The following is a 72,089-nucleotide window of genomic DNA, read 5'->3' on the forward strand; positions in this document are numbered from 1 at the left end:
TCGAGCATACATGCGACCTAACACCCAAAAAATGAACCCATGTCCTGATTGGAATCCCCAAACTGATTCCCTAAAGCTTGCTAGCAACATTCCGAGAACGCGATCTCCTCATTGGCAATTTTTTCTAAACTTCCATCTCACACTATCCTCAAATCATACATTTGCTTGGGCTTTCTTCCTTCCTGAAAAGGATGCGAAACTTATCCCATCTTCATAAATGCTCATGCTTCAGAATCTTTGGGTGATTCTCCCCCACTTTGATTCAACTAATGCCCTACAGCACCCAAAACTAGAAAAATTCTCAATTCTTCCTACCCTCCCATGACCAATATGCTAGAACTCATGCTTATCCTTGCTAGGATTTCAACACCAGCTAATCCAAAAGATCACACAACTTCTACAAAGCCGAATAAATCTCCGGTAATAACCCGCTAAACCCAAAAAGCTATGAATCTCAATTGGAGACCTCATAATCTCCCACTGCATCACGGCCTCTATCTTGGCCGGATCGACTATAATATCCTTCTGATTGACAAGGTTCCCAAGAAATTGCACCCCGTGCAACCAGAACTCATAATTGAAGAACCTTGCGGAAATTCTCTCCCTCCTCAAAGTCTTTAGCACCTCCCTCAAGTGCTTCTCGTGTTGCTCCTTAGTCTTGGAATAAACCAAGATGACGTTGTACTTTCCTAATCCCATAATTTGGGGAATTGCTCTATCACTATTCACTAATGCTTCTCGGCATGCAATTGACATATGACATCTCTGATGGGTTTTGAGCATCCCAACAATTCCTAAGTGTACATGCAACCCTAATAAACATTGGATCTATGTTTGTCTAAGATTCATGCAAAATTGATTACCAAGGTTTATGATCCTATCTAGCATACATGGGGAACATTTTAACTTAAATGATAGATAGAATAACATACCTTGTTGTTGATTTTGATTCCTTGAAACCTTGTGAGCCTAGCACCCCAAGTTTGATGCCTCAAATGCTTCATACAACACCAAATGCTATGGAGTAAACTTGGAGAGAAAGTATAACACTCAAAAATCTGCTCTAGCCCTCAAGTATGCATATGTAGCCTATTTTGGGAGATGTCACATAGTTTATATAGCGTGTTGCATTAGGTAAACCCTAATGTAACATGACTCTTCATTTTCATGATCCATGGATTAACTCCATGGAGTATCCATGGAGCATCCTATGGGTAGAATCCAACTTGATAATCCATGAAGCCTCTTAGCCCACTATATAAGTTGTGGATCATGTACATAATCAAACCATATATTTAATTAGTTATCTTTTGATCACTTAATTAATTCTAAATTAATTCTTGATCAAATTAATTAAATAATATTATTAATATATTAGAACTTATAATATATTAATAAACCATAAGTGTTATTTCTCTAATTTAGTTTATCCAATGCATTGTGCCATGCAACCCAAATGGACCATGCCGGGTCGGATCAAGTACAAACCAGAAATACTTATGGACTTAGACACCTTATCCAACAGTCTCCCACTTGGATAAGTCTAATAACTATATCTTCAAGTATGACTTCAGGAACCGATCGGCAGTCGTAGCTCATTCAAGGTCTCTAGGAACTGAGAAGATGATGATATGCCATTTAAGATAAGTGATCATATAATCCTCTATTCTAGATATCAGCCGGACAAATACATGGAACAATGTCTTTCTTATTGTCCAGCAGTTTGTTTCTCGATTTCCAATTTTTTTGACAAAGAACTTAATGGAGCACATCAACTTAGTTCTGACCAGGCCCAATACATTGGTCAAAACAAAATCATCGAGGAGCCCAGATATCAGCTTCTAATCTAAGAACGAACAGATAAACTTCGACTCATATGTTTACTCTACTACTTATTGAATTACACATAAAAGCACGTTTTATAACATCGAGTTACTAATGCGTTTTCGTACAATCAATGCATAATCAACTCATAGGCAACAAATCATATATCTAGGTTTGAAGACTTATATGATGTTACCGTGTCACACCCCGACCATCGGCGGAAACACCGGGCGGTGTAATGTCATTTCTCGTATCATAGTTATCAACTTCCTGAAAACACATGAATTTTAAAATACGTCAACATAAATTTGGTGAGTCCATAGGTTTTGACTCCATATAAAAATAATACATTTTCCAAGTTCAAAAGTATAGTTTTGAAAGTATCATTTTGACTTTCCAATGTTTAGCATATATATATCCTAGGTATAAAAGTTTATTTACCAAATAAGTAGTTTACTTATAAGTCTCATATACTATGAATATAAGTGTTTGTAATTCCATACAAATGAAAGTTGCTACACATAAATCTTATTTCAATTCTGTATAAGTAAAACCACTACGTATAAATCTATTTTAATTCTATACAAGTATGTGTGTTAGGTATAATTATCTACTTAATATACAAGTAGTCTACCTACTGGTTTCTTGTACCTAGAGTATAAGTGTTTGGGAAACTTATACTTAACATTAATACTTGTATAACGACAAAGTATAATGCTGCTAACAATTTGCTACCATGAGTCCGTAACCGCGGCTATATGACTAGTTTCAAACCTCTGCTTGATGCTACAAGTTTTGCATCTTAAGATAAGTTCCACACGCTTCATCAACGTCAGAACAATAAACACACAAAAGGACTGTTCATCACTCACACATGGTTTTATTGTAGCTAGCAACCACGAGTCGGGTTGTCAACCCGTAACTTATTCATACACGACTTCCTCGCTCAAATGGGATTAACGGTTACAGGTCAGAGGATTTTCCCTAAGATTTCCAATCTTAGTTGATGAATGCAATAACTCATGTAGACTTGTCGAGTTCCATTAGTTCTAGTAGTAAAATCATATTCGTGTCTAAAACCCTAAGTTATTAGACTATGCTTTTGACATTACTCCTAGTATTTATAATACTTGGGTAGTACAACAGTTATAATTAGAATTAAAACCAGTTTTTATCTTGACCTAAGACCAATAATAGCAACATATAACGTTCCTAGTTTTATCTTGACATAAAACTATCAATAACAATATATAACATACTAAGTTTTATCTTGACATAAAACTAACAATAACAACATATAACATACCAAGTTTTATCTTGACATAAAACCAATAATAGCAACATACTTTATAACTTAACATATAGAACTTCCGAATATAACTTCGGAACTATATCGCACACAATATATATATATATATATATATATATATATATATATATATAGAATCATAAGTATAACTCAAGATCTACCTTACTATACTACTATGACAATAACATGCTAACAACTTTACGATAGTTGTATACTTTCAGATATGAAATAACTATATCTCGGTTATTATACTACTATGACAATAACATGCTAACAACTTTACAATAGTTGTATACTTTCAGATACGAAATAACTATATCCCGGTTATTATAACTATCTACATTGATACTGATATATACTATCATATAGGCAGACTGGGGGCAATCCAATCGGGAGATTGTGGGCCAGGGCAATCCAACCGGGAGGTTGTGGGCCAAGGTAATCCAACTAGGAGGTTGTGGAACCAATGTTGTGGCAATCAAACTCAGAGGTTATGGGCCCAACATGCATTGTATATGTCTATTTATCTATTATGTATGGTAATTTAGGGAATCTCACTTAGCGTTGGGCTTACAGTTTTAGTTTGTGTTTCAGGTACTCTAGATGATCCGTACACTATGAGGGCGTGATTGGGCACATCTTCCTTGATTTGATTTGATATGGTATTATGGGATACTTTGATTTATGATTTTTTACTTTTGAAACAATGTATTCTAAATAATGATTTTTTAGGCTGTATTTTTAAATGATTTTTTTACTGTGATTTTGAGATGTTAGAAGTTGGTATTAGAGTGATGGTTTGAGTGAATTGGAAAAACATTTGTGTGAGGTATGCACGATCAATTGGAGCAAGAAGTGTACCCAAGTTACCCACACTATTGTATGATTATGTTATTGTGTTAGAATTGCATGCTAGATTAGGCTAAGGATCTTGCCTGATATTGATGCCTGGTAGCCTAGGGATCCTTCTTGTTTGCGTTATGAAATTGAAATCATTGTTGTATTTGTTTACTGTATGCATCATAATGGTACATAACTAAGATCATATATATACTAAGAATGTTTGATTTAGCCTTATTTCCTATTCTTTTTTTGGTTGCGAGCTTAGGGTATAATCAAGTATTCGACTGTCTATGGGGTCCAAAGTTATGTATGATTAGCATGCATGAGCGGCTGCAGGGTTGGTGGAAGTTTCATGAGTGTGTGATTGGGTGGGTCAAATGAGGATTGGTAGCCACTCTTATGCGAGTGAGTATAGGGTCTATGCGTATGCGGGTTTGGGTCTATTTTGGGTTGTTTGTGATGATTCTTGAGACAAATACGGTATGTGTAGAAAGTAGTATTGGGCCCGTACTATTGTAGGCACAAGACCCATACACATAGTAAGAAAGTCACAAGCCCACGGGTTTAGCCTTTCGTAATGCGTTGAGAGGATTTGAATTGTGGGATTCTGATATATTTTGGTTTATTTTCAGTATGGTTCTTACAAGAGGATTTGGATCGGGTTGAACGGACGATCAGTTTTGGAAGCTGATTACTGCTGAGGTGGAAGTGTTGTCTTGGGTGCCACCCTAGAGTTGTTTGGGTCTATTAAGACCGCCTTGATCGAGTTTTTTTGAAGAGCGGTACACCACGGTGTTTGAGTTTTCTGCTGCAACCACGAAGGATTTGGCTACTACTGGTGCTCGGGTGAGGGGCTCATTTCAGTATTGTGACTTAATTAACATGAAGCCCCCAAAGTATGATGGGGTTAAGGACCTAATTGTAGCCATGAGGTGGATTTCTTATGTGATGGATGTTTCTTCACCTGCTCGTGCCCGGAGGACGGTAAGGTCAAGTGTGCCTTGGACCTTCTCTGCCTTGGCGCAGAAGATTGGTTGAAGTTGGTGACATGCTCCTTCACTCTAGAGCAGAGGACAACAACGGCTTGGGAGTGGTTTTCTGAGATTTTTTGGTTTATGTATGTTCCTTTGGTTGAGAGATAGAGAGAGAGAGAGAGAGAGAGAGAGAGGTAGGTTAGCTCAGGAATACTTCGCCCTAAAGTAGACAACTGAGACGGTGACTAAGATCACCAAGATGTTTACAGGGAGAGCATTGTTCTGTCCTAAGTATGCAGCCACAGAGCAGGCTTAGATGACCCGGTACTTTAGCATGCTCAAGACAGATATTCGCCAGTTGGTGTCCAATAAGCATTATGGTACTCTTCTGGATCTTCAGGAGGCTGCATGGCGATGATAGATACAAATTAAGACTCAGATTTAGGAGCAGCGACCGACACATGTTTAGTCATAGCTTTCAACTAAGCTTTTTAAACCCATTGATTCAAGATCAGGAGGGAAAAGAGGCCGCACTTATGGTAAGTGTGGGAGATTTCATGAGGGGATGTGTCGCTCGTCGTCAGCTTTCCGCAATAACGGCAAGGATGGCCATTACGCGAAGGATTGTCGCTAGCAGGCTTCATAGCAAATTACCGGAATTTATTTCCATTGTGATCAGGTGGGTCATGTAAAGGCTCAATGCCCACAGCTCGTAGCTAAACTGGTCAAGAAACCTATCCATGCTACTTTAAGGCTCACTGATGGATGCTAGGGCAAGGCGGAGCCCCTGAGGGCTTGGGCTCGTGTGTTTCAGCTAACAGCAGAGGAGGCCAGGGTGGTGCTAAACATCGTTACTGGTATGTTTCCATTTATTATTCTGTCACTTTATGCTATTTATGCTTATGATTATGATTCTGATAGGTACATTCTTAGTGGGTTCTATGCCTGCTCTTATGCTTTTAGACTCAGGTACAAGTCGGTCCTTTATTTGTCAATCCTTTAGTAGGAGCTTTGATAGAATTCTTGGGAAGTTATATTGTTCGTTGCGAGTTTCTATCGCCAATGAACACATGATTTCTGCGAGTAACAACTTAAGGGATTGCACCTTGGAGATTTTCGGGGTGTCATACCCGATCTACTTGATCCCTATCCCTATGAGAGATGTTTGTGTGATTTTTGGTATGGATTGGTTGAATAGGTTTGGAGTTGTCATTGATTGTGAGGGTCAGAGGGTGATAGTTCGAACCCCGAGTGGGGGAGAACTGGTTATTTATGGAGACAGTACCAAAGTAGGGTTGGCTTTCTATTCTATGGTGAGGGCTCGTCAGTATTTGCATCATGGTTGTTTAAGTTATCTTGCACATGTGGTTGACATGAGGCATGAGAGTAGGGTTATTGTTTCAGATGTGCCTATAGTCAGCGAGTTTCCCGACGTGTTTCCGGAGGATCTACCCGGAGTACCTCCTGTGAGGCAGGTTGAGTTTAGGATTGATCTGTTTCCTGGTGCTACCCCGATCGCTAAGGTGCTGTATCACCTAGAAGCACTTGATATGTAGGAGTTGTCCTATCAGCTCCAGGAACTATTGGGTAAACAATTTATCAGGTAGAGCAGTTCGCCTTGGGGCACATCGTTTTTATTCGTGAAGAATAAGGATGGTTCCCATCACATGTGCATTGATTACCTGGAGCTAAACAAGTTAACAGTGAATAACTGTTACCCACTCTCATAGATTGACGATCTATTTGATCAGTTACAAGGTGCATCTTGGTTCTCCAAGATCGATTTCTGGTCTGAGTATCATCAGATGAGGGTTAGAGAGGAGGATATGGAGAATACAACATTTGAAACTCGTTATGCTTATAACGAGTTCATGGGGATGCTGTTTGGGCCCCCAAGATACAAGCAACATTTTTGGATTTGATGAATTAGGTATGCAGGCTGATGCTCGATCGATCGGTTATTGTATTCATCAATGACATCCTGATCTACTCCAAGACAAGGGAGCAACATGAGGAGCACCTTCAAGAGCTTATTGGTGTATTGAGGAGGTAGAGATTGTACGCCAAGTTTTCAATGTGTAAGTTTTGGAGTAGATAAGGATGCCATTTTTGGAGTAGATCAGGATGGCCAAAAAGGGAAAATATACTCTAAAATCCATGCATGGCATCCATGCTTGACCAAAAGCTAGATCTAGCCCACCATGGGACCATTTTTCCCTGGAGATTCATAAAGTTGCAAACTTTATGAACCCTATCCATGCAATCAACAACAATGATGGGAAATGAGGAGTAAACTCAAGATCTAGTCATCTTCTAAGATAAAAATCGAATCTTGAATGCTTACAATGGTCCACAAGATTGTCAAGCTCAAGAGTGAGGGCTTTGTTTGTTGGATCTCCTCCTTCTTCTCACTATCTTTTTCTTCTTAAGCTCTAAAAGTCACTCTAACTCACAATATGAGAGGAAATGGGGATTAGGGTTTAGCACTAACGTTCTTAGGGGTTGGAAACTGATGGAAGGTCAGACTCAAGGTTGTAAGGAGATTATATAGGGTGCATACCCAAAAATTTATGGTTTTTCGTTACAACGCCTATTCGTCGAGTTGGGCCTTCAAACTCGTCGAGTAGGTCCTAAATCCCACAACCCACAATGATCTATATTCAACGAGTTAGAGCTCCCTAACTCGTCGAGTTCCAGTCTAAAATCCTAAATTTCTAAAAAGAAATAGATACCTGAAATGAGTGTTACAAATGCTCCAGCCGCATTCATGGACCCCATGAGTCGCATATGTAGACCCATGTTGAATCGGTATGTGATTGTGTTTATTGATTATATATTGGTCTATTATAAGACCCAAAAGTTGTATGAGGAGCATCTGAGGGAGGTATTCAAGACCTTGAGGAAGGAGTGACTGTTTGCAAAGTTCTCTAAGTGCAAGTTCTAGTTATGTAGGTGCAGTTTCTGGGGCACCTTGTCAACTAGAACGATATTCAAGTCGATCTGGCCAAGGTTGAGGTAGTGATGGGATGCGAGATTCCGAAGTCTCCATCTGAGATTCGGAGTTTCCTTGGTATGGCGGGTTACTATTAGATATTCATTCATGATTTGCCCACGATATCGATACCTTTGACTCGGTTAACGAAGAAGACCATCGCGTTTTGTTGGGGGCCTGAGCAGCAGCAGCTTTTGAGATCTTGAGGCAGAAAGTATGTGATGCATCGATTATGACACTACCTGAGGGTGTTGAGGATTTTGTATTTATTATGATGCATCGATCACAGGTCTGGGTGTAGTTCTGATGCAGAGGGGTCGCGTTATTGCTTAAGCTACGAGGCAGTTGAGGCCTCGTGAAGCGAACTACCCTACGTGTGATTTGGAGCTGGAGGTTGTGGTGTTTGCCCTCAAGATTTTACAACATTGCCTATATGGGGTCCGTTATACTATTTGACATGGATCACAAGAGCCTGAGGTACTTGATGGATCACCTGAATATGAACATGAGGTAGCGTAGGTGGTTGGATGTGGTGAACAATTATGATTGTGAGATCCTTTATCACCTAGTGAAGGCCAATATGGTAGCCAATTCTCTCAACCACAAGGCAGTCGGGGCTCCGATCAGGGATATATGCTTGAGGATGATAGTGATTACTCCTCTCTTGGAGCAGATCATATAGGGTCGGATTAACGATCTGAAGGAAGTGCACCGAACGAGTGAGCACATTGTAGGTCAGGTGGCTTCCTTTGTTTATGATATTCGGGGGTTATTGTCCCTTCATTGGAGGGTGTAGGCTCCGTACTGGGGTGCTGCATGACAGGTTTTTATGGAGGAGGCGCACAAGTCGAGGTTCTCTATTCACCCCAGAAGGACAAACATGTATAGAGATATTTGTCCTCATTATTGATGTCCATGTATGAAACGGGATGTAGCTTGATATATGGGGAGGTGCTTGACTTGTAGCAAAGTCAAGGATGAACATCAGCAACCTCATGGCAGGATTCAGCCGTTAGACATTCCCGTTTGGAAATAGGAAAAGATTACCATGGATTTCATCACGAAGATGCCTCAAACAACGTGTTGAGTGGATTCGATTTGGGTCGTCATGGACCGATTGACCACGAGCGCACTATAACATATGGTTTTGAAGTACTTCCATTGTTGATCCTTAAAATTGATATGTATTGCATTTTGGTCCCTAAGTTCAAGAAAGTGTGCAAAGGAGCCCTAATGGCATTTTTGTAATTTTGACCTTGGAGTACGCTAACCATACTAGGGCGCGCCCTAGTACGCTAGCCGTACATCACTGTACGTTAGGCGTACCTCCTAGATAAGGAAACCTAAATTTTTAGGGTGTGACTCGTACTTAAGCACCCTTATGGCCTCATTTCATCCACCTTATCTGTCTACATCCCTCTCATACATTTGTGCAACCCTTGTTTCACCTTGAGGAGCCTTTTCAAGCTTGGAAATGTGTTTTTTGTGCCTTGGAAGAAGAAAGAAAGAAGCCAAGCTCATCTTGAAGGAGTGGAACACTTGGATCTGGGATCTCTACATCATTTGCAACCATTCTAAGGTAAAAAGCTTACAACTTTATTCCTCTAGCATATAGATCTAGTTTTGGATGCCTTTATGGAGATTTTTGGTCCCTAAATGCTAGATCTTGAATATGGAATGTTCTTGACCTTTGTGTTGTCCATTCAAACTGTAGGAAGGGTCTTAAGTCATAAAAATGGGTTCCAAATGCTTAGGTTTGCTTCATACATCGTTTAGAAGGTCTTACAGAATAAGACCTTGTGTTAAGCACTTATTGGGTATGCTAGGTCATAAAGTTTGAGACTTTAATGACACCTACGAATATTGTAGCCTTGGATTTGAAGTTTGGACGAAGAGCTTAAGCCATTAAGCTCTTAGTGGAATTTATGGACTTGCGAGGGTATGCCATGTATACTCAGAGTACACCCTACGTAAGAGGTCAACCACCTCGATGGTGGTCACTTGTGAGGCTGCGTGTACGCCCAGCGTACCTTCGGAGTACGCCCCACGTACACACCTTAGGTTGACTTGGTCGAGTTGACTCGGTTGGGTTGACTCAATTGACTTATGGACTTATAAATATAAATGTTAGCCCACTTTTGACTCGGCTGGATTGGTTCAACATGACCCTCGAAAAGGCCCTAGACGTACCAAATCAGATTGACAATAGAGGGGATTGTGAGATGTTTTTGTGTTGGTTCCTAGAGATGTTGATCACTGAGAAATCGTATTTTATACAACATAAAAGCAATCGATGGGCTATGTCATGTCGTAAATGATTGACAATTTTATTTGGGTACAAGGACAAATGTCATTTGAACATTGTTATATTACTTAAAACAAATCCTTTAAGTTTAAGTGTTTATTAGTTTTTAGTTGATTTTAAGATTGCAGTTAAATTTTAGAATTTATAAAAAAAAACTTATACAAAAAAGAAAAACAAATAAGACAAACGCACGTTTTACAAGTAAAAAAACTATTCCGGAACAAGTGTTTGGAATCCTACTCCAATGTTCCGAAGAACTCTTCAGAATGATCCATTCTAGTCAAAGTGTTTATTTTACAAACAAACAAAAAAAAAGTGTTTTTTTTCAAAAAATTCATTTATATGGTTTTGAGCGACTAATTTTTTTTTCAAAAAATTGGGTCATCCCTTTAAAAAAAAGTTCCAACTTCACAAACTAGAGGTTTTGAGCGACTTTAATTCGTGTTTTTTTTTTTTTTTTTTGCCTTTGTAGCTTAGTTTATTGTAAAAGAACTTACAAAAGCGTACGCAATTTGGTGTGAATTTATTCCATTAACTTTTTTAATTTATTTTGCTAGAACTGCGAACTTGGAGTGCTTTTTTTGACCTTTTGATCTTGTTGTGCTAGAACTGCGAACTTGATGTTGTTGTGCATCACGTTATTTAAAAACTGTATAAGTTAGTACTATACATTTGCACATGCATTACAAAATTTATAAATGATATTCTAGTACTGATTAATACTGATTCGTTATTTAACATCATTTTCATACACAAGGGAAAATTTTTATTAAGAGTTAGACAGCTAGTTCAGTCCCAAAAAGAAATAGTCTCAATGTGTATATCACTTTATTCGCTAAGATATCATTACTTATGGTGTTGTGTAGTGGAACTATGATGCAACGAAATAGAACTTGAATCGTTGACTCTTTACGCCTATGGTCTGTGTTTTAAATCTATAATTCAGTTAACTTAATGTTCTATTGCAGTAGGACTCACAGAATAAAAAATAGCGGTTGAAATAGTTGCCAAAAACAGACTTTCCAAGGTTTTGAATTTTGTAACAATGAATCGTATCTGATATAACTTTCCGTCAATTCCAGATCATTCTATAGTTTGTATGTCATCAGCCGGTGTAGACGCAATAAAGAACACGGCAGGAATCTTAAAAAGTGCGATGGCAGTAGGATCCACAGACATAAATCTATATGATCGTAGCATGCACTTGATAAGGCTCCTTGATTGTGCCTATCAAGTTCCTGATCGTATACTTAAACATGTTAATTAAATATTTTGAACAGAATCTGATGCTCCACTCATTTTTTTAAAGAAAAATAAGAGTGAAATATGTTGCGTATCAGGTTCCCTTTCTAGGCTGCTAACTTTTTTTACTTTAGGGGTTATATAAGTACATCTGTTTCACAATCTTCAAAGCATTCATTACATCGAGTCGCACCATTAAGCCTTTAGATTACAGATTAGTTTTCTTTAGTGCATTTAACCTACCCTGTCATTTGTGCAAGTGAATGTCATCTTCAGCAGTGACTCAGGGTATCTGCTGCCCTGAATGTCAAGAATTGATTGTTGCAGTCCATGGAGACATACAGACACAATTAAGTCGCGAAAGTGGTAAGTTTGTCAGCGATAAGAAGGGACTCCATGTTTACCTTAGAAAGATGTTGCACAGACGAAGAAGCACCATTCCTAATTCTCTGAGTAGCCATGAGAAGTCAACTCTTGACACAATAAGAAACTGGGAAACAATAAAAGGGAAGCGTGCACTTCTTTGTGGCGTAACTTACGATAAGCAGAAATATAAACTCAAAGGAACTAACTATGATGTCATCAAAATGCGGGAATTACTAATGTTACGATTTAAGTTTCCAAGTGCCTCTATCCACATTCTTGCAGGTATTCATATCCTTTGACTATAATTAGTATATATAAATTCTCGTACATTTTCCCTCTTTCCTCTGGGGATTTTGTGACATATACCTTTTAGTCACTCATATTTGCCCTATCCATAAGTGAGGTCTTAGGTTCAAACATGAGCATCACTTCCTTTCTTAATTTGGGGACAATGTGGATTATTTTCTCCAATATTAGTTGTGGGACCGGTTGCTGGGGTGCCCAAGGTTGGCATATACCAATTTTACCCCTTTTAAACCACAAATTTCATGAAAAGGGCTTGTTTTAAAACATTTCTTTGGGTAGTTCTATACCGTTTTCATTGGAACATTACAACTGACATAGTAAATGAACTTGCAGAAATGGAGTCACACCCTCATCCAACAAAAAGAAATATCCAAGAAGCTTTGAGGTGGCTCGTGAAGGACAACCAGCATGGTGATTCATTGGTGTTCTATTTTTCGGGTCATGGATTAAGGCAGCCTGATTTTTTTGATGATGAGCTTGATGGGTTTGATGAAATGATATGTCCTCTAGATTTTAAAACTGAAGGAATGATCATTGACAATGAAATCAATGACACCATTGTTAGACCTCTCAAGAAAGGCGTCAAACTTCATGCCATGATAGATGCTTGTCACAGTGGAACAATACTTGACCTACCACATGTCTATAGCACAAAAGAGTATATCCCCTTTTCATACTTTTCTACACATTACACTATTATGATAGTTTCCCCTCATGCTTAGTGGTAAGGGGGTGGGAATGAATCAAGTTCAAGTTTGGGCATCACCTTCCCTTGTTCTAGGGACATTTTGATTTGCCTTTTATTCTTTGTTTTGAGAGTTTGTCTTGGTATTTGAACTTTAAAGTGCATTTTTGATTCACTTGCAGGCGTCGTTGGATAGATAACAAACCCCCATCTGGAGTATATAAAGGTACTAAGGGCGGACATGCCATTTCTATCAGCGCGTGTGAAGATAATCAACTTGCTGCAGATACATCTGTGAGTAATTAGTCTATCTATTTTTACATTATCTTCTATCCTTTTGGGGTATTATTATCTAGTTTTTTAATTAACTTCTGTTTTGATATTAAGGACCTGTACATATATTTTTTTCCCAATATATACGGTTTGAATAAAGTATTGTCTTGATTAATAAGGCTAAGAAAATATTTGAGAATATAACGGCATACATGGAAATATGAAAGGAAAAATATCAGGAAAAAATCTTTGAAAAGTAGGACTTTACAGGAAATCCTCATTTTCCTCATATTCTATATGCAGTCCTTTTTGAATTAAGGCTATGTTTGGCGTACTAGGTGAAAAGTTAGTTGTTAACTGAAAGATAGTTGATAGTTGAAAAACTAGCTGATAAAATATGACGTTTGGTAAAACTAACTGAAAGATATAAAATGACCTAAAAGCACATTTAAGAAAATGTGTTTCTAGAATTAATGAATGGGTATATTTGAAATTTTTTGAAAAGTTTTCTAAAAAGCTAATCTAAGTAGGTTTTTAAAAATCTATAAACTACCTTTTGGTTTGACAAACATGACAATTTAAAAAACTCAATAAATCAGTTAGCTTATCGGCTATTAGTGGTACGCCAAATACAACTTAAGTATAAAAAAAGACAATCATTTATTGCTAACAAGATTAGGGGCTTGTTTATTTATTTTTATTTTTTTCATTAATTCTTGTACGGAGGATAAATTGTTAATGGATAAAAGATGATTGTATGCAGTAAGTGTTGTATGAGCTAGCAAAGACTTTTTTTGATTGAATGAACTTAACGAATATAAATAACCATTATACCTTTCTGTCTAAAAGTGATGCAGAATAAGAAGTAATTGTCTGTTTCATCGCAACATGATTAATAACTTTAATCAAATATAAACTCTGAACTTGTTGCAGGCTTTCTCGGATAAAGGAAAGCAAATGGAAGGTGCTATGACATACACTTTTCGGAAAGCACTTTTGGAGGACTCAAAAGCTACTTATGCTAGTCTCTTGACTTCAATGCAAAATGACATATTAGCAGCCAAGAAAAAATGTTTCAGTCTCCGTGGACTATTTCACCGCGAAAGAGTACAGGTTAGATTCGATTATTGACTTTTATGACCTATTGATGTCCCAAATTTGCTTATAAATTTTAGAGATTCAACCATAGTTGTTTTTTGTTCCAAATTGGAAATTTTTTGGATCTTCTATCTTTAAAAATTGTTTCTGTTATAATGCAAACAGAGGCAAAATCACCAATGTGTTAATGTGTAAGAAAGTAGAAAGAAATAACAAAGATAATGATGAACAACATATTAGCCGAAATATACACTTGCTATATATTTTAGATTTATGTATTGTATCTGTATATTTATTGTGTATTATCTATTCCTTATTTAGCTGATTTGTTAGTTAGACTTTCTTGTGTAATGCCTCCGTACCTCTTGTATTTATTTAGATGGGTCTCAATGAATTAGGCATTGTAATGTCAATCCTTTACATGGTAACTGATGACCTTTACACAACAATAGTTTCTTTTGCTCTTGTGATGAAAGTATAGCAACACAGAGAGAAAATGAATGTAAAATTTGGAAATGAAAATAACCTCCTGTATGCCTACTTCTAAAACATGGTCAAAGTCATTTATTATTTTCCCATGTTTACAGTAATGACCCCTGAACTAAAGCCTTATTTACAAATTAGACCCTAAATTTAGATTTAGTGCCACATTTTTCTACAATACTTTGACGTGGTTATCGAGATTTTAAACGAAGATATTAAGTTTGTTAATTTTGAAGTTGGAAAATAGCTCGATTTACATTCAAAAGGTAAACTTTGTTTTTTCGTGGAATGGAGGTAGTATTTTGTTTTCTGTATAACTTATGCTTCCTATTATCAATTACAATCTGGTGATTGTGACTAGATTTGAGTAGAAAGGCATTCGAACCCGTTATAATAGCTGCAATTTTTACAAGACATGTAGATTTTGTTGATGTGTTTGACTGTTAGGTACGTAGTTCAGAATGTTATGAAAAAACATAGGAAATCTATTGAACCAAAATCGTTGGCGACTAGTAATAATGACAAGCAAGTACTTTTATCTTGGACTATAAGAAAGTTGAATTTTTTATGAGATAGAATGTTCTTGAAAATTTACCTATCAATCACAAGACGAAATCAAGTGGAAGTTGCTAATAGTTTAAGCAATGGCCTAGACCGGATGAGACTACACAATCTTTTTAGGTCTAATTTTTTAGAAAAGGGAGCGATTCCTTGTTCCACCTTTTGGAGTGGGATAAAAACATTGTTATTTGTCCTATTTACATGGTTTCATTCCAATATATGCCAAATGTTTCTATGTGACTAAATGTTTATTGATTATACTTGCTTAGAATGAGGTACTCATATGTTGCTAAACTTTCAGGCACCTCTGCTATCATCTTCCAAAGAATTTGACTTAAACAAGGCGTTTGTGCTTTAACTCTAGAATACACCAAGGAGCCTCTAAGGTTATCTTACAATAAAGACCAATGACTATGGAATTCATGATTTCACTAAGTGCAGTTCGTTGCCGGATATTAATACCAATCATTTGCACAATCTGTTTTAGTTTTGATGCTTATTTTGTATTTGTGATTTCTTTTGGTGCCACGGTGTGGATTTGTTTGTTTACCTAAAATGTACCAGTAGTGCACCCACTACCTAATGAATAAGTTCCGTAGTTCTTAATAAACAAGTATAAATAAGGGAAATTTCACTACTTTGGTTCAACCCTCGTTTGATATAAGTTACATTAAGGCCCCATTTCTATTCTTTGCATTGTGGGGATAAATCATGTGTATGTTTTTTTAAAAATAAGTACTACAAAATAACACATAGAATATTATTAAAATGACATATAGAATACGGTTTTGCAGTCGTACTCTATAAGGGGGGTTTCCTATTCAAACATGTAATACAATACGGTTGTAAAACCGTACTCTATAATCATCATATAGTATGGTTTGCTAGATAATACACTACGGTTGCAAAACCATACTCTATAATCATCATAAAGAATGGTTTTTTAGATAATGCAGTACGGTTGCAAACCAGTACTCTATAATCATTATAAAATACAGTTTTAGGGTTTTTTAAAAGTAGTCTTATTCTTTAACGAAACACATTGAATATTGTTTTTTCAATGTAACCGTACTCCTTATAAAATATCATAAAGTATAGTTTCTTATTGCCAAAAGGCATTCTAAATAAATATATTTCATAAATTAAATACAATAATTACACTTTTCTATAAAGAAAACATGCCTATAAATAATTTATACACACAAACATTTCATGAACAAACATAATGTATATAAAAGTCAAAACAAAAGCATGATTAGTCATAATTTCTAAAATTAACAATATCCAATTCAAACATGATTTGCAATAAACCTAATTTGTCCATCCTAATCAATGAAAAATTAAATATATATAAAAAGACAAATAGATCCTTCTGGTAGATGTCAAACTCCATAATTGTAGCCACATACCTGCGATATAAGACAAGAAAAGAAACTAAAAGTTGCAACTAATGGAAAAAAAGGGAACATATAGCTATCATGAGAAGAAAAAAATGAGTTAATTGAAGGAAATAGCAACATAGTTTCATTTATTTGTTTATTAAGACATCTGACTACCATTTCTTCCTATTGTTATACATTGAGACATATATCCCATAATAGAGAGATCCTCCAAATTCAAAGTATTTTTTACAATATATATTTTTCGTAGTTTAATGTCCTAATAAGATAAAGATATGAAAGTATGATGCAACAATAGGTTCATTTTTTAAAGTAGAATGTCTTGGTGAGTTTTTTTAGGTACAATGTTGTATAAAATGAAAAGCAAGTGTCATGTTATAATAATCAAGTACATTAAAGTAAAATGCTATAATAAACAATTAGGTAAGAATAACTAATGTAACACCCGAAATCAGAAAGACCAAGAAAGGAAAGGAAAACCATAAGTTAAAGGGTCGACTCGTCGAGTCCAGGGAGGAACTCGATGAGTCAGAGCGGTATCTGGGTGTAGAATAAGTGACCGACTCGGTGAGTCGGCGAATGGACAAGTCGAGTCTGGTCTGAACGATAAAAACTCTAATTCGGGGGTTTGCATCCTATTTAAGGAACATTACACCCATTCCCCAGCCTCTTTACTCCTCTTTGAGATCCAGAAGCCCTAGAATCGTGAGTGAGAGCCTTTGGAAGCAAATTGGGGCATTGTTAAGTGTTTTGTGAAGAAATCTTGAAGATCAAGAAGCTTAGACCAAGGAGGTTCGTGGAGATTCAGATTCCTTTTCATTAAGAGGACGTTTTGGAGGTAATGAATTGTTATCCTTGGCTTTCCCCTTTCTAGATCCATCTTTCATGGAGTTTTAGGGTTTCTTTGAGAGTATGTGATGAGAATTTGGTGCACAAGTTAGATTTAGAGTTGAAACTCCAGATCTAAGCTCTATTTGGATCATAGATGTAGTAAGCCCTGTTAGTTGCTATGCAAAAGCCATTCCCCATGAGTTAAGTTCCTTTCTAGCTTGGTTTTTGGCATTAGGGGACAAGAAGCACGTAAAGGTAGCAACTTTATGTTGCTAATGGACTCTAGAAACCCAGATCTTTGGTTTGGAGCAAAGGAGTAGTTCTGTAACTCAAGATTATGGGAATGCACGTATGGACTCGGCGAGTCGGGCTAGATATCAGACTTAGAGTCGCGTAGGAACTTGGCGAGTCACACGGGTGGACTCGGCGAGTTGGATGAAGTTAGGCAGCAACTCGACGAGTTGGTAGAACAACTCGGAGAGTCTGTTGAAGATTGCCTTGGACTCGGCGAGTTTGTTCTTAGACTCGGTGAGTCAAGTTGCGAAACCCCCAAACCCTTCGAGTTAACACTCGGATCAGTGAGTTAAGTGGGGACTCAGTGAGTTGGACAGGTCAGGTTTCGAAAATCGGTACACTCAGCGAGTCAGGGGCTGACTCGGCGAGTCGATTCGCGAATGAAAGGATTCTAAGCTAATGAACTCGGCGCGTCAGTAGGCAGACTCGGTGTGTAGGGTTGACCTGGAAGGTTGACTTTGACCAGAGTTGACATAGTTGACTTTGGAAGATCAGTTAAGCTAAGTGATATATGTTTTGATATTGGTAGCTCGAGGAGCTAGTGAAGCAGCGGTTCAAAGAATTGTCGGTCAGCATCTAGAGGGGTTACCAGCAAGTTCAGCAATACCATGTGAGTTTCCTTCGAGTAGGAACGGGTCTACGGCCACAATGTCGGCCCGTTTAGTTAGCAATAGTTCAGGACTTCAGTCTGATGCAGTAGTTTAGTATGCTTGATGTCTCTGTGATTCAAGCATGTTTATGTGTTATGTGTTTTGGACTTCAGTCCGATGCAATATGCAGTATATGTGTTTATGCTAGTTGATATGTGTTTATGCTATGCTATGATCAGTCAGTTCCGGACTCCGGTCCGATGCAGGGGACAAGGTCCCAGTTAGTCCGGGTTTCGGCTCGATGCAGTTTCCGGACTTCGGTCCCATGCAGGGGGCAAGGCCCCAGTATGTGCTTTATATGTTATTGTATGGTATGTGGTAGTTTGGGGGAGCTCACTAAGCTTCGTGCTTACGGTTTCAGTTTTTGGTTTTAAGTACTCGGTTTTCAAAGGAGGAGCTCGGAGAGATTGCAGTGCACACACCATAGTCAGTTAGCCTGGGAATATTTACTCTGATAATAAGATTATGTTTTGTATTAATACTCGGAAATCATGTTATGACTTATGATGCGGTTTTTATAAATATGGTTTTAGTAATGTTTTTAAAAGAAATTTTTAGTCATGATTTTTGGGACGTTACAAGTTGGTATCAGAGCCTTGGTTTCAGGGATTCGGATATACTTGAGAGTGTGTCTGGACTCAAACTAAGGAAACGGGAAAAATATTTTCAAAAGAAAACTATTTTCGAAAGCAATTTTTGGTAAAAAGGAGTTTGATAAAAGAAAAGATTTTAGAAAAAGAGAAAAGAATATTTAGAAAGAAAATAACTTGAAAAGAGAAAAAGGGTGTGGTGCATGCAATCAACCGAGCTCAAGTAAGTACTCCCAAATTACCCATACAAGTTATGTTATCAGTTTCAGTTTCAGTTTCAGATCAGTTCAGTTTCAGTTTCAGTAGAACAGCATGCTAGTATAAGACTAAGGATGTAGGAGGATGACTTATGTGCCTGTTTTATGTGTTTTAGCTTGATAAGAATTGCATGCTAGTATCGAGTAGACAGTAGTAGGATAGCCTATGTAGGTTATCCCTGATAGTATGAGCTTAGCATTGTATGCTAGTATAGTTTCTTGATTATAAGAGTAGTTGCATGGGTATATTTCCTTTATCTGAATGTTGCTTGCTCTGTGCTTAGTGGGACTCTGATTGATGGGAGTTAGCCATTAGGTGAATACTTCACATCACATGTGATCAGGGTTGAATAATCTCAGAGTGATGAATTTGACCCTATTACGCAGCTCCCGTCTGAGTCTAACCGTTGTGGGGACGAGTCTTTTACTCGAAGGATTATCCGAGCCTCATCACATGTGATGGTATTCAGGTGGTGGCTAATTAGCATTACGAGGAGGCCTTCAGAAGCTGAGGACTATTTGGGTGGAGTCATAGGTTCCCTAGGGCAAGCCTAGGATGAGAGTAGCAAAGATTAGCATTAGAGAAAAGGGACTTGGTGGAGTTGAGGTAACTCTTAAGGAAAGTACGGATAGATGTGGAAGGTAGTATGGGCTTGTACTATTGAAAGCAAAGGATCCGTACTTGATTCAAGAGGGGCCGAGGCAAAACCAGGGAACTAGTAAAGTGTGTGAAAGATCCCTCAGCTGCGGTATGTATAGTGATCAGTTTTGTGAGGTGTTTCCAGCATGGTGACGTTGTGCGAGAGATTAGTTGGCAGTTTAGGTGCCGGGGAGGGATCGGGCTCAGGCTCTAGAGCCAGGTAGTTTGATGATCAGATGAGAGATGTCATTTCTGCAGAGATTATGCGCAACATCATTGATTAGACTCCTGTGATATTTGGTTCAGTTAGGGAGGCCATTACGGAGCTTTTGGATAGTCGTCTTGAGGCCTTTAGGGCCGGGATAGTTTCTGGGCAATTTGGGGCTCGTCCAGAGCCCGATTCTTATGGAGTTCAAGGATCCATCAGGGAGGGAGATCCCATTTTTTTTAGCTCTTGCCATCAGGGGATGGGAGTAAGTGGGGCACCCTATCTCCAGGAGAGACCTCTACATGATTGGATAGTTAAGGAGGTTTTGCAAGCCATTCGTGAGGAGCTGCCTGACATTGTGGTAAGGGTCACTGATAGGTTGACCGCGAAGCTCTAGGATCAGTCAACAGTTATTTAGACGATGGATGGGGTCGATGAGGTAACGCATGAGCGAGAGTCGGGTAGGGAGTCGAAAAGGAAGAGGAAAACAGATGAGACTCAGGTAGCCTCAAGTTCGGGATAGAGGCCTAAGAGGTTGGATTCGAGATCGAGGGACTATCAGAGCCGCATTCGATGCGGGAAGTGTGGTAGGACGCATGAGGGTGCATGCAGGCGTAGAAGTGGTGGTGATGTTGGATGTTTCAAGTGCGGCCGGATTGGCCATTTTAGTAGAGATGGTATCAGGGGCTAGATCCGATATGTTTCCGTTGTAGTCTGAGGGGCCATAAGAAGGCCCACTGTCCGAGTTTGTATACAGCAGGGCAGGTGCTAACTCCTGCCCCTGGGACTTCGAGAACCACCAGCGAACATCAGGGTCGGGCAAGGGCGCCCATGGCTTGGAGCCGAGTATTCCAGTTGATTTCAACAAGGATTCGAGCAGCCCTGAATGATGGGGGTACGTATCTTTTACCTTCCTGTCAATTATTATTCATGATATTATTGTTATGTTGTTGCATTGATATCAATAAGCATATGTGTTGGGGTATTATATTACCTGCCTATGGTTAAGTTATATGCCATTTGCATACCTTGGAATTAGAATAGTGAGTTGGAGGTCGTCCCCTCTAGATCAGGTTACTTCAGATGTGGTGACTGTAGCATGTATGTGTAAGATTCCGTAGTGCCTCACTACTTTCGGAAGATGTCATTCGGGTATTGATCAGTTATATCCTTAGTAGTGACGATTTAAAGCTTATAGTGAAGTAGCTAGTGGACAGTAGGGAAGTGAGTTGGAAATGTTTACCCTGAATGCAAGTTATCGGGATGCAGTCACTAAGCAAATACAGTGAAGGATTGAAGAGTGCTCGGTTAGATAAGTAGTAATGGTACGAATCTGGTAAGGGTTAGTTGGAGCGCCAACAGAAGTAAACGTGGGCGGGTAACGGATTGCCCCTCTTCAGGAAGGAAGGTTGGGGAATCCTTCCGAACAGTCAGTAGTAAGGAGTTAGCCGAATCCAAAGGGGGAGAATCCTCCGAGTATACAAGGTTAAGAGTACGCAAATCCAGAATGAGTACGCGATCTCCGAGAAGAAAAGATAGTACCACAGCGATTGATGGATTGAGGAGTTCAGGATTGGGAGTTTGAGGAACTTCCCAACAGTTAGTTCATGTAATCGAGATGGTTAGTAGCTGGTTGGGAGTCCAGGGTTGGAGGACCACCTGTAGGACTCTAGTGAGTCGGAATGAGGATCTTGAGAACGATTAGCAAGAGATGCTTTCGTGTTAGTAGGTAGTGGCAGAGACAGCCTTCGGAGCATGGTAGAGCGGCAGGAAAGCCGCAACACTTTTTCCAGCAACAGTCAGTTAGTAAGGAAGGTGTTCTAAGTCTACGGGGGTAGCCGTAGCGTTCACTAGCAGTCAGATAGTAGTAGAGTGTTGTAAGTCTGCTGGGGTAGCCGTAGCATTCACTAGCAGTCAGATAGTAGTAGAGTGTTGTAAGTCTGCGGGGGGTAGCCGTAGCATTCACTAGCAGTCAGATAGTAGTAGAGTGTTGTAAGTCTGCGGGGGTATCCGTAGCATTCACTAGCAGTCAGATAGTAGTAGAGTGTTGTAAGTCTGCGGGGGTAGCCGTAGCCTTCACTAGCAGTCAGATATTAGTAGAGTGTTGTAAGTTTGCGGGGGTAGCTGTAGCATTCACTAACAGTCAGATAGTAGTAAGATAGTAGTAGAGTGTTGTAAGTCCGCGGGGGTAGCCGTAGCATTCACTATAGGGTCAGATAGTAGTAGAGTGTTGTAAGTCTGCAAGGGTAGATGTAGCATTCACTAGCAGTCAGATAGTAGTAGAGTGTTGTAAGTCTGCGGGGGTAGCCGTAGCATTCACTAGCAGTTAGATAGTAGGAGAGTGTTGTAAGCCTGCGGGGGTAGCCATATCATTCACTAACAGCCAGATAGTATTAGAGAGTTGTAAGTCTGCGGATGTAGCTGTAGCATTTATCAGGCTGGTAGGCAGCTTGATCGCGTTGTTCAGACGCGGGGGAAGCAGTAGTACCTACCAGTTGGGTGCAGTAGTGAGGATATGAGAATCCACGGGTTAGATTTCAGATTTCCCAAATGGTTCAGTTATGGTTAAGTCGGCGATTTGTCAGTGGATCGTCACCACCGTTATGAGATCAGGGAAGCAGTGGACCGCTTGGGTTCGTGTATGTTAAGGGCTGCCGTTAGTCTGGGAGCCACCGTTTTTTTAGCCATGAATTTGATGATGTCAGGATTTGACGTATGGACCCGGTCGGTTGAATCGGGAGGTTGTTCGGGTCACAGTGTCAAGATAACTAGTGGGAACTAGTTCCAGAGAAAGATTTCGTTCAGAAGTCGTGGGAACGACTAAGTAAGATTTCGTTCAGATAACCGATGAATGATTGGGGACCAGGAAGGTCTTGAGATATTTTGGGAAGCAGCCATATAGCACTTCAGTGTTGCAGTCAGTTCAGTGCTTCAGTTAGTTCAGTGTTTCAGTCAGTTCAGTGTTTCAGGCAGTTCAGTATTTCATGTAGTTCAGTGTTTCGGGTAGTTTCAATGTTATGGACAGTATTAGTATGTGTGTTGGAATGCAAGTGCTGACGGTATAGTTGGTTGATTTTGAAATGGCAAGTCCCTCTCAGCAGGATCAGTTGGGTCTTCTGCCAAGAATAAGTGATCTGCAAGGATAATTGGGCAGGTAGCCTTTCTTTCAGGATGGAAGACTCGAGTTAGTGGAAGTTGAGTAGTCAGATGGGAGATAAGCAGGCTGGTTCCAACAGCATCGATTCAGTATGAGCGGCAAAGTGGATAGAATGGTTATAGATAGTTGAAGTATCTTCAGTAGTCGTTGGAAGCGAATAGGAGGTTGCGATGGGTTGTAGTGACCGGTGGGAGTCCAATAACCCAGATATCGGCAGATTAGTTGGACCAGGGTGGTCTCAGTGCATCCGGTAGGCGGATAAGGGGCAACAGAATTTTCAGTCAGAGGCAGTAACGATAAGGCAAGTATGGTAAGAGGCAGCAAGTTGACAGAGGGTGCTATGCCTCACACAACAGGGTTGGATAATCTCAGAAGGGAGGGTTTGACCTTGTTGCGCAGCTCTTGTATGAGTCTTAATCGTTGCAGGGATGAATCTTTCACTCGAAGGTTTATCTGATCCATTCGTTGGGATGGGTGCTCAGCACTAAGTTATGAAAATAAGAAGAATTCAGTATGTACCAGCAGTAGTGACCATCACTAAGAGTGGCTGGAGTGATGGACAAAGGGTTAGAGTCACCAGGCAGGGTGTTGGAGGCGGGTTGCAGGTCAATTGACCATAGTGAACCTCGAGGACGAAGTTCAGTTTAAGTGGGGGGGAGTTGTAACACCCAAAATCAGAAAGACCAAGAAAGAAAAGGAAAACCATAAGTTAAAGGGTCGACTCGTCGAGTCCGAGGAGGAACTCGATGAGTCAGAGCAGGATCCGGGTGTAGAATAAGTAACCGACTCGGCGAGTCGGCGAGTCGACTCTGAAAAAGAAAAACCCTAATCCGGGGGTTTGCGCCCTATTTAAGGAACATTACACCCATTCCCCAGCCTCTTTACTCCTCTTTAAGATCCAGAAGCCCTAGAATCGTGAGTGAGAGCCTTTGGAAGCAAATTGGGGCATTGTTAAGTGTTTTGTGAAGAAATCTTGAAGATCAAGAAGCTTAGACCAAGGAGGTTCGTGGAGATTCAGATTCCTTTTCAGTAGGAGGATGTTTTGGAGGTAATGAATTGTTATCCTTGGCTTTCCCCTTTCTAGATCCATCTTTCATGGAGTTTTAGGGTTTCTTTGAGAGTATGTGATGAGAATTTGGTGCACAAGTTAGATTTAAAGTTGAAACTCCAGATCTGAGCTCTATTTGGATCATAGATGTAGTAATCCCTGTTAGTTGCTATGCAAAAGCCATTCCCCATGAGTTAAGTTCCTTTCTAGCTTGGTTTTTGGCATTAGGGGACAAGAAGCACGTAAAGGTAGCAACTTTATGTTGCTAATGGACTCTAGAAACCAAGATCTTTGGTTTGGAGCAAAGGAGTAGTTCTGTAACTCAAGATTATGGGAATGCACGTATGGACTCGGCGAGTCGGGCTAGATATCAAACTTAGAGTCGCATAGGAACTTGGTGAGTCACATGGGTGGACTCGGCAAGTTGGATGAAGTTAGGCAGCAACTCGATGAGTTGGAAGAACAACTCGGAGAGTCTGTTGAAGATTGCCTTGGACTCGGCGAGTTTGTTCTTGGACTCGGTGAGTCAAGTCGCGAAACCCCCAAACCCTTCAAGTTAACACTCGGATCAGTGAGTTGAGTGGGGACTCAGTGAGTTGGACAGGTCAGGACTCGAAAATCGGTAGACTTGGCGAGTCAGGGGCTTACTCAGCGAGTCGACTCGCGAATGAAAGGATTCTGAGCTAATGAAATCGGCGAGTTGACCTGGAAGGTTGACTCTGACCAGAGTTGATATAGTTGACTTTTGGAGATCAGTTAAGTTAAGTGATATATGTTTTGATATTGGTAGCTCGAGGAGCTAGTGGAGCAACGGTTCAGGGAATTGTCGGTCAGCATCCAGAGGGGTTACCAGCAAGTTCAGCAGTACCAGGTGAGTTTCCTTCCAGTAGGAACGGGTCTACGGCCACAATGCCGGCCCGTTTAGTTAGCAGTAGTTCCGGACTTCAGTCTGATGCAGTAGTTGAGTATGCTTGATGTCTCTGTGATTCAAGCATATTTATGTGTTATGTGTTCAGGACTTCAGTCCGATGAAGTATGCTAAATGTGTTTATGCTAGTTGATATGCGTTTATGCTATGCTATGTTCAGTCAGTTCCGAAAGCCAATCCAATGCAGGGGACAAGGTCCTAGTTAGTCCAGGTTTCGGCCCGATGAAGTTTCCGGACTTCGGTCTGATGCAGGGGACAAGGTCCCAGTTAGTCTGGGTTTCGGCCCGATGCAGTTTCCGGACTTCGGTCCCATGCAGGGGGCAAGGCCCCAGTATGTGCTTTATATGTTATTGTATGGTATGTAGTAGTTTGGGGGAGCTCGCTAAGCTTCGTGCTTACAGTTTCAGTTTTTGGTTTCAGGTACTTGTTTTCAAAGGAGGAGCTCGGAGAGATTGCAGTGCACACACCATAATCAGTTAGCCTGGGAATGTTTACTCTCATAATAAGATTATGTTTTGGATTAATACTCGAAAATTATGTTATGACTTATGAGGCAGTTTTTATAAATATGGTTTTAGTAATGTTTTTAAAAGAAATTTTTAGTCATGATATATTATATCATCAAAAATTTAATAGTTACATTAATTTTATAGATATATTATATCATCAAAAATTATTCTATACGGTTGTCTATTCATCAAAACTGATACTAACTACAAATACAACCAAACAATTTAGATTTGAACCGCCACGTACACACAAACAGCCACATATGCTCAACCAAAATGGCAAAACCTGCAAAATCAATTTTACAATCAACTTGATTAAAATTCAATTTGTTGTATAAAATCCCATTTTGTTTTGCTTTGAGGCTTTCCCTAGTTTTCGACCAACTATAAATACAAAATTTGAAAATAAAAACAACAATCTAATTAACTCTTTTATTTGACATACTATTAACATGTATACAAGAAACAAAATGAATCACCTTTTGAGAACCATCAAATCGAATGTTAGTGTGGTTTTTTTTTCTCTTTCCAAGCTATTACATGATGCCAAAAGGATTTGAAATAAAGTTGAAAACAACTGAATAGTGATTATATACTTATTTTTATAACACTTGATTTTCTATTATAAAAGGTATTAAAAAAACTGAACCTTCATAATGATCGTATTATTGATATTGCGCCATAATGTTAGGTATCATTGTTTTCGATCCCAAAGGTGTGCATTCTTTAAAGTGTCCTTATAATCAAATATAGCGCTCTTGAATCCTGTTAAAACCAATACAAATAGTAAAATAAGATATAAGATAACAAGGCCTAAGACATAGCACCTAATTTCATTTATTTCTTTATTATAGCATCCTATTTTATTTCATATTACTACAACATGTAAAAATCTACCCAATTGTATACAAATTAATTTTCATTGATATTATTTGGTAGTTTTTTCAAAGTATAATGTTCTAATAAGAAAAACTTAAAAGTGCAATGCTATATCAAGCAAATAAATGGAACTGCATTGACACCAAAAATCTTGAGTATGATAAAATTTCAAATTTACCAAAATTTATTCTTCGTATAATATTTATGCTTGTGTGAAAAGAACAGTCATTTGCAGCCAACAACGGTAGCGCAGGTTAGACAATATAAAATAACAACAATAAAAATAATAATACCAAAGTCAAAAAATACTGAAATTTACATCACATACCTTTATGCAAGATCGGGTACTAGAGCCATTGACAAAACCTCAACTGTCTGATGCAAGAAACCATCTTGTGTCATAAAAAAAACTTATAGTGATGTCAAACAATTACAAAATAGTTTTTCCTACTATAATTAGGTAGATTTTCCAAAGTGCAATGTCTCAATAAAAAATAATTGAATGTAAAATCAAAGTATGATAATATAATACACATATTTAAATGGAAAATGGCCAAATACGTTTAAATGCAAGAAATAGCAATGTACTTTCAAAGTACATTATCCTGAAAAGAAAAAAAAATGGAATTAGTATCAAAATTTTAAAGTATAATGTTTTAATAAGAAAGTGAATTTTGAAATAGGATGTTGTAGTAGAGTATGATGAAATAAATTATAATACACGAAATAAATGAAAGTACATTGCTATTTTTTTGCAACTTAAGATTTTTGAGCACTGGATCAGATAACTAAAAGTTAAATATTAACATCAACTAACATATGCAGATGGTGAATTAAAAAAGTAATGTCATAACTAGCAGTAACCATAAGACATGATTGCATACCTCAAAAAACAATCTTTCTTTACATTGATTTGCATGTTCTTTGTCTTTTTAACGCCTATCTTTCTTTGATATAAATTGCAGGTTCAATAAGTTGCTATAAAGTCACCTTTGATGCGATCCTTCTGTTTCCTTCAAATCTTTTCATAAATCATGATCTCACTTGCTTGAATTTCATCTAAGAATCACCCAAAAAAAAGTATAAGCATAGTGTATATTGTATTAGATAATAACATCATATAGCAACTTGTCAAGGTTAACAACTTGCCTTGAACCTTCATCAAACAAAACCTTTATGGATAAAACTTCTTGAATGTTCTTGAAGACTCTCTTATTGTCTATATCAATGACAATGGTGTATATTGCATCAGGGGGTGAACCCACATTCACTCCCATGTTTAGTTGGCATAAAGAGTCTTTGGGTACATCATACCCTTTACAAGACCTAGCCCACCAACAACCTGCAACAAAGATATTAACCCAATGACATGAGACCATATTTGTTATAATTAAAGAGAACATCATTCCTTGACAACAGTTAGATTGAAGCATGAGATGAGACCATATTTGTTAAGGTATCCCATGCTACAGATCCTGCTAAACACTCCTTTTAACATTAAAACTAGGTCATCCATTAATATCATTTTGCTTTTCCTTAAAGTCGACCTTATCCATCTACACAAACCAAAAAGGAAAAAAAAAAAAAAAAGAAATATGATTTAAAATATAAACCATTAAAATTGTCATCATACAAAACATCAAATAATACACATATTGATATAAGTGAAAACATGAATTGACTTATTTAACCTTGCCATTATCACGTCATCTAAATATTTAATGAGCCCTTTTATTAGTTTGAATAAAGCCCCAACCTACAAAAGTGAAACATATAGTAAAAAGTGAAACATGTATTAAAATACAAACTACCTCGTCATAATCTTTCTTTTGGCTAAGTAAGTTAAGAAAAAACTAAATAAATATGTGTATAAGGAAACTAGTTTATTAATGGTTTGTTAGTTTTGGAAACAAAAAGTTATGTTGTATTTCTTTTATCTTCATCAGGTTACATCAGAACACTCCAAATGATCCCTCAATATGCATACACGAAAATAAGAATATAGCATCACTGGTAAATCCAGTTGTCTTTATTATGGAGTTGTTATGAATGTATGGATTCAAAAGCTATATAGTCTAATACTAGTCACTATGTATGGTAAATTAGACTAAAACTGAAATTAAATTTAAATTTTGGAAAAATATGATGCCTAAATTAAGTTTGGTGTAAAATCATTATGATATCTCACAAAAGGTTTTCCTTTTATCTCAAAAATCAAACTAAAAGAAGAGTGAATAAAATACTAGCCACTGATTAACAGCCAAACTCATAAAACATGAGTATAAACAGAGAATCGGGTATGTTGAAATTAAAGAAGCACATTTTTTTTCCTTATCAAACAATTGATGCGAGATTTTTTTTTGATGAAAATAAATTAGAGCAAGATACAATCTCACAAGGATAAAGGTAACAAAATCAAAGAGAAGAAGAAGAAGAAGAAGAAGAAGAAGAAGAAGAAGAAGAAGAAGAAGTGAATTTGTTGTCAATAGTGCAATTTTTTTTTGATGATTCATGGAAAGAGTTGAAGAAGACCTATATGTTGGCGTTTCCGTTTGGATTTTATTGTCAAAACACAACACACTTTGTGTATGTACGAATGAAATTCAACCCTAGAAACATCTAACTAAGCCTATATAATCACAGAAGTCATCTGAATCAACTGTAATCAACTACACATATAATATTGGAATCACTAAACATGAACTTCAATGTAACTTTTCCTATAGCACATTAACTCTTATATCCAGAGTTTTGATTATGTAAGATTCTTATATCCAGAGTTTTGATTATGTAAGATAGAGAAAGACAAGACTAGAATCAACTATAATCAACTAAACTTATGATATTGTTACCATAATAGAGAAAAATCGAGGAGCATACCTAGCGATTGATCGATCACGCCGCATAGTCGCACACGACAGAGCGGATAAGAAGACTGGTCAGAGATGCTCCTACATAGAAGAGGACGCAGAGTAAAATCTAATCGATAATTTGGGGGTGGAGCACGCAGAGTAATTTCCGAACGCTAATGGCGTAATGAAGTAGGGAGGGGGAACGAACGATGAATTTGGGAAAACTGTGAACTGAGGGTAATTTTATGTTGGTTTTCTTAAATTCCTTCAAAGTATATACATAAATACACTTGAATACGTGATGTATGTTATCTCCAAGTTTTATTTTTATTTTTTTATATACGTAAAGTTCTTAGTTTATGTTATCAACATAGTGTTATCAGCTTTGGACGTCAACGATTAGTTTGAATTTTCTTTTTATTTTTTTGTCGACATTTAAAAATTATTGAAAAAAATTTAGATGATTAAGTTATTGCTCGAGATATATATGCATATATAAATTCTTACGTGGTTTAGTAATTAGTCATATCTAAAAATTGTTAAATAGTATAAGTTGGATTTTAATTAAAATAATAACTTAACTAAAAATAATATGTATTTTTATAATAGTAGGTTATAGAAATTTCTATATTGTGCTACGGATAAGTATTCCGTAACTACTTGACTATGGAATATTCCGTTGCCAAACATCAATAAATTTTGATTTCGTAACTGTTTTGCAAATTCAAAAACAAATTTTATTCAAAAATATATACGGTCAAGCTTTTGGTAACAAGTTCCATAGTAGATTAGCTACAAAATTTTATGGTGTAGCAAATTTTTGTAGCAAACAATAGTTATGAATTTCAATTTCATAGCAAACTAGCTATGTATTTTGATTTTGTAGCCGATTAGTAGCCAACTAGCTACATGTATAGACTTCGTAACAAGTTCATAGCGAACTAGCTACGACCAATAACTCCGTAGCATATTCCGTAATAAAATAGCTATAAATTTTGATTTCGTAGCAACTTTCGGTAACGATTCAAGATTTAGCTACAAAAATGCAATTTCGTAGCCATTTCCGTAGCAAAATAGCTACGAGTAGCCCTGCCGTAGCATATTCCGTTGTGGAATAGCTACAAATTTTGATTCCATAGTAACTCTCCGTAGCTATTCAGGATTTAGCTACGGATTGCAATTCTATAGCTAATTTCGTAGCAAAATAGCTACAATAAGTCATTCCGTAGCATATTCCGTAATAGAATAACTACGGATTTTGATTCCGTAGCAACTTTCCGTAGTTATTTAGGATTTTTCTTGTAGTGCGTGCATATATCTCAAACGGCAAATCTTATGAAATGGATTGAAACATTCATTTTTTATCAAAAAATATGCGAAGTATGTAAGTTGGATTCTGATGCTTTAAAACAGGAAAGGTTTGAGGCATCAAATTCCTCAAATAAATCAAACTACAATAAAAGCATAAAACTCATATTCCTTTTGTAACATTTCTTAAAGTGACTTTTTACTTTTTTTTTTCTAAAAATCAAAAAGATATTTAGTAAAATGAAAATAACTTTTGTAATTAATAATTAATTTTTTAATAGAGGAAATCCTATCTTTTTAAAAAGTCATGATAACGTTATTTTTCCAACTTGTCAACCACTTAAAATATTAAATTATTTTTATACCCCCAACTATCCTAATCAATGTAAATATATAAACATATTATTTTTAGTTATTTTACATGTAAAAGTTAAACCAAATATTTCTAAAAAAAAAACAACTTTTATAAAATATCCTTTTAGAAAAAACCATTTTACAAAAAAGATTTTTATCCTTCAAAAGTTAAGTCAAACACCCTCTTAATACAACTAATTTATCGTTAAAATGATGATTCCTATGTGAAAAACTCAATAATCCAATATGTTATTGAGTATCTTTTATTTCAGTTTGTATGTTTTATGAATTACAGAATAAAAAAAGGTTAAACATGAAAATATTACATATATTTGTTTATTAAAATAAATTCTATTTTTCTTTTTCATAATTAGTTATAAAAGGAAAACAGGCAACAAGCTATACCGTTAAACTTTTTTATATGATAAATTCATTTCTTTTGAAGATAACATTCATAAATTGTATGAGACATAACATTTTTATGCATTATCTTTTGTATTATATTAAAAAGTTTCACCGCATTCGGCACGAAGAAACCAAATGTATCAAATGTGAATGGTATGAATATTTGTTAATTTTTTGCACACAATTTCTCGTGTTTTATGACTTTGCGTGTAGCAGGTTTTAGAGTAGCATATTCCACCTTGAACCCCCCTAACTCTCAAGCCCACGATAAGGCATACCCTTGTAAGGCTCACACAAGCGTGTTTCCCTCCAACTCATCCAAAAACCAAACCGTCAGACAGTCTAAGGGTATTTATACATAATAATAATAATAATAATAATAATAATAATAATAATAATAATAATAATAATAACAACCGTATCTTCACATAAAAAACCTTCTTCTTTCTATATCAAAACCTTTTTTTACAAAACATTTTGTTAAAATAAGAAGTTTTTATAAATATATTTTTTGTATAAATTTGTCCAAAAGGCTATTCGCATAGAAGGTTTTTTTTTATGTGAAAATATGTTGTTTATACAAAAATAAAACATATTTTCAAATAAAAAAACCTTTTTTAAAATTTAAAACACACACTTTCTACACTAAAAACATATTTTTGTTTGTGCACATATATAATTTGAAAATAAATAACATGTCAAATAGTATTTTCACCTAGGATGAAAAAATTATTTTCACATATTTTCACATCCTAATAAAATATTTTTTTGTGTGCACCTATATAATTTGAAAACGATTAACATGTCAAAAAATATTTTTTATAAATATCTTGGTTTTTTTTATGAAAATATGGTTTTTAGTTTAAGCAAAATCTAGTAAGCATAACCACTTGAATGTTTTTTATTTTAATATAAACCAATAAATTATAACACCAATTTTCAATTATAAAAGTTAATAAATATAAAATTTTGTTTACAAAAAATGAAAGTAATAATATATTATTTTTTTGGCTAAAATAACCAACATGAAAGTTCTAGTAGTTGTAAAGACGAATGTTTATATATAAAGAACATCGAAAATTGAGTTCGTACAGAATAGTTATGATTTTTTGTAAGTTTTGACGAAAATAACATATATAATGATGTTAATAAAATAGTATGTGACCAATGTTTATTTCTTATGTTTTTTTTATGTTTTAATATATTTTTTCACATATAAAAACCCTTTTTTTTTAAATGTTTTTAAAATAAAAATGATATATAGGAAAAAAAAAAGGTTTTTTATATGAAAATATTATTTTTGTATAAATATAATTTTATAAAGCAAAAAAAGCCATATTCAAAACTAAATTTTGAAAAAAATATATGTAAAAATACTACATTTAGGATAAATTTGTAATAAAATTTTAAAATATATGCAAAAAATGTAAATTTTAGAACAAATTTGTAATTTGAAAGCGGATGAAATTTCATATATACAAATTAGGGACAGATCAAGAACAACAAAAATCAATGGATCCTTAAAACATAAAAGATTAAACAAAAAAAATTCTAAATTTGAGACTTTTTAGTCATTTCAAGCAAAAACTAATACAAATTTGGGGACTTTTGGCAAAAGGCGATGCTAAAAGGGGCTATTTTATCAAAATATGCATATTTGGTGTTTCTTTAGTAAATTTGTAGGATTTTTTTTTAGCAGATAAAAAGGCTCAAAGTGAGTATATCTTTGGATCAGAAAAAATATATATAGACTTAATTGAATATAATGTCAAAATATAAGAACTTTATAGTAAATTTCCCGACGTATGTCCTTACAAAGACAAATTGTGGTTTTAATGATTTCCGATACAAACTGGCGACAGAAACTATTATGTTTTAAGATGTTCAATGGGACAATTCGAGTTTATTAGAAACCTCATCCCCTTGAGCGTCTTTGCCAAGAAGGGTTATAAATATTCAGGTGGAGAAGGGTTAAAGCTAATTTTAAGAAAACTAATGGTATTTATTTATTTACTACGTATCTTTTGAAGGCCATTGAATGTTGATGGTTGTTTTTGCTTAAAAAATCAATCTCTACAAGCATATTTTATAACAGTAGTATTTGTCGTGTAAAAAACACAAATCTAACATGTGATATGGAAACCGAATGTAAAAATATGATCTTCCACAAAATCAATTATAGTATCATAAATTCACAAAAGGCCAGTTAGACACTACTAATATTACAAAAAGTAAAATTTAAATCTCTCTTTTTCCCGTGAATGTGTTTATCAATTATTTATCAAAATCCAAGAAAGACCAAAAACAGATCAACTCACTAGCTTCCTTAGCCTCTTCTCAGCCCCTTTTGCAACCTTATTTTGTGGTTCTAATACCAGCGCATGCTTAAAATCTGGAAATATTAGAAATAAATAAATAAAATAACGTAAGAGTAATTTACATTTTTGGTCCCTAACTACATCAGACTTTTGCAGTTTTAGTCTCAAAAAGTTCTCTTTAAATTTTGGTCCTTATTTAAGGTTCTTATAACGGTCTTCCAACTTTAGACGCAAAAAATTAATTCGAAAAGTGACCAAAAACATACAAAAACTCGAATAACGACCAAAAATTGCAAGAGAACTTTTTGAGACAATAACTGAAATAATAAGTTATACTGAGGGACCAAGAATGTAACTTAGTCAAAATACAACGATTGGGGGAACCATTCTACTAATTTTACTGAATTAGCCACTTAACTACTAATATAACAACTATAAAAATGCAAAAATAATAATAAATAATAGTTCAATCTAAGAAAAAAGAAAAAGATTCGCACCTTGAAGAGCCTCTTTGTAATAAAGAACTGATTCTCTAGCAGTTCCTCTCCTTAAATATGCCTTCACATTCTGCAAATAGAAAAAAGATACAAATCAATATTATTATAAAAGAATATATGAATTTAATTTAAGTGATTAACAGCAAACATCACATATAATGTGTTCAGACATTTTATATGATTAAGTCAACATTTCCTTCTCATTAATATATATACACATCATTACCTTCTTATCAAGTGATATTGCTTTGCTACAATCCTCTTCAGCTTGTTGAAAGCTGTGATTTTAAAACATAACCATCATCAATTTAGTAGCAAAATTAATAACAATTTTATATATAAAAATAAATTAAATTCAAAGTAAAAAAAAAAAAAAAAAAAAAAAATACCATCCTAATTCTAAATAAGCAGCTGCTCTGTTACAGTAAAAGGTAGCATTGGATTCATCCAATTTAATAGCATCAGTATAATAGCTCACAGCTTTATTCCATTGTCTTCCTTTATATGCAGCATTTCCCTAACACAAACCACAAACAAAATTACTTCTTTAATAGAGAGTAAAGGGGTAAAAGGGTAAAATAGTAAAAACCTTTTCCTTCAACAATTCAGAAGCATCCATATTCCCATTCAAGTCTAGAGAAGGTGGCAAACTTGTAACAGCATTAACTTGTCCTTGTAAAGATTGATACATATCCAAAACAGTATCAAGTAGAAATTTATCTGATCCATGAAACGCAATAAACGAAACCCCAATACAAGAATCTTCATGCTTTCCAAAAGGAATGCTGACCTGGAAATTATTTGTAACATACATTAAATTAAATAAAATTTAGATTTTTCCAGAGTTGATTTAAGTATATAAATTACCTGACAGCAGCCAGACATAGTAGCAATGCTTAATAGAGCAAATAGCCTCTCATTATATTCAGTCAACAAACCTTTCTTTGAATCAAGTTTTAAAGGGGTATCAGCCACTGTAGGAATAACCAGAATTCCATCATCCTGTAAATACAGAAATAAGTACCTTTAGAGGGTATTTAAGTAAATACTGTATGCAAAGTACCTTTAAGAGACTGCGTAGAGCTGCTCTCATTTCTGTTCTGACTTTATAGTAAGCTTTGATATTTTCATGTGCAGCTGAAATTGCTGCATGAATATGATCAGATACATCAGATCCTAGCCTGGGCTTCACTGTTTTAATCCATTCTTCATGATTGGTTTTGAATTCATATCTGAAAAATCAAAAGCATGTTATTATTATAAACTATCAGAGCGATTAACTCATTAAAATTCATACATACCTTTGTAATAACAGCATTGCTGATGAAAGAGCCTTCAAAGCATTTGTTCCATTTTGGAGATTTGATTCCTCATTATGAAAATATTTTAAGCCTGGAACATTTGAAGAAATATACTGACCAATATTCATATGCTTTGGTTGTTGATCTGCAAAAAGATTGAACAAAAAGAACATCATCAAGTTAGTATTTTACTCATTTCATTCCCTCAATTTGTGGATCCATATACAGAAGAAAAAAGCTTCATACGATAAAATAGAGTAAATTACAAGAATAGTCCCTGTACTTCACCCGAAATCGCAAGCTAGGTTCATTTTCTGAAATCATCCTTGACTTTGGTTTTTGTTTTGGTATTGAACCCTGACTCGTGTGAAATGACTTTTCTACCCTTATGTGAAATAAGGGTATAAAAGTTGGGGATGACTTTGGGAAAAGCTTCAAAAAATAGATAAAACTTGCAATTTTGGGATTTTGGGTAAACTACATAGACCATTCTTGTAATTTACTCTAAGTTAAACAATCTAGGGCATAAAAATTTGGGAAGGAACTTACAACCAGATAACTTTTCAGTTACTTTGCTAACAATATATACAGTTTTCTGTTGAGGAACTTTGGATAACTGAAATAAATCATCAGCCACAACTATTCGTCTTGTCCTTCTAGGCTCAACAGGGTTCAATCTAAGAAGAACATGCCCAACACGATGCAAAACAGAAGGATCACGAGCAAATATTCCTGAAAGATTTTCATCATCAAACACATGAAATATAAAAAGAAAAAGCAACAAAACTGAAGACTTCTACTGACATGTAGTTTCACAAAAACCAAAAAAGACTACATGAAAATAAACATAGGACATACCAAGACTACATACCAACAGTGTCTAAACTCTGTGAATTAGGGAGAACCCCAATTGTGGATACAACTCCATGTGAAGGCCGGAATCCAAGGATGCCACAAAATGAGGCTGGGATTCTTACTCCTCCAATTGTATCAGTACCTTAGAATTTAACAAATAACATATGGAAAAGTTAACAGAAGGCATACAGAGAACAGAAAGAAAGCCTATTGTAAGATTGCTATAATTGCTCTTTTGCATTTTTACATATGAAAGAAGAATACCAATTGCAAAGTCAACAAGCTCTGCTGCAACTGCAACAGATGAACCACTAGAGGATCCACCAGGAACATAGGATGGCATTGCAGGGTTTGTTGGGGTCCCATAATGTGAATTTTCTCCAGTTGTCCTGAAATCATAATCCATAACTCACTTTCAAGCTCCATTGTTTTTACATTTAACTGATGAAAATGTCCGACTAACTAGTTGTAGGAAACATGTTTACATAAGACAAAAGAAGGGGAGATTTAACACCAGAAAATACATGGTGCAATAAATGAACAAACAATCCTTGTGTTAACTTCTTGTCTTTATGACAAGTTAGATGTTAATAATGTGGTTGTCTTGAATCTTGATAATGAAGACGAATGAAAAAAGGAGTACCCAAAAGATAACTCGTCCATGACAGTTCTTCCAACACAAGTAGCCCCATCCTTCAACAATGCAGTAACAACAATTGCAGTCTTTCCAGCTTCCTCGTGTGTTCTTTTCCAATCTGGGTTCCCGAATCCACTAACATACTCTTTCACATCAAAGCTACAACATAACAGCAGAATTCAACAACAATTACTCTTTTGTTTTTGCGTATTGTCATATGTAGCAGACTTCAAGTGCAAAACTAAGATGAATTTTAATTCAGAGTTGGAAAGGATAAAAGCTTAGTTGTTCTGCTTATATTGCTTGATTGATGTAGATAGCTCCCTTTCTACATGAAACACGTTTTGAGTAAAATGGTACTCCATTTAAACACCATCATCGATTGTCCTGATGTTTTTTCTTTTTTGAAAGATTCATTCAAAATTTATTTATTTGCCCAATAGACGGTCAAACATTGTGATCCTTTTGGCGTAGCTCTCTTTTACAAATGATATGTATTGCATAAATTAGATACGCTGCAAAGAGAGTACACTCGAGTGCATAACAGCATCATGATACATATCAAAAATATAAACGGTAAACTATCATTAACAATGTATCATCATCCAGTGATCCACTTGCGTATAAAAACAATTCAAAAATGCATAGAAATAGACATGAATAGAAGAATAGATAGAAACTAACACATCGCTGACGGCAAAAGTCAGGCCAGAGAGAGGTTGTTTTGCAGCGGGAGGAGGCGGCTGAGGAAACGGAAGCAGCTCGAAACGCTCTATAAAAGCACCATAATCTTCTCTTATCGCATACCTACCTTTTAATCGACGCCTCCGAGTCTCTGCGGTGAGGATCAATATGCCGGCGACGCTGACGCCGATCACGATCCATACTTTTGGGTTTGAGACATTGTTTTTCACTCTCTCCAGATTTATAGCTTTCAACGACATAGATTGATAATCGATTCACCGATTATGAGGTGATTTCTAATGATATAATATTTGGATCAGTGAAGCCGGCGAAGGAGATTCGACGAATTCCGTTTTCAGGGTTTTATGGGAAAGCAAGGGTTTTAGACCGAGAGAAAGCTATATCACGTTATCGTGCGCTCCACGCAGACGGACGGTATAAGCCTATTGCTATTGTGCGCATGTCGCCAAGTCCCCATTGGTGGGTATACGTATATTCATGAATTATTTGAGTACAATTTTGGTAAATCACAAATATTTATTGTTGACTTTAGTTATCATTTACTTTCTTCATCAATTCATTTTTTTTTCTCTTTTTCTCAAGAAATAATTATCAAAAATCTCAAAAACAATAAACAAAAATACAGATATATTGTTTACGAAAAACAATAACAATAACAATGTCTCCCATAAAAATGGGTAAGAAGAAGGTAAGATGGTACGTAGTTTATATTTTTTCCAAATATGTTATTAGAAAAAAAATAAAAAATAAAAGTAGAAAAATAAATTAAAATCAATTTATGATAACATTTTCCCACTTTGAATGATCTCATGCATATAAATATATAATCCCTTACATATAAATTGTCACCACAAGGCCAAATGGTATACATTGCACGAGATGGTCCGTGGTCTAGGTGGCCACGAACCACGACCGTGCACACCACCCCGGTGGTTCGTGGTCGTGGCCTTCCGTGCTCTGGACAACGAATTCAAACGGCCAATAGCTTCATTTCTTGCATTAAATCACGTTTGACCTTTCTTCCCCCTTCCTAACGGCTATTTTTCAATTTCTTCAATATTTATCTATAAATACTACCAATATCTTCTTATTTTTCATATAATTCTACTCCATTTAGATATATTTTTGTTGTTTGATCCTTTAAAAATCATGTCTCCCAAAAATAAGAACTGGTCAGGAGAAGAAGAAGAGAAATTAGCACAAGCTTGGTTGACGGTTTCGGAAGAAGACGTTGGTGAAACTTACGGTTCTTTTTGAAGAAATGTTGAAAGTGTTTTCAATGGTTTAATGGGTGGTGCAGTTCGAAATGTTGATAAAATATGCTTGAAGTGGCACGATATGAGGGTCAGGTGTTCTGAGTTCAATGGAATTTACAACTTTGTTATAAACAACGTTCATGAAGCCGAAATCGATCCGGTTAATATGGCCATGGAGCAATATGAAAACACAAATCAACAACGTTTTAGACATGTCAAAGCTTGGCAAAAATTGAAGAATTCCCCAAAATGGAATAATCTTGCAAAAAAACACAAATTAGAAGTTTGGTATTTTTAGCTTTTCAATTATTAATGTATTTTTTATTGTGTTTTTTTATTTTACTTAATGTAATTTTTAATTTTAACGTAATTTTTTTCGTTTTAGTTAATGTAGTTTTTAATTAATGTAATTTAGTATTTTAAATTAATGAAAAATAGTATTTAAAAAAACAATTATATGAATTTTTTAATTAAATTTAATTAAAGTAATGAGGTGGAGTGGTGTGTTATTGGTAGGTATCCCATGTTAGTGGTAGGAGAATATGGTGCTGATGTGGCACCCACCACATATATGGTATGTGGTGGGTATAACGGATGGTCTAAGGGGCGATGATCCCCTTCAAAATTTCATATCTCTCTCTCTCTCTCTCTCTCTCTATATATATATATATATATATATATATATATATATATATATATATATATATATATATTAAGTCGTTGCAGATTCGCAGGTAGCGGCAAAAAAAAGATAAAAAGATTGGAGCCAAAATTAATGAAGAAGACAAGAGATGTCAATCGATCTTTCAGAATTCTAAACAATCAAGTGATCGCCCCTATTGGTAGGTAACTAAAGCAAATCAAACATCCCCACATTAACCACATTACAAAACAATTTTTGAATTTTTTATTTGCTTTAATTCTTAAATTGAAAATGATTTCTAAAAAAATTCTTGATTCCTTTTTTAATTTCGTAGTAGTGAATCGAAGACGTTCTTATTCTGATATCTAAAAAATGAATTGAAAAAAAAAATATCTATTGGAAAAAGATGGTTTGTTTTTTTCTGAAAAACAATTTCTAGTTTACTTATTCTGAGGAAAACGAGTTTGAAAAAAAAAAAAAAAAAAAAAAAAGAATTTTGGAAAATGATTTCTGAAGGTGCCACCCTCTTTTACTAAAAAAAAAATCTAATATTAAGGGTCTCATTTTTTTGTAAGGGCCCTCAAATATGTTTGAATCTATCATACATAAAGCTATATAAATAGATATTGTTTATCACTTTGTTATCTTCATTAAATATTTGTATTTCATATAAAATTATGTTTATCCCGACACATGTTATGGGCTAAGTGTGTTGCTATTTGTGTAATTTGTCTTTTCTATTTTAGTTTTAAACAAAGCATTAATGAAGTTTGTGTCGGTGGACTAAAACTGTAAATAAAAGTGAAGTGAAGGGGCTATTTTGTAGTTACTCTAAATTGATAAACAAATAAGAAAAAATGTCTCCAACGGTCGAAAAACAGTAACGTAAAAATCCCCTCATAACCCTCGTCCTTTCCATAATGTTTCAGGTCTCTCTTTCTCTTTACTCAGATCACTCACACAAACCGCATTGTCTTCTTCTTTCTCTGTTTCTCTCTCCAATCCATCAATGGATGTAGCTGTGATCGATTGGAAAGATTCGAAGTTCGAAAAGGACATACTTTATGAAGACATTAACGCTCCACAATGGATTGATTTCTCCAATCATGATCCTCCTGTTGATGATGAAGCTTGGTTCTGCCGCCCTGGTGAATTTTTGTTCTTCTTTTCTTATACATGCTAACTGTTTAGTGATTTTCATATGCAATGGATTGTTTTTTTTCAGATGTTTTTTTGTGGTAATGTTATATCAACTTATGATTATCACATGTTTTCGAGTGAGATCTTAGAAAGCACTACAATTTTGAAAGTTTCCTGGTGATTTGTTATTGTTATACAATCAAACTGTTTGCTAAGTTCGATTGTAGTAATTTTGATATGCAATGGATTCGATTACTTTTGCCGATTTTTTTACTGCAACTTGTAATTGTCAATGTTTTCGGGTTAGATTTAAGAATTTACGATGACTTTGAACTTGTAATTGTAATTGTTATGTTATTCGAACTTCAAAAGTCAAAATAACATTGTTTTTTATTGATTTATGATTGTTATTTGTTCATGATTGTGGTTTACAGATTGTGATCATCCAAAGACGGTGGAAGATTTCTTCAGGCAAAGAACCCCCAATTCCGCAAAGGTTCTAATTCTCAGATCTTGTTTGATTTCCGTTTCATTATACTCTTAATCAAATCCTTTTCACGAGATCTACTTATGTTTGATTTGATGAATCTACTGATCCTCCATTTATCTTTCCATGTAGCTTCCTAGATCGGTTAGCGTTTCAGAGATCCCTGAATTTAGTGATCGAAATCGCAGGTATACAAACTCTGTTTATAACAATAAATTCCGATCGAATCCATGGTTTATAAACCCTAAATCACATTTATATTTCTGTTCATAGAGATGCAGCATTGAAGAAGAGGGGTTTCCCATTGAACAAAGACTCAAAAACTACAAAATGCATTCAAGATAGTGAGAATCAGAACCCCAATTTCTCAACCCCTCCTATTCACAAACCCAAATCCATAAAAGAAATGATCAAATCAAGCTCAGAGAAGATCAATGTCGATAACGATTTCTTACTAAAAGAAGAACCCCAACCCCCAAGGCTTCTGAAACACACATTGTCTGCTCGAAATCTATTTGCTGGAAGAGATATATTGAATCAGGTCACTGAGTTTTGCAACGAGTTGAAGCGATTGGCAACAAGAACAAAAGATAATGGTGAAAAAGAGATTGTAAATAAGAGTGTGGTGCCTTCAAAGAAACAGGAAATGGGAGTTTTGCAGGAAAGTAAAAGTGAAAGGAAGCCATTGTTAGAGAATCCTGAAGAAATGGAGCATAAGAATGTCAAGGAGAAGCTCACAAGGAAAAAGTAAGTTATAAATTCGGTATTTTTTATGCAAAAGACATTATTGCCCTTCTTATGGACTAAATTTGTTTGTGATATTTATAATGTTTATGATGTTAGGATGAATGGTGATTTAGAGAACACCCCGATTGCATTAAATATGAAAACCATAAGAGGCAAAGATGAGGAAAGACTGTTGCAGATTCGAACAAATCCTCCATCGCCGCAATGCTTTTCTGCTAACCGTGGGACCCCCAAACCCACCCCACCCCCTAAGGCATCACGTCTGAGAACTAAGGTATGTGGTATGTTCCATTTTTATGAAAGTTTCTTTTTTTTTTTTTTTTTTTTTTGGATACAAACCAATTATGCGAATTTAAATTATATAGGAGAGAGGGATACTAGAAGAAATCAGTATAAAGGAGGTGAAGAAGGAAGTCAAAGTCAATACAAATCAAGCTGCTCCTCTTTTAACACAGAATGAAGCAAAAGGGTTGGATGTTTTCTGGTTGTTTAAACCCTGCACACTTTCTGGCTAAATTTTATTTTATTTTTTATAAAAAAAAATAATAATATGAGTTCCTCTTTTCATTATGTTTCCAATTTATTAATTCTTTTTTTTTTTTTTTTTTTTTTCATGATAGCAAAGTTGTGTAATAATTGGAAGACTTTGTAATATCTAATATGTTACATTAAAGAACCCAAAAAGGGTCAATAAATATGTCAATTTTATAGAGTAGAATTATTCTCATTCTCGTATGTCCTATATTTTATTGGTAATTTATTCAGATTTGTGTTTTCATTTTGGCAAAAAGGAGCATAAATAATTTGATGGGTTACAAAAACAATTGATTCAAGATTTAAACAAAAATGATCGTACAAATGGAAGTCACAACTAGGGATTCAAACATTCTAAGCACTACTTTGATGATTGGAATTCTAATTCTTCAAGAGATATTCGAACTTGCTACTCTTCTCTCTCTCAAGCCTTCAAAAATCGTTGTTGGTGATTTTATATCACCAAATATATTTTAGTGTAATGGATTCAACAAGTGTTTCAAGAATAATGTTTTAGTTATAATACAAGTTAGGAGGTGTGGGAGTGCACACTTGTATTTACTAAACATTGTTAGTACAAGGACTAATATGTCATTCTTGAAAAATGCAAATTCAGGGACTAATCTGGTTTTTCTGAAAGATACAAACTGTTCTCATTTATCCGTTGAGTTGAACATAGAAAACCGGGAAACGCTTCCTTCTTCATCTTCTTCTAAAATTAATTCTGATTTTGTGCCTAGAATCAGAATTGTTGCATCAGGAATTATCCTAAGTTTGGATTTCGTGATACCCAGGGCATATAGGATCGAAATATCAAACAAAGAAAGTGATTACACAATTCCTGTTTTGTTATCCAGATTTCCATAACCCTATTTCAATATTTCCAACAATCGCCATATTCTTCCTCACTAGCTCTCAAGACCATTTTTCCAAATGAAGAGAATAGTGAAGGTAGGTTTTTGTTTATTCACTTTGACCGCTAAACTTTAAAAGTTTTCCCCTTTAATTCTCTTTATAGCTTCTAATTCACTTTCTAATCATTAACTTCCCAAAATAACCTTAGAATGTTAAGTTCATAAAACTATTGGTCCAAATCTAGTTGCATGGTTAAACCTATGTTTCTAAATTTGGCAAGTTTAGTCCATCAAACTTAGATTCCTTATTCATATGATAACTTATCTTTGTTTCCTTTAAAAAAATAAAAATCCAAATTTACTAAAACTGACAAAAGTTATAGCCTAAAAATATAGGTGTTAAAATCGACGGTCGATTAACGTTACATGATGGTTGATGAAGGTCCAATTGAATAAAATTTTAAAAAAATTACAGCCTAAATATGGGTGTTACAATCAATTGTCGATTAGTGTTACCTAGATGGTTGATGAAGATCTAAATAAGTGGATATTACTAGTAAGATACGATCTAAATTTAGGTTAATACATAATGATTTTGTTATTGTTTCCCCTTTTGTTTTAACTAGAGAATGTTCATCCATGTTTCAGTGGGGACGCATACAATGTTTTGCTTACAAAATTACAATGATTGTTTTTAGAAAAGAAAAAATACCTCACAGAGACCATTTTTGTAATTTATTTTCTACGTAAGGATACAAACTCACTTTTTAAAATTTATTATTAGGAAGAGGCATTTATATAATTTTTTAATATATACACCATTCATATAAATATAATTATGCACAAATACCTATTATGTAAACTACAATGACGGTTTTTGTAATTTATTTTCTATGTAGGGATCAAAGTGAAACCTACAAACTGTGAATATACGAAAGGTAAGAGATGGAAATGCAGGCGTTCAAAATTAAGTGGGTAAGCGATATTTTATAAAGTAAGGAATAGAAAGTGGCGTTCGACAAAGTGGTTAAAAGTATGAACATACCAAAGTTTAGGGATCAAATATGCTAAAATAAGAAAGTTTTACATTCTAAAGTAAAAGACTTCATGGCTAAAATTTTAGATTATTTATGGTCAACATAACAAAATTTTGGGGTAAAAATGTAAAACTCTAATACTATACATTGCGGCCAAAATTTAAAATAAAGTTTTAATGGCAAAAGTTTAAAAACCTAAAACTTTTCTATTCATATGAACTTTTATTTTAAGATTATTTGTGGTCTAACAAAATTTTAGCCGAAAAGGTGACATTTCTAAAATGTTGTGGCCAAAATATGAACCAACATAAAGTCTCTTATTCCTTAAAGCCTTGTCAATATATATATATATATATATATATATATATATATATATATATATATATATATATATATATATATATATATATATATATATATATATATATATAACATTTTAGACATTTTCTTGAAATTTAAGAGGTACCACAATAACTACATAATATACAATCAACTTATGCTTATCATTTAAATGCACGTTTACATTTACGTTTGTGAAATTAATCACATTAAACGTTAACGTTTTAGAAATTCAATCAAAAATAATAATAATAAACGGTATCCCTTTGTCGCTCTACACTCTCATTTTCTCCAACCTCACATAGCAAAAAACCTAATTTAAAGAGCTGACATAGCACCTCATCTGCCCACCTCATCATCAACAGCACCATCGGTATTGAACCACCACCTACTCTCTATCTACGACCTAGCCCATATCAGTATTCTTGGTGCTTGGAAAGGAACGAATACCAGATAGATAAATTTGAACTTACAAATGAACAAAATTCCATATCTATAAGCATCTTACCTTTCTCATTTTTGTGATTTACATCTCACCATTCAGATCGATGGGCTTTGTTTACTTCTCGGGGTGTTTTATTCCATTTTGACTTATATTATGGCAATAGTCTTTGATTTTCCGTTCTCTCTATAATTTAAGCATAAGTACTGTTGAATGCTATCACTACATCACCACCATCTCTATACTTTTAATGCATCCTAAGTAATTCAAACATTAAAATTCGGATAAGGAATTAATTATTCAAACAATTGGTAATTATCTTTTATTTTGGTAAGGATATTCATATAACAACAATAAAATTCAGATTTTATTAGTCAAAAATGATTTAGGAAATTATCCTTCAGCAAAACATCAAGAAATCTCGAAAATCCCTCTGTTTGACGCTCCGACTCGCTGAGTCACTAACTGGACTCACCGAGTTGGATTGACTCGCCGAGTCAGGTCGGGCAGAGGGTAGAAAAAATGATTTTCATAGAGGATGAACATACAAGGCATCAATACAAAAGAAACCAATCAAGCCTCTGATACCACTGATGAGTTTTACACAAAATAACATCCTATGTGCTCATGCAAACCCTAAAGCTTAGATCTAGGTTTCTCTATTGTACATGCAATTCATCCAAGACTTACAAAACCTAGATCTAACATACATAACTCGAAATTATCATAAGAAAACAGATCTAGATGATTACATCTTGAACAATGGCTTGAACCTTTTGTCTTAGAGTCACTAGTGTCACTCCTCTAATGGCTTACAAACACCACACAAGTAAGAGGATGATATGAGAGAGAGAGAGAGAGAGGAGAGAGGCACAATTTCGGCTATGAAGGCTCTAAGGGTTCAAGTGGCTGAAAATTGGAAGCCTTAGGGTCTTATTTATACTGGTGCTGCTAAGGTTTCAGTCTAAACCCTAATGGATAGCTTAGGCCTTAAGCAATCCAAGGAAGCTTCTGAAATAGGCCCCTTATGGCCGAAATTAGGATGGACACATCCCTAATTTTGTCCATGCCTAGTCCAAGAGGCTCCTCAGCCCAATATTCAATTATCACACATTTGACAGTTTAAGTCCCTGATATTTAATTAATGTCTTTTAGCCACAAAATTAATTCTTAATTAATTACTGTCTAATATTAATTAAACCATATGATTTCTCCTTTAATATAGTATTCATATAATATATTAATAAACCATATTAACCTCTCTATTCATAAATCACCCTGTCAAGTTGCTTTTGTGAAGGCAACCCAAAAGGACCATGCACAACCAGGTCAAGTACTTACCAAATATAGTTACGGGCTTAGACACTAATCCAACAGTATCAACCTAAAAGGACCATGCACAACCGCATCAAGTACTTACCAAATATAGTTACGGGCTTAGACATTAATCCAACAGTCTCCCACTTGGATAGTCTAGTAACTATAAATGCAAACACAATCTGATTAGCAATCGTAGCTCTCAAAGATGATGTTGAGCTCTAATATCATCAACAACTTGTCATTTAGATAAGGGATCGTATAGTCCTCTGTTCTAGATATCGTGCAGACAATTACATGGAACATAGTCATACTTATTGTCTAACAGTTTGTTTCTCGATCTTTAATTCGTTTGACATAGAACTTAATTAAACACATCAATTTAGTCCTGATCGGGCTCGGCATATAAGTCAAACCAAATCATCGAGGGGCCTTGATATCGCTTTTACCCTCTTAGGATAAAAGGAACAGATAAACTTCGACTAATATGCATTTACTATTCACTAATCAAATCATACACAACAATGTGTTTTATAACATCAAGTTACTGATGTGTTTACGCATTATCAATGTAAAACCAATTAGAAAACAATAAACCATATATCTAGGTTTTAAGACCATATGATATTATCGTCTTGAGATCATTCGAGATAAATTCCATGAAGTGATTCCAGCAAGCATGGATTTATTCCAATGCTCAAATCTTATTCATAAGCACTCATGAACGTTGTAGCAAACTTTTGCTATGTCTAATACACTTTAGACAATCTATACACCAATTCATGACAATCTTCATTCATACCTACTTCCAGCATATGAACGACTATGGACCGTTCGAATAAATTTATTATTCAGGAAGTCAAAACATTCAAAATGAAACAATAGGTAAACAATAAACATAAGACAGTAACTTTACTAATAAATAATACCCATTTATTTAATCATCGAATGTTAATTACAATTTATCTATTACACATTTCTAACTATCTAATCTAAACTAATATCGTCCTTCAGCCCAATGATCCTAGCGTACTGCAAGTTCTTAACCATACTCAGTCCCTTCGTAAGTGGATCTGCTGGGTTATCCTCTGACGATACCCTCTTCACTGCAAGGAGTCCTTCTTCTACCCGATGTCGAATAAAGTGATATTTTCTGCCGAGATGTCGAGATCTACCATGATCCCTCGGTTCCTTGGTCAAGGCAACCGCTCCTTCGTTATCACAGAAAATTTCCATAGGCTCGTGTATGGCTGGCACAACTCCAAGGTATCCAATGAAATTCTTCAGCTATATTGCCTCCTTTAATGCTTCGCTCGCTGCAATGTACTCTGATTCGCACGTTGAATCAACTACAGTCTCCTGCTTGAAACTTTTCCAAGTCATTGCTCCTCCATTTAAGGCAAAGACCCAACTCGACTGCGAACGGTAGTTGTCCCTTTCGGTCTGAAAAATGGTGTCACTGTACCCTCGCACCTTTAAGTCATCACTCCCACCGAGGACTAGAAACCATTCCTTGGTCCTCCGAAGGTACTTAAGAATATTCTTGAATGTGGTCCAATGTGCTTTGCCAGTGTTCCCTTGATATCTGCTGACCATGCTCAAAGCAAATGCCACATTAGGGCGAGTACAAGTCATAGCATACATGATTGTGCCAACTACGGAAGCTTAAGGTACTCGGCTCATCTCTACTATCTCGACTTCGGTACTCGGATGAGTCTTACTCAACTTGGCATTGCTTTGGATTGGTAAGTCCCCTTTCTTGGAACTCTCCATACTAAAACGTTTTAGTACCTTGTCCATGTAAGTATTCTGACTAAATGGGTTTCGAGCAATATATCAATCCTATGGTGCACATGCAAACCCAAATAGCTTTGGATTTAGTTTGTCTAATGAATATGCAATTGATTATCCAAAGCCATAAACCCTAGATCTAATAAACTATAACTAAAATTAGGGTTTAGATCTTACCTTTGATTGTTATATAGAAATAACAATCAATCCTTGGCTTCAGAAAGTTTAGTGCCTCAAGTGTTGCACCTCTAATGGAGTCACAAACACCATTAAGCAACTTGGATGAAGAGGGAGGAGAGAGGACGCACCAAAAATGGCTAGAAACCCTAAAGGAAGTATTCACCCCATTTTTGGGGCCATAAGGGTTCCTTATATATGATGGTGTAACATCCTTGACTACGACCCAAAAAAATTTGTTTAATCATTACTAAAATCATTAGATCAATACCATAGAATAAAACCCATACGTCAATGTATCAAAACCATAACAAAGTATCACAAGAAAACTATATCAGGACTGTATCAAATCATGTCAATGAAAAGCTAATCAACTCCCAGGACAAAAACTGAAGTCGTGGTGTGTGCGATGCCATCATCCCGAGCTCTTACATTTACTTGCAGAAGTACCTGAAACCAAAACCGAAACTGTAAGCACGAAGCTTAGTGAGCTCCCACAAACTACCACATACCATACAATAACATATAAACACATATTGGGCCTTGCCCACTGCATCGGACCGAAGTCCGGAAACTGCATCAGACCGCAGTCTGGAACTAACTAGGGCCTTGCCCACTACATCGGACCGAAGCCCGGAAACTGCATCGGACCGAAGCCCGGAACTAACTGGGACCTTGTCCCCCGCATCGGACCAAAGTCCGGAACTTGCTGCATTGGATCAAAATCCGGAACTGACTGGGACCTTGTCTTCTACATCGAACCGAAGTCCGGAAACTAACAGAGCATAACATGGCATAGCATAAACATATCAACTAGCATAAGCACATATACTGCATACTGCATCGGACCGAAGTCCGGAACACATAATACAAAACATACTTGAATCACAAAGACATCAATCAATCTAACTACTGCATCGGACCGAGGTCCGTAACTACTGCTAACTAAACGGGTCGGCATTTTGGCCGTAGACCCGTTCCTACTATAAGGAAGACTCACCTCGTAGTCTAGCTGCTGAATGAATTGCTCTGGAATCTATCTGTTGATGCTCCGGTTTCACCCCGGCTATAATTTTCATAAGTACACTCAACCGAATACTGATAACTATATTGAGGGTAAAATGACTATTTTACCCCTGATCAAAGTCAACCTCTTGGTCAAAGTCAACATACAGTTGACCTAACTCGTCGAGTTGGGCCACCAACTCGTTGAGTCCCTACTCTTATTTCTCAATTCTGCTTGCTACTACGCGTCGAGTTTGGCTTAGACTCAACAAGTTCCTCTTTGATTCAAATACTTAGTTAATCTGCATCCGACTCGCCGAGTTGTATGAATAACTCGTCGACTTCTCCTTCATCATATGAACACTCCTACTAGGACTCGCTGAGTTGTATGAACAACTCGTCAAGTCTGTTCTTGAGATATGAAGATTGCCTTGGACTCGCCGAGTCAGGGCATTGACTTGCCGAGTCCCTCCATGGACGAGTCCGATCTCCGACTCACTGAGTCCCCCTAAAACTCATTGGTTCCACTCGGCATAAAACATAGAAGGGGAAAACTCGAGGACTCGCGACCCGACTCGCTGAGTCTGAAGACTGACTCGCCGAGTCAATTGCATGCAATCACTATATATTCGATTCTGCTTGAACCCAGTGCATTCAATCCCTAAATCTGGGTTCTTAGGGATCGATTAACATGTAAAGTTTCCAACGTTACGTGTAGATAAACACCAATGACGAATTTAAGGCTCAAAACACACTAAAAGAGTAGATCTAGGGCTTTCATGCAATATGGCTCCCTAAAGGCAGTAAATTTGGGCTCTTGAAGCTCAAACCTAGTTAGATTCAAAGGCCATTCCACTCAATATGATCTTTATATTACAATCAAGATAGGAAATGGGTAAAGATGGCTTAAATGGGGTTTTCTAAAGAAAATCATCATGGCAACAGAAAGGATCTGAAAGATACCTTAATGGACTCTAGATTGAGTTCTAGATCGTTGCTCTTCTCCTTCTCCTTGGTCCTTCCTTCCTTATCTTCTTCAAACTTCAAGGAAAAGCACACAAACACTCAAATCAAAAAGGGGAGGGTCAGGGTTTCATAAAGGGTGCTCTGAGAGCTTGGGGCGAGCTTGGGGCGCATAAGGCGATTTAAATAGGGTGCAAACCCTTGAAGTTAGGGTTTCATCCAGACATGCGGATTCGCCGAGTCCAGGGTATGACTCATCGAGTCTCCAACTCAAATGTGCTCGATATATCGCTCTACTTGGCGAGTCGGGCCTGCAACTCGCCGAGTTCCAACTAAAAATGCAAAAATACATACCAGGAACCAGGTGTTATAGATGGCTATTACGGTTTACAGCTAGGAAGCCCAAATATGACTTCTTAAGCCCTAAGCAACCCATGGACTCCCTCTTTAGAAGCCTTGGATGATTTCTAATGGGTTTTCCCATAGAATTCATCCACTCCAACTTCTATGGAGTCCATTAGCCCATCTATGTAATTATCTTATAATTACACAATAAGTCCCTTAAGTTTAATTAATCTCTTTTAGCCACAAAATTAATTCTTAATTAATTCTTGACTGATATTAATTAAACTTTATGATTTCTCCTTTAATATATTATTCTTATAATATATTAATAAATCACAATTAATCCTTTCTCTCCTTAATTCATCCTACATATTGCTATGGTGAAGGCAACCCAAAAGGACCATGCTCGTAATCGGGTCAAGTACATACCAAAATATTGGCATTGCTTTGGATTGGTAACTCCCCTTTCTTGGAATTCTCCATACTAAAACGTTTAGTACCTTGTCCAAGTAAGTATTCTGACTAAGTCCTATTAGTCGTTTACGTCTGTTTCTCACTATCCTTATTCCCAAAATATAGGCAGCCTCTCCGAGGTTGTAACACCCTGAATTCAGAAGGCCAGAAAAGAGAAGAAAACCTCAAATGAGGAAGTGACTCATCAAGTAGATGGGTGACTCGACAAGTAGGAGAGTGATTTGGTCGCGAGTTTAGTGACCTACTCAACGAGTCAGAAGACTGACTCGGCGAGTTGGCCAGATTTGGGGAAAACCCTAAATGCGATCCTTCCACCCTATTTAAAGAGCATTATAACCCTTCACCAGCCTCCTTGATGCTCTATCAACTCCACAACGAAACCCTGGTGCCTCCCATGAGTTTTTGAGTCTTTGTGAGCATTCTTGAGTGTTGTGAAGCATGAAGAAGAAGGTGAAGACTTGGGGGTTCAAGAAGAGACCAGTAGATCCAAAAACCTCTTGCATTCCCCTCCATTTTCTGGTAAGAAAGTTTCCACCTTGATCATTATTCATATAGATCTCTCTTCTTTTTCGTTTTTGGGGTTTTTTGTCCAAGAACCCTAGCATGCGAGGAATCGACATCCCAAGAGCTTGTGTTTTCAGATCTAGCACTATCAAGGGATGTTATGGCATAAAGGTGCAAGCTTTATGCCATAGGAACCCCCATGAAAGCATATGAAGTGTTCCTTTGGAATTTTTAGCTCAAAAGGCCATGAATGGAGGAAAAGTGTGGTAGCTTTGCATGGTTAGGAGTGTTGGATAAGGTGTCTAAGTCCATAACTATTTCTGGTATGTACTTGACCCGACCCGGCATGGTCCATTTAGGTTGCATGGCACCATGCAATTAGATAGATTAAATGAGAGAAATAACATTTGGAGATTATTAATATATTATAAGTTCTAATATATTAATAATATTATTTGATTAGTTTGATCAAGAATTAATTTAGAATTAATTAAGTGATCAAAAGATAACTAATTAAATATATGGGTTGATTGTGTAAATCATCCATATCTTGTATAGTGGGCTAAGAGGGTCCATGGATTATCAAGTTGGGTTCCACCCACAGGATGCTCCATGGATGCTCCATGGGAGTTACAAACCAATGGGTCATGGAAATGAAGAGTCATGACACATTAGGGTTTACATGCTGTAACCCTAGATGTGTCAACACTATATAAGAATCTTATTCTCCACCAAAATCGGCTACACATATGAAACAAGAGGGCTATGCCGATTTCAAGAAGTGTGCATTCTCTCAAAAGTCTTTCCAAGATCATTTGGTGTTGTGTGAAGCATTTGAGGCATCACACTTGGGGTGCTAGGCTCACAAGGTTTCAAGGAACATAAGCAACAACAAGGTAAGTTATTCTATCTTTCATTCAAGTTAAAAATTGTTCCCCATGTATGCTAGATAGGAATATAACCTTGGAATTCAACTTTGCATGATAATTAGACAAACATAGATCCAAGGTTATTAGGGTTGCATGTACACTTAGGAAATGTTAGAATGCTCAAAACCCATCAGTGGTATCAGATCCTAGGCTTTTTTGTTTGTTATTTGTGCTAAAAAGTTGAAAACAATCGAAAAACTTGCTGTCTGCCTGCTGAACTCGCCGAGTCCATGGGGGGACTCGCCGAGTTCACTTGTATCTTCAACCTACTCGTCGAGTAGGTTCATGCACTCGGTGAGTAGGAGCCACAAAGTGCATATTTTCGACTTTAGCTGCTGGAAATGGACTAGAAACATTACCCTAAACTGTTTTGGTACTTAAAAACTTGTTTTAGATGGTGTAATGTCTCTGCTAATTCATTTACAACAACTAGTTATCAAGATTACAAAGTTTTAAGTGTAATTTTGATTTATGAAAGTGTTCATATTCATGTTCTTGTTCTTATGATGTTTAGATGATCATAGGAATTATTTGTAACCTATGTGGTAGATTAATTCTTGATCATAATGTGTTTTAATGGAGTCCATAACTTGTCCTCAATTTATGGAAAACCAAAAGTCACTTGAATTAAAACCATTAATAGAACACGAGAGTTAGAAAAATGAAGAGTCTTCATTTTTATTACTCTATTAAACTCATAAGTTACAAGAAATGAAAAGTTTTGAAAGTTTACAAAACTTGCCCTCAAGTTTTGGAACAAGTAAAGTCATGTTAAAACTTTAGTTCCAACCCTTAGAATTTTAAAAGTTAAAATTCAACCCTTATACTTATATTATTATAATTTAATAATTATATATATATATATATATGTGTGTGTGTGTGTGTGTGTGTATAAAAACAAAGTCGCCTTACCGCTAGTACGCCTCATTCACGAAGCCGGTCTATAAGGTGGGTATAAGGTTGTTGCCTATCAAATGGCAACTTAATGGGTGTCCACTCTCACCCACCGCTTGCTTGACTGGTGTAGGGTCGTTAGCCGAATGGGTAAGACAAGGACTTATAAATTCTCATTAAAAGTATGATGAATATTATAAAGTAACTAAATGTTTTATTAAATTCCCAATCTTAGTTACTTTAGGAAAAATATGAATAAGGTGCTAATCCATGAAATTACACTTTACACTTTGTTTAAGTCGTTGGTGGAGCGTGTGTGGTTAACCGACACACTAACTTGGACTTAACAAGGTAGGTAAAGGGTAACTTAAGGTTTATTATAGTATCGGTGGAGCGTGTGTGGTTTACCGACACATCGATTGAGTGATAAACTTTAAGAGTACCAAGTGATTTGTATGGTTATTTCACACCTCGTTTTGTGATCCTCGGTATCCCAGTCACAAAACTTGGAGGGCACACTCGAGATTGAAACATACCTTTGAAAAGTTCATTGATGTAACGCCCGTAGATCAGGGATAGTCAATTTAGAGACGATAGGAATCAAAAATGAATTTTTGATGAAAGATTATTTAGAATGAATAATCTTAACTAAGTTGTAGTATATGTTACAAGGATTCCGTACATATAAAGAACGCCGAAATCCGAGTTATAACGAAGAAGTTATGACCTGTCGAAGTTTCGCGACAGAACCGGCACGACACATCGCGACGTAAAAAGTGAATTTACGTTGGAGCGATATTTAGCCTTAGAAATCTAAATGAAAGTCGTAGAATACGTTAAACCATGAGCATGCATAAAAAGAACGCCCAAATCTGACTTCGTATGAGGAAGTTATGATTTTTCGAAGTTTCGACTTAGCGGTATGCAGCCCGAATACTCGATTTGAGACCGAGCGGTTTTTAGTCGAAACAATCTAAATGAGAATCAAAGATCTCATTAATTGTAGTAAAACAATAAAAAGATAGGCGAAAACGGACGTCGGATGAAGAAGTTATGATTTTATAACGGAGTTTTCCTATCCCGGCCTACTAAAAATAAATAATAAAAATAAAGTCAAAGTTAGCCGATGGAGTCTAAACGAAAATTGTAGAGCATAGTCTCACCTACTCGGGGATATAAAGAACGTCGAAAACAGAGTTCGTATGAGGAAAATATGAATTTTTGAAATTTATTAAATATTTTCGATATTTAATTTAATTTGGAATTACGCCCAGCGTAATTTGGGTTTCCAGCCCCCTATAAAAGGGTGTCGAGGGCACCCGAGTTCTTTGCTCATTTCTTCCCTTTCTCTCGCGTTTTTTGTATCGTTTTTCGTGCAAGAATCATCCCGAAGCCCCGGTATCATTCCCGAGCCCCGAAGCAAGTCCCGAGGCCCCGAAGATCCCGATAAGCGCAATTCCCGAGCCGAAGCTCTGTCCGTGAGAAGTCCGGTTTTTGTGAAGATCTTCCAGATCTACCGAACAATACTACTTCTACAAGCCGTAGTGTTGTCCGATCATCTTCTGATCAAGTGAGTGTGTAGTTACTTTCTTCTAACGCATAATTATGAAGTATTTTATACGAAATACGTGTTATGTGTATAATATAAAGTTATTTATATGTGTGAGTGTATAGTCACTTTCATCTTACACATAGATATGAAGTATTTGCTATGAAATACATGCTATGTGTTTATACATTGTTTGTTTACTTGAGATGGATGCTAAATGAATGTTTTATACGAGTTTTTAGATAAGTTGTATATGTAATTTATATCTACAAATATGTTGGGTAGAACATGGGTATAAGAAATAGTTGATGTGTGTTGAAAGAATGTGATAAGAGAAAGGTGAGGATATAATGGTGATGATAATTAGGTGATGATAGATAGGTGATGAATTACGAGTCCAGACGATGTTGTGGCTACGTATTCATGCGATGATAGTCTATCCCTTATTATAAATTACGAGTCCAGGCGATGTTGTGGCTGTGTATTCATGCGATGATATTCTAACCCTTATTATGATTTACGAGTCCAGGCGATGTTGTGGCTGTGTAATCATGCGATGATACCCTAACCCTTACTAGACATATATTAAGGGAGTGATCCCCGAATTAGCATTGTATATATGATACAGGCGATGATCCTTAGGAAAATTTCTTAGGAACAAGCATATAAGGATATAAGATGTAAGGAGATGAGCGGTAAAGATGATATAGGAGATGACCCATAGGATAACATCTTTATGGAAGATCAAAAGAAGATAATGGGGATGGGTAATTGGGTTGATTGTTTGATGATTGAATATAATAATTATATTATTGTGGGTTGAAAACCCTATATGCTCACCAGGCTCCCAAGCCTGACCCACTCAATTTAATTGTATCACATGTATCGATACGAAGCTGCTTTGCACTGAGAGATTAAAGGAGATGTAAATCTTTAGTGTAATTGAATGTAAGTTCTGTTTATGCTTATATGTCTGTATCGGAACATGACATCCCGAGGTTTTATTATTAAATGAAAATACATTCTCTTTGAGAAATGTTTTGATAAGTTATTATCATATCTTGTTTTGGGAACAAATTCCGCAACCGTTTTCTGTAAAAGATTACTCTGATTTTATAAAACAAAGCATAAACAAATCGGTCTTTTCTGGACGTGAAAATGGGGATGTCACAATTGAATCTCAAAGAATCTAGGAATTTCTAAGAACCAATCAAAAACCTAATATTTAATATTTCGGTTTTCGTGGTGGAAATTGGTGAATCGTCATTCACCTACCTTTCAAATATGTTATAGCTTGGATTATGACATACCTCTTCTAAGTTATAATATATTGTGATTGGATCCTAGCCTTATAATCACATTTGGGTGTTTTATTAAGGACTCTCTTAATATCTAAACTAATATTGTCCTCTTCCTTCAGATGTCTTCAAACAATGCTGCTTCTGGCTCTAATCCTAATGGCTCCTTTACCCTTATGAACTTGTGTGGGAAAGTCACTTTTGGTGGATCCAACTTCAATGAGTACATCAGAAACATCAGGATGATTACCCGCTACGAGGACAAAGAATATGTACTTGACAAGGAGCTTAAGGAGATTGATGAGACCACTGCAACTCCTCAGGAGATTGCTGATTTTCAGGCACATGAAAGGGATGCTATGAAAGTGGCATGCATCATGATGGCCACGATGACAGCGGAACTCCAAAAGTCCTATGAGGATTTCTACCCTTATGAAATGCACCAAGATTTGATGGAAAGATACCATCAAAGTGCATGACAAGAGAGGTATGAAATCATCTGCTCCATGATAACAACCATGATGAAGGATGGGGAATCCGTCCCGAGCCACATGCAGAAAATGCAAAGGTATGTGGATCGATTGCTGAAGCTTAATGTGAACTTCCCTGAGGAGCTTGCAATAGATATCATTTTGTGCTCCTTACCATCGTGCTATGATCAATTCCGCATGACATATCACATGAATAAGGAAGAGGTCACACTCAGCAAACTTCAGGGACTTCTCAAGACTGCTGAAACAGGTCTTAAGGGGAAGTCGGTTGTTAACACTCCTACTCCAAAGTCCACTCCGGTTTTGGAAATCGGGAAAAGTCGAGGGAAGAAGAGAAATAGTTCTTCGAAGGGTACCAAGGTTAGGACCCTTGATGGCTCTTCTTCAAGTGGAACCAAGAAAGGTTTCATCACTCCTTCTGACCCAAAAGAGACTGAATGCTTCTATTGCCATGAAAAATCACATTGGAAGCGGAACTGCCCAAAATACCAGCAAGATGTGAAGGATGGGAAAGTTAAACCCAACCATGCAGGTATTTACACTATCATTTCTAATAACTCACCCCATTCTAAATCTTGGGTCCTTGATACCGGTTGTGGTATTCACATTTGTTGTGACTTGCAGGGACTAAGAAGAAGTGAGAATGTGGAGCAAGGAAGAATAAACTTAATCATGGGGAATAGGAAAGTTACACATGTCACCAAGACTGGAGTTTATACTTTGTCGCTAAGTAGTGGGTTAAATTTAGATTTGAATAAATGTTTTTATTCGCCAGAAATGGCAAGAAATATTATTTCCTTTCATGCATTGTATAAACAAGGTTTCACCTTTTCATTTGATAATGAAGTTGGTTACATTAATGCTTTCTTTAATAATGATCTTTATTTTAAAGCATTACCTTTTGATGGTGTGTATGAAGTGTATCTGTTGTAGATAACTTAGGAAATAATGTTTTGTGTATTGATTCTCTTAATAATAATAACTTGGATAAAGCATCATTATGGCATTGTCATCTTGGACATATAAGCAAGAAACGCATAGGCCAACTCCAAAAGGATGGAGTCTTGGAGTCGTTTGACCTAAAGTCAGATGATAGTTGCGAATCATGCTTACTTGGAAAAATGTGAAAGTCACCCTTCACAGGCTCGTGTGAGAGGGGTGAAGGTTTGTTGGATCTTGTACACACGGATGTGTGTGGACCATTCAAACATGCCACAAGGGATGCTAATCGTTATTATTTGACTTTTACTGATGATTACAGTAGATATGGATATGTCTACTTAATCAAGCATAAGTTAGAGACTTTCGAAAGGTTTAAGGAATTTAAACAGGAAGTCGAGAATCAATTGGGCAGGAACATTAAGATGCTTCGATCCGATCGAGGTGGTGAGTATCTTAGTTCAGAGTACCTTGACTATCTAAGGGAATGTGGGATTGTCTCACAATTGACACCTCCCAGGACACCACAGTTGAATGGTGTGGCTGAGAGGCGTAATCGAACCTTGTTAGACATGGTTCGTTCCATGATGAGTCGAGCTTCGCTACCAATCTCATTCCGGGGGTATGCCTTAGAGACTGCCGCCCATATCCTTAATCTAGTCCCTACAAAGAAAGTTGCCAAAACTCCTCACAAGATGTGGACTGGTAAAGTACCAAAACTAGACCACATCAAGATTTGGGGTTGTGAGGCTTTCATGAGACACGAGACTCATGATAAGCTCAAACCTCGAAGCGAGAGGTGTATTTGCATCGGCTACCCACATCAATCCTTCGGTTACCTCTTCTACAGACCTAGTGATAATGTGGTCTTTGTAGCAAGAAGAGGAGTCTTTCGAGAAATAGAGTTTATAAGCCAAGGAGACAGTGGGAGGCAAATTGATCTTGAAGAAATTCAAGAGTCAAGTGGTGAAGGAACTTCAAACACTAGCCCTCAACTTGAGGAGGAAACTCTTGTTGAGCCAATTGACGAATCTGTACCTCTGAGACGTTCCACGAGATTTAGGAGTGCACCTGAGCATTACTATGGTTTCCATATTACTGCAGAAGGTGAGACACTTATTAGTGATGGGAAACTAGTAGGTCTGGATGACCCTAACAGCTACGAGGAAGCCATGGCAGGCCCCGAGTCTGCTAAATGGAAAGAGGCTATGGATAGCGAGATACAATCCATGTATGACAATCAAGTTTGGAACTTGGTTAAGAATGTACCAGGTCATAAGACTGTAGGGTGCAAATGGATCTTCAAGAAGAAGACCGACATGGATGGTAATGTACACACTTATAAGGCTTGACTGGTTGCAAAGGGCTTCTCTCAAATTCCTATAGTGGATTATGATGAGACATTTTCTCCAGTAGCCAAGATTAAGTCTATTAGGGTTATGTTAGCCATAGCTGCATTTCATGTCTATGAAATTTGGCAAATGGATTTCAAAACCGCTTTCCTTAATGGAAAGTTGGATGAAGATGTTTACATGAGTCAGCCAGAAGGTTTTGTCAGCAACAAGTACCCTAATAGAGTGTGTAAGCTTGAGAAATCCATTTATGGATTAAAGCAAGCACCTCGCAGATGAAATCTTTGCTTTGATGAAAAGGTCAAGGAATTTGGCTTTTCTAGGAGTGAAGATGAATCTTGTGTGTATGTCAAGGCTAGTGGGAGTATAGTTAGCTTTTTGGTATTGTATGTGGATGACATACTACTCATAGGAAACGACATCCCAACCCTGCAGGAAGTTAAGTCCTGGCTTGGGAAGTGTTTCTCTATGAAGGACCTTGGTGAAGCTGCCTATATTATAAGGATAAGGATCTTGAGATATCGGAGTAAAAGACTAATTGGACTTAGTCATAGTACATACTTGAATAAGGTGCTGAAGAGATTCAGCATGCAGGACTCTAAGAAAGGAGAGTTACCCATCCAAAGTAACGCCAGATTGAGTAAGACACAAAGCCCTAACACTGAGGCTGAGATAGCAGAAATGAGTCTAATACCTTATGCTTCTGCTGTAGGATCGATCATGTATGCTATGACGTGTACTCAACCTGATGTAGCCTTTGCCCTGAGCATGGTTAGCAGGTATCAGGGGAACCCTAGCAAGCCACACTGGACTGCGGTAAAGAATATCCTCAAGTACCTACGGAGGACTAAGGACTGGGTCCTTACCCTCGGTGGGAGTGATGACTTGAGAGTTGTAGGGTATAGTGATGCTAGCTTCCAGACTGATAGGGATAATTTCCGCTCTCAGTCGGGCTGGGTCTTTACCCTAAACGAAGGAGCAATTTCTTGGAAGAGTTCCAAGCAGGAGACAGTGGCTGATTCAACTTGTGAATCAGAGTATATTGCAGCAAGCGAGGCGGCAAAGGAGGCGATATGGCTGAAGAACTTCATTGGAGACCTTGGAGTTGTACCAGCTATTAAAGAGCCAATGGAAATTTTCTGTGATAGTGAAAGCGCTGTTGCCTTAGCCAAGGAATCAAGGGATCACGAGAGATCCAGACACATCGACAGAAAATACCATTTTATCAAACATCGAATATAAGAAGGACTCCTCGTGGGAAAGAGGGTATCATCGGATGAGAACCTAGCAGATCCCCTCACGAAGGGACTGACTCGGGTTAAGCATCTCCAGCATGCTCGGAGCGTAGGGCTGAAGGATGATATTAGATTTAGTAGTTACATAACCTCGAAATTTGTAAAGTGTAATTGACATTAGATGATGAATAAAAGGTGTTTTATTTATGAGTAAAGTGTTTCTATCTCTTGTCGATTGTTTACTATATTTCTTTTGCATGTTTTGACTTCCAGAATAATTTTGTTTGGTATAACATATTATTCAAACCTCCACAGTCGGTCATATGTCGGAAGTAGGTATGAATCAAGACTATCATGATTGGTTGCAGAGGTCTTCGGTGTTGGACAGGGCTACAACAATCATGAGTGCTCATAATTTCTGAGCATTGGACTCAACCCACGCTTACTGGAATCACTTCATGGAATTCTATCTCGAGTGATTGTGAGACGGTAATATCATATAAGTCTTCAAACCTAGAGATATGATTTGTTACTTACAAGTTGGTTATGCATTGATTGTACGAAAACGCATTGGTAACTCGATGTTATAAAACGTGCTTTTGTGTATAATTCAATGAGTGGTAGAACAAACATATGAGTCGAAGTTTATCTGTTCCTTCTTGGATTAGAAGCTGATATCTGGGCCCCTCGATGATTTTGTTTTGACCTATGTACCGGGCCCGGTCATATCTAAGTTGATGTGTTCAATTAAGTTCTTTGTCAAACAAATCGGAAATCGGGAAACAAACTGCTGGACAATAAGTAAGACTTTGTTCCATGTATTTGTCTGGCTGATATCTAGAACAGAGGATTATATGATCACTTATCTTAAATGGCGTACCATCATCTTCTCAGTTCCAAGAAACCTTGAAAAGAGCTACAATTGTCGATCGGTTCCTGAAGTCATACTTGCAGTAATAGTTATTAGACTTATCCAAGTGGGAGACTGTTGGATAAGGTGTCTAAGTCCATAACTATTTCTGGTATGTACTTGACCCGACCCGGAATGGTCCATTTGGGTTGCATGGCACCATGCAATTGGATAGACTAAATGAGAGAAATAACATTTGGAGATTATTAATATATTATAAGTTCTAATATATTAATAATATTATTTGATTAGTTTGATCAAGAATTAATTTAGAATTAATTAAGTGATCAAAAGATAACTAATTAAATATATGGGTTGATTGTGTAAATCATCCATATATTGTATAGTGGGCTAAGAGGGTCCATGGATTATCAAGTTGGGTTCCACCCATAGGATGCTCCATGGATGCTCCATGGGAGTTACAAACCCATGCGTCATGGAAATAAAGAGTCATGACACATTAGGGTTTACATGGTGTAACCCTAGATGTGTCAACACTATATAAGAATCTTATTCTCCACCAAAATCGGCTACACATATGAAACAAGAGGGCTAGGCCGATTTAAAGAAGTGTGCATTCTCTTAAAAGTCTTTCCAAGAGCATTTGGTGTTGTGTGAAGCATTTGAGGCATCACTCTTAGGGTGCTAGGCTCACAAGGTTTCAAGGAACATGAGCAACAACAAGGTAAGTTATTCTATCTTTCATTCAAGTTAAAAATTGTTCCCCATGTATACTAGATAGGAATATAACCTTGGAATTCAACTTTGCATGATAATTAGACAAACATAGATCCAAGGTTATTAGGGTTGCATGTACACTTAGGAAGTGTTAGAATGCTCAAAACCCATTAAGGAGATGGTTGGGTCCATATCTATGTTTTGTATGCTTTGAGACCCTCAGAAATCATCTAAATAGAGTTAGACATTGAGGGACTCGGCGATTCAGGCCAGTTATTGCCCGAAAACCCTTTTGTTATAGGCAGCCTCTTTGAGGTTGTAACACCTTGAATTCAGAAGGCCGAAAAAGAGAAGAAAACCTCAAATGAGGAAGTAACTTGTCGAGTAGATGGGTGACTCGACGAGTAGGAGCGTGATTTGGTCGTGAGTTTAGTGACCTACTCGACGAGTTAGAAGACTGACTCGGCGAGTTGGCCAAGTTAGGGGAAAAAACCTAAATGCGGGCCTTGTACCCTATTTAAGGAACATTATAACCCTTCACCAGCCTCCTTGATGCTCTATCAACTCCAGAACGAAACCCTAGTGCATCCCATGAGTTTGTGAGCCTTTGTGAGCATTTTTGAGTGTTGTGAAGCATGAAGAAGAAGGTGAAGCCTTGGGGGTTCAAGAAGAGACTAGTAGATCCAGAAACCTCTTGCACTCCCCTCTACTTTCTGGTAAGAAAGTTTCCAAATTGATCATTATGCATGCAGATCTCTCTTCTTTTTCATTTTTGGGGTTTTTTTGTCCAAGAACCCTAGCATGAGAGGAATGGACATCCCAAGAGCTTGTGTTTTTAGATGTAGCACTATTAAGGGTTGTTATGGCATAAAGGTGAAAGCTTTATGCCATAGGAACCCCCATGGAAGCATATGAAGTGTTCTTTTGGCCTTTTTAGCTCAAAAGGCCATGAATGGAGGAAAAGTGTGGTAGCTTTGCATGGTTAGTAGATGGTTGGGCCCAGATCTATGTTTTGGATGCTTTGAGACCCTCAAAAATCGTCAAAATAGAGTTGGACATTGTGGGACTTGGCGAGTCACTTAAGGGACTCGACGAGTCAGGCTAGTTATTGCCCGAAAACCCTTCTGTTAAGGGTATGAGTTGAGTTGCCCCAAAATACCCCATACCATACATACATAACAATCAAGCATATCTAGATGCTCGCAACCCCTTCGGTCTCTTTCAGCCGGTATTGGGCATATTTCAACCCCTTCAGTCTCTTTCAACAGGTATTGGGTATCTTTCAATCCCTTCGGTCTCTTTCAACCAATACCGGGTATATTTTAACCCATAGGTCTCTTTCAACCGGTATTGGGTATATTTCAACCCCTTCAGTCTCTTTTAACTGGTATCGAGACTATTTCACCCCTACCACTACCACATAATATCAGAAGAAAAGAATCACAAAGACATCAAGCAATTACAGGCATAACGGACAACTATCATAAAGACAATCATCATACTACAAGCATAACCAAGTGGGCCGACATTGGTGCATTTGACCCACGAATACAATGAAGGAAACTCACCTCAAATTGAAGATATCAAATCACACGCGGGCTATTGACTCACGAAATCCTCTCACTAGATCATAAGTATAAAACCCTAATAATAAATTAGGTCAATAATCTAACCCAAGAGTCTAAACCCTAAATTCAGACTTAAGGGAAAAAAAGGTTGCTTAAACCCTACCTTATTGGGCCTACCCTATCAAAGCCTAAATCCAAACTAGCCCAAAATACATTCCAAGTCTAACTAAAATGTAGCACTCTAATTTTCGAATAAAATTTTTATTTTTTATCCCAGAATCCTCAAAAACATAATCTTTATCTGGTGTGTACAATCAAGCTGGCACCTTCCCGCGATCCTAAGAGGTACCTGAAACACATATCATACAACATGGTAAGTACGAAGCTTAGTGGGTTCCCCAAAATACCACATACACAAATACTAAGTCTCTCATGGCTATAGCTTGGCATGGACCCTCTGGTCATGTGTCTCGGTGAGGACCCTCTGGTCATGTGTCTCAGTGAAGACCCTTTATTCTCACAACTCGAGTTGGACCGTCCAGTCCTGTATCTCAGTGAAGAGCCTCCAGTATCACAACTCGGTTTGGACCCTCTGGTTCTAACTCAGTCAGGCACAGAATAATATATCATAAATCACAAGACAAAATGCATAATATCACATAACTCAGTATAAGCACATAGGACCCTGTGGTCGATAACTCAAATAGGACCCTGCGGTTACATAGTATTACCACTCAGGTAAGTGTAGTGGTAAGACTCACCTCGCAGAGTAAAGCAATATATCCCATACTCGAACTGCTGGTTTAAACTTCACCCTCCATAGCCTCCAAAATCCACAACTTGACCAAAACCCTAAAGTCAATGGAAGTCAACAGTAAAATTTTACCCAACTCATTAGTACAACTCATTTACTCGTCGAGTTATTCAGTACTCAGTCTACCACGAAAACCCGAGTCAACTCATTGAGTTGCTAGGAAACTCGTCGAGTCCATGCAGAGTCCAAAAGATCGGGGAAAACCCTAGCCACTCGTTGAGTTGTCCCACCAATTCGTTGAGTTCACTCTGAATCCAAAAACGGGAAAACCGACTTGACTCGTCGAGTTCTTCATGCATTACACATTTCACTCATTCCAGTTGATTCCTACGCTCCAAACTCCAGATCCAACCTTCTAGGATGAAGTTATCACGTAAAGTTGCTAGCTTTACGATCATGCAGGGCCTCACAAGGCTAAAACACCCAATACTAAGGTCAAAAAGGAGTTTAGGAGATGAAGACGAGTCAAAGCTTCATAAAGCTTGAGACGTTAGGCCTAAAGGCCTAGTAGTGTGCAGATCTGAGGTCTCACAGCTCCATAGCATGATCACAACCATTAATGACTCAATGAGAAGCTAGAAAGTGCCATAAACTCTCTAATGGAGAGATACAACAAACAAGAAGTCAAGGTATTAACTTTTTACCTTCAAATGACTGCTACCACTTGTAACAGCCCAAAATTTCAGGTATTGTTTTAAAACTATTTTTGGGACATTTTAGGAAGGGACTCGGCGAGTTGGTGCCTGACTCGCCGAGTAGGACCACAGGCTTGGTCGCGGATGCGCGACTGGACTCGACGAGTCCAGATATGGACTCGGCGAGTCTACGCTGTTCAGCAGGAACCCTAGCCGTTTAGTTTAGAACGTATATAATGCCTCTTAGGCCGTCATTGTACGTTTTTTTGGCCGTTTGTGAAGAACCTAAGCATCTGTGGACGACTAGAGGAGAAAGGAAGGCTATTGGGACCTTGAGGAGATTGTTAGGCAAGAAGAGGCAAGGTTTTGGTCAAAGGAAGATCAAGAGGATTGAATTCTGAAGGTTGGGGACACAGAGAACACGTTTTTCAGGTAATACTCGGACCATTTCTGTTGTTTTGGTGGTGTACATGAATCTAGGGTTTATGAGACCCATTTGGGGATTAGATAGATTATTATGTTGTTACCCAATCGTTTATACCCCAGTAATAGGATACTTAGAGGTCCAGAAAGTCCCATGATTGCATGTCTCGGGACCATGCGTATTCCAGGAGGCAGATGATCGACTGCATGGCATGGACTCGCCGAGTCCAATGATCAGACTCGGCGAGTAGCTTGAAGATTTACTGGGACTCGCCGAGTTGTTCTTCAGACTCTGCGAGTAGCTTGAGGATTCATTGGAACTCGTCGAGTTGTTCTTCAGACTCGGCGAGTGGAGTCGGGGTGGCCCCGCGATTCTTCCACGAGGATCTCGTCGAGTCAGGAGGGATACTCGACGAGTAGAAAGCAGAACAACAGGGAAGTTGGGGAGGACGTCTAGACTCGTCGAGTCGCCTTTGCACTCGACGAGTCCGGTCAAGTTGACCGTTGACCAGAGTTGACCTGCATGTATTTTTGTAGGGTCAGTTGTCTTGTTTGATAAGATTATTAATAAGGGTATATGGTATTATAAGGAGACTGCAGATCGGCGGACCGAGTGCGCGTGGTTTCAAGAGTTTATAGTTTACATACTACGAGGTGAGTCTTCTCACTATATTTCACCCGGAAGGGTTTGACTGTGAGACCGGAAGGTCGTATATGATATGTGTTATTTATGCTATAAATAGAAAGGTAGTTGCTATGCATGATATGTATGTTTATACGGGCCGGAAGGCGATATGTTATGTGACAGAATGGTCAGGTATGATGCATGATATATGTGCTATGTGCGTATATTAAATGTATTATATGTTGTAAATGTTATGGGCCGGAAGGCAATATACTATGGGCCGGAAGGCAATATGATACGGGCCGGAAGGCGATATGATATGGGCTGGAAGGCGATTATGTTACGGGCCGGAAGGCAATGTATTGTGGACCGGAAGGTCAGGGCCTGGAAAGGCGTATATGTGTAAGTCGTATACTGGGGAACTCATTAAGCATTTATGCTTACAAGTTGTTATGTATGTGTTTCAGGTACTAGCGAGGACCGTGGGAAGGCGCCTACATGATGCATACACACTGCTGCTATTTGAGATCTTGGGGATTTTTATATATGTATTGATATGGAATATGGAATAAATACTTTTGGTTGAATGAAATCACTTTATTTTAAATGAAAAATTTATTTGAAAATTTGCGTTGTTACAATTGGTATCAGAGCCTTGGTTTGAGGGATTCGGGTGTACCTTCGGGTGTAACTGAACTCAAACCGAGGATTTGAGGAAAAATCTTTTAAAAATAATAAATACATAAACTTTTATAAATGGTAAAGTGATAAACAAGAAAGACGCAGTGTGTACGATCAGCCAGCGCCCGAACGGTAAAGATCCCCAGAATACCTTACAATGTTATGTTATGCACTGAATTATGAATTGTTATGCATGTTAGAAGACTAGGTATACATGATAGGACTAGAATGGTCTGTTTTGTGATGCCTTAGTCTAGGGAGGTTGCTTGTATGAGATATTCGGTAGCGTGCAGGTAGATAGTGCATACGAGAAGTAGAGTACTCACTATTCGGGGTTTGGGGAGGAAAATTTGGGACGAATACTGACACGGTGTGGTCGGTAGTATTTGGCCCGTACTACCGAAGACACCGGGTCGGTGGAAGACCCAAGTAAGAATCCCTGGATATCGGAGACTAAGTAGGGTTGCGTTATCGAGTACAATTGTACTTGATGGAGTCTTTGATAATTTTATGTTGTATTTCAGAGACATCATGGTTACGACACGCCACGGAGCGAGTTCGAGCAGTATGAGTGACGAGGAGATTCGTCAGATGATTCAGGAGGAGGTAGCTGCGGCGGTTCGGGCTGAGATCCCAGAGATGTTTGGGTCCATTAAGACCACCCTGATGGAGGAGTTTGAGGAGCGGTACGCTGCACTGACTGAAGCTGCAGTCGCTGCCGCTACCGCAGCTGTGGCAGCTGCTAGGCCGCAAGGGGGTGATTCGTTGCTATTCCGGGAATTCAGCAACACGAAACCCCCTGAGTTCGATGGGACGCAGGATCCGATTGCGGCGATGAGGTGGATCGCCGACATTGAGGGGTGCTTCTATACTTGCTCATGCCCGGAGCACCTGAGGGTACGGTTCGCCCTGAACCAGCTCCGTCTGGGAGCGAAGGATTGGTGGAAGTTCGTGACGACGAACTTCACTCTGGCGGAGATTACAGCGGTGACGTGGGAGAGGTTTATTGAGATGTTCAGGGATGAGTATGTTCCCCCAGTGGAGAGGGAACGATTGATTCAGGAGTTCTTGACCCTTAAGCAGGGTACTGATTCCATTGCGGTGGTCACACGGAAGTTTCACGAGAGGGCGATGTTCTGCCCCGAGCTGGTATCTACAGAGTAGTCACGGATGAGCCGGTACTTGGGCGTGTTGAGGAGGGATATCCGGGAGTTTGTGTCAAACTCCACCTATCGTACTTTTACTGAGCTTCAGGCGAACACCAGGAAGCGCGAGATCGAGTTAGAGACCCAGGCCAGGGAGGAGGCCGAGTCTCGGCGGGCGGACCGGCGACCGGCTCAATTTCAGCTGGCAGCCAAGCGGACCAAGTCCGCTGATTCGAGGATGGGAGGTCCGAAGGGCCGCACTTGCACGAAGTGCGGCAAGGGTCATGAGGGAGCGTGTCGAGCTGGTGGTTGCTACAAGTGTGGCAAGGAGGGACACATTGCCAGGGATTGCCCTAAGGGGTTTATGGTTTGCTTTCACTGCAACCAGACAGGCCATCGGAAGGCCGAGTGCCCGCAGCTTCGTCAGGGATCTACACCTACTACCGGGACTACTGAGACCCGACCGGCGAAGGTCGAGGCCCCGAGGGCTCGCGGGAGAGCCTTTCAGCTGACTGCGGAGGAGGTCCGCGCTACGCCCGATGTTGTGGCAGGTATGCTATCATTCACGTATTTACTTTAAAGTCGAAATGTTATGCTTATGTTGATGTATGTGTAGGTACTTTTCTTGTGAACTCTATGCCTGCTCTAGTGTTATTTGATTCGGGTGCGAGTAGATCCTTTGTATCGTTAGCTTTTAGTCAGCATATCGGCATTAGTCGTGAGCCGTTAAGTCGGCCTCTGAGCGTTTCTATTGCGGCCGAGAGGGTGGTTTGTGCCACGGAGGTTCTTCGGGGATGCGTGCTAGAGATTTTCGGGGTTGCGTTTCCGATTGACCTAATTCCTATTGCGATGGGGGATGTCTGTGTCATCGTGGGCATGGACTGGTTGAGCCGATTTAGCGCCGTCATCGACTGCGAGCGTCAGCTGGTGACTATACGAGACCCTAGTGGGGGAGTTCTTATGGTGTACGGCGAGGGTACCCATTCGGGATCAACTTTTTGTTCGGCCGCTAGGGCGAGGCAATGCCTACAGCAGGGATGTAGAGGTTTTGTGGCGTATGTGATGGATACGCGGGAGGCTTCCGAGAGACCGAGGACAGTGGAGGAGGTTCCAGTGGTGCGCGAGTTTCCAGATGTTTTTCCCGAGGAGTTGCCGGGAGTACCTCCTGCGAGGCAAGTAGAGTTTGGTATCGATCTGGTTCCGGGGGGCTGCGCCTATTGCGAAGGTGCCTTATCGTCTGGCACCTCCGGAGATGCAAGAGCTGTCCTCGCAACTCCAGGAGTTGCTGGGGAAGGGATTTATTCGGCCGAGTAGCTCGCTGTGGGGAGCACCGATTCTGTTCGTCAAGAAGAAGGATGGTTCACATCGGATGTGTATTGATTACCAGGAGTTGAACAAGGTGACGGTCAAGAACCGCTATCCGTTACCGAGGATCGATGATCTATTCGATCAGTTGCAAGGGGCATCTTGGTTTTCCAAGATCGATTTGAGATCAGGGTACCATCAGGTAAAAGTGCGGGATGAGGACGTCCAGAAGATAGCGATTAGGATGCGGTATGGGCATTACGAGTTCGTGGTGATGCCTTTCGGGCTCACCAATGCCCCGGCAGTGTTCATGGACCTCATGAACAGGGTATGCAGGCCGATGCTGGATCGGTCTGTGATTGTATTTATCGACGACATCCTAGTGTATTCGCGAACTAGAGAGCAGCATGAGGGGCATTTGAGGGAGGTCCTTGAGGTACTGAGATCGGAGAAGCTATATGCAAAATTCTCCAAATGCGACTTCTGGTTGCGAGAGGTCCAATTTCTTGGACATTTTGTTAATCAGGCAGGGATATTGGTCGATCCGGCCAAGGTAGAAGCAGTGATGAGTTGGGAGGCACCGAAGTCACCTTCCGAGATCAGGAGTTTCCTTGGGTTGGCGGGGTACTATCGGAGGTTTATTAGGGACTTCTCCAAGATCGCGGTACCGCTCACCAGGTTAACCCGGAAGGGTGTTACATTCTCATGGGGACCCGAGCAGCAGACTTCCTTCGAGACACTTCGTCGGAGACTGTACGAAGCCCCGGTATTAGCTCTTCCGGAGGGGATGGAGGATTTTGTCGTATATTGCGACGCATCGATTTCGGGACTGGGTGCAGTGCTGATGCAGAGAGGCCATGTGATAGCTTACGCATCGAGGCAACTAAAGCCTCACGAGGCGAGATATCCCACGCATGACTTAGAGTTGGGGGCAGTAGTGTTCGCTCTCAAGATTTGGCGTCACTACCTGTACGGGGTTCGTTGTACTATATACACGGACCATAATAGTTTGAAGTATTTGATGGATCAACCCAACCTAAATATGCGTCAGAGGAGGTGGTTGGACGTGGTTAAGGATTATGACTGTGAGATCCTATACCACCCAGGCAAGGCTAATGTGGTAGCCGATGCATTGAGTCGTAGAGCGGAGAGCACTCCATTGCGAGACGTATGTCTGAGACTGACGGTGATGACTCCGGTATTAGATGCTATTCGTGGGGCACAGGCCGAGGTTGTGAGATCCGAGATGCAGAAGAAAGAGCGGGTCGTTGGGTTAATTTCAGAGTTTGTTAAGGATGGACGAGGACTTCTGACGTTTCAGGGTCGGATTTGGGTACCATTCGTGGGCGGTATGCGTGCTACTTTGATGGAGGAGGCTCATAGATCGAGATTCTCGATCCATCCCGGTGCTACGAAGATGTATTTGTTCTTGAGAAAGGAATATTGGTGGCCTTGCATGAAGAGAGACGTCGCGTGGTTCGTTGAGAGGTGTTTGACCTGCCGTAGGGTTAAGGCCGAGCACCAGAGACCGCATGGTAAGTTGCATCCCTTGGAGATTCCTGAGTGGAAGTGGGAGCAGATTACTATGGATTTCATTACCAAATTGCCGAGAACTGCTAGGGGAGTCGATGCAATTTGGGTGATTGTGGATAGATTGACGAAGAGTGCACACTTCCTTGCCATTAGCGAGAGTTCATCAGCGGAGAAGTTGGCGGAGTTATACGTGAGAGAGATAGTATCTCGGCATGGAGTGCCGATCTCGATTGTTTCAGACCGTGATGCACGCTTCACTTCCAGGTTCTGGAAGAAATTCCATGAGGAGCTGGGTACTAAACTGCATTTTAGTACCGCATACCATCCCCAGACAGACGGTCAGAGCGAGCGGACGATTCAGACATTGGAAGACATGCTTAGAGCGTGTGTGTTAGACTTCGGGGGTAGTTGGGATGCGCATTTGCCTTTGGCTGAGTTTTCCTACAACAACAGCCATCATTCGAGCATTGGTATGCCACCTTTTGAGTTGTTGTATGGTAGGAGGTGTCGGACTCCCATTTGCTGGGGAGAGGTGGGACAGAGAGTGATGGGCAGTACAGAGATCGTACTCCAGACGACAGAGCAGATTCAGCAGGTTAGGCAGAGGTTATTGACCGCCCAAAGCCGACAGAAGAGTTATGCGGACAGACGCCGGTCCGAGCTGGAATTCCAGGTTGGCGACTTCGTTCTCCTGAAGGTTTCTCCCTGGAAGGGAGTGATCCGGTTCAGAAAGAGGGGCAAATTAGGGCCCCGGTTCATAGGGCCATTTCGGGTAATTGTAAGAGTAGGTCGGGTAGCTTATCGGCTAGAATTGCCAGCAGATTTGGGACAGATTCATAATACCTTTCACGTATCACAGTTGAGGAAGTGTATAGCCGATGAATCGGCAGTGGTTCCGTTAGAGGACATTCAGGTGGATGCGAGCCTGAATTACGCCGAGAGACTGGTAGCTATCAGGGATCGGAAGATCAAGGTTCTGCGGAACAAGGAGGTACCTCTGGTGTTGGTTCAGTGGCAACACCGGAAGGGATCGGAGATGACTTGGGAGCCGGAGCGTGAAATGCGGGAGCAACATCCGGAGTTATTCGCAGAGTGAGACTTCGAGGGCGAAGTCTAGTTCTAGTGGGGGAGAGTTGTAACAGCCCA

General features: G+C 37.9%; 4 protein-coding genes across 9 annotated transcripts; 2 read left to right on the plus strand and 2 right to left on the minus strand.

Moving 5' to 3' along the window:
• Window positions 1–11,675: 11,675 nt before the first annotated feature.
• LOC145014284 (metacaspase-1-like) lies at window positions 11,676–15,909 on the plus strand. The gene is made up of 5 exons (XM_078972668.1): window positions 11,676–12,137; window positions 12,495–12,819; window positions 13,029–13,140; window positions 14,053–14,232; window positions 15,563–15,909. Exons 1-5 carry the CDS (start codon window positions 11,753–11,755, stop codon window positions 15,617–15,619), a joined length of 1,059 nt encoding a protein of 352 aa, XP_078828794.1. The 5' UTR covers window positions 11,676–11,752; the 3' UTR covers window positions 15,620–15,909.
• Window positions 15,910–25,847: 9,938 nt separating this feature from the next.
• LOC145013902 (uncharacterized) lies at window positions 25,848–29,785 on the minus strand. 5 transcript variants are annotated; one of them, XM_078972254.1, is made up of 8 exons: window positions 29,533–29,784; window positions 28,344–28,408; window positions 28,096–28,208; window positions 27,802–27,994; window positions 27,537–27,711; window positions 26,981–27,257; window positions 26,423–26,538; window positions 25,848–26,059 (listed from the first exon to the last, which is right to left on the minus strand). In XM_078972254.1, exons 2-5 carry the CDS (start codon window positions 28,349–28,351, stop codon window positions 27,708–27,710), a joined length of 318 nt encoding a protein of 105 aa, XP_078828380.1. In that variant the 5' UTR covers window positions 28,352–28,408; window positions 29,533–29,784; the 3' UTR covers window positions 25,848–26,059; window positions 26,423–26,538; window positions 26,981–27,257; window positions 27,537–27,707. The 5 variants fall into 5 exon arrangements, 4 of the variants coding, with proteins under 4 accessions (XP_078828380.1, XP_078828378.1, XP_078828379.1 ...); XM_078972252.1 differs by lacking the exon at window positions 28,344–28,408 and having other exon boundaries at window positions 26,981–27,027; window positions 29,533–29,785; XM_078972253.1 differs by lacking the exon at window positions 28,344–28,408 and having other exon boundaries at window positions 26,981–27,044; window positions 29,533–29,785.
• Window positions 29,786–33,705: 3,920 nt separating this feature from the next.
• TOC64-V (translocon at the outer membrane of chloroplasts 64-V) lies at window positions 33,706–38,302 on the minus strand. The gene is made up of 13 exons (XM_078975805.1): window positions 37,864–38,302; window positions 37,186–37,338; window positions 36,807–36,931; window positions 36,559–36,684; window positions 36,237–36,419; window positions 35,688–35,832; window positions 35,450–35,618; window positions 35,254–35,388; window positions 34,976–35,176; window positions 34,776–34,903; window positions 34,613–34,664; window positions 34,387–34,456; window positions 33,706–33,963 (listed from the first exon to the last, which is right to left on the minus strand). The coding sequence occupies exons 1-13, from the start codon at window positions 38,121–38,123 to the stop codon at window positions 33,881–33,883; spliced, it is 1,830 nt and encodes a 609-aa protein (XP_078831931.1). The 5' UTR covers window positions 38,124–38,302; the 3' UTR covers window positions 33,706–33,880.
• Window positions 38,303–40,715: 2,413 nt separating this feature from the next.
• On the plus strand, window positions 40,716–42,681 carry LOC145015853 (interferon-activable protein). 2 transcript variants are annotated; one of them, XM_078974327.1, is made up of 6 exons: window positions 40,716–40,931; window positions 41,358–41,419; window positions 41,543–41,598; window positions 41,684–42,157; window positions 42,254–42,438; window positions 42,523–42,681. In XM_078974327.1, the coding sequence occupies exons 1-6, from the start codon at window positions 40,793–40,795 to the stop codon at window positions 42,615–42,617; spliced, it is 1,011 nt and encodes a 336-aa protein (XP_078830453.1). In that variant the 5' UTR covers window positions 40,716–40,792; the 3' UTR covers window positions 42,618–42,681. The 2 variants fall into 2 exon arrangements, with proteins under 2 accessions (XP_078830453.1, XP_078830452.1); XM_078974326.1 differs by having other exon boundaries at window positions 42,254–42,431.
• Window positions 42,682–72,089: the final 29,408 nt, after the last annotated feature.

Source organism: Lactuca saligna, chromosome 9 (assembly GCF_052625555.1).
Source record: "Lactuca saligna cultivar CGN05327 chromosome 9, ASM5262555v1, whole genome shotgun sequence".
NCBI classification, from domain to species: Eukaryota; Viridiplantae; Streptophyta; class Magnoliopsida; order Asterales; family Asteraceae; genus Lactuca; species Lactuca saligna.

Bases quoted from the DNA above. Each gene is read 5' to 3' on its own strand.
- LOC145013902 (XM_078972252.1), bottom strand. From the start codon at position 29,558: ATGCGGCGTGATCGATCAATCGCTAG. The intron at 28,209-29,532 runs GTATGCTCCTCG...TGGTTTGTGTAG, and splicing joins CGTGATCGATCAATCGCTAG to ATGGATAAGGTCGACTTTAA. The intron at 27,995-28,095 runs GTCTCATCTCAT...TCTTTGTTGCAG, and splicing joins GGGATACCTTAACAAATATG to GTTGTTGGTGGGCTAGGTCT.
- LOC145014284 (XM_078972668.1), top strand. From the start codon at position 11,753: ATGTCATCTTCAGCAGTGACTCAGGGTATCTGCTGCCCTGAATGTCAA. The intron at 13,141-14,052 runs GTGAGTAATTAG...AACTTGTTGCAG, and splicing joins AACTTGCTGCAGATACATCT to GCTTTCTCGGATAAAGGAAA. The intron at 14,233-15,562 runs GTTAGATTCGAT...CTAAACTTTCAG, and splicing joins TTCACCGCGAAAGAGTACAG to GCACCTCTGCTATCATCTTC.
- LOC145015853 (XM_078974326.1), top strand. From the start codon at position 40,793: ATGGATGTAGCTGTGATCGATTGGAAAGATTCGAAGTTCGAAAAGGAC. The intron at 41,599-41,683 runs GTATACAAACTC...TTCTGTTCATAG, and splicing joins TTTAGTGATCGAAATCGCAG to AGATGCAGCATTGAAGAAGA. The intron at 42,158-42,253 runs GTAAGTTATAAA...TTATGATGTTAG, and splicing joins GAGAAGCTCACAAGGAAAAA to GATGAATGGTGATTTAGAGA.
- TOC64-V (XM_078975805.1), bottom strand. From the start codon at position 38,123: ATGTCGTTGAAAGCTATAAATCTGGAGAGAGTGAAAAACAATGTCTCA. The intron at 36,685-36,806 runs GTATTCTTCTTT...TTAAATTCTAAG, and splicing joins GCTTGTTGACTTTGCAATTG to GTACTGATACAATTGGAGGA. The intron at 34,665-34,775 runs GTATTTTTTTTT...TTAAAATCACAG, and splicing joins GCTTATTTAGAATTAGGATG to CTTTCAACAAGCTGAAGAGG.